Source organism: Triticum aestivum, chromosome 2D (genome assembly GCF_018294505.1).
Source record: "Triticum aestivum cultivar Chinese Spring chromosome 2D, IWGSC CS RefSeq v2.1, whole genome shotgun sequence".
NCBI classification, from domain to species: domain Eukaryota; kingdom Viridiplantae; phylum Streptophyta; class Magnoliopsida; order Poales; family Poaceae; genus Triticum; species Triticum aestivum.
The window spans coordinates 384,578,485-384,650,292 of NC_057799.1; the positions used below are offsets into that span (position 1 = coordinate 384,578,485).

At 49.9% G+C, this 71,808-nt stretch overlaps 2 protein-coding genes across 2 annotated transcripts; both read left to right on the top strand.

The window, feature by feature from the left end:
- The first annotated feature begins 36,503 nt into the window (after nucleotides 1-36,503).
- Nucleotides 36,504-52,478, top strand: LOC123055798 (probable helicase MAGATAMA 3). The gene is made up of 14 exons (XM_044479650.1): nucleotides 36,504-36,614; nucleotides 37,319-37,360; nucleotides 37,444-37,588; nucleotides 37,692-37,831; nucleotides 38,851-39,048; nucleotides 39,162-39,359; nucleotides 39,449-39,484; nucleotides 39,675-39,760; nucleotides 40,005-40,055; nucleotides 40,526-40,634; nucleotides 40,727-40,832; nucleotides 40,950-41,047; nucleotides 41,288-41,493; nucleotides 52,376-52,478. Exons 1-14 carry the CDS (start codon nucleotides 36,504-36,506, stop codon nucleotides 52,476-52,478), a joined length of 1,629 nt encoding a protein of 542 aa, XP_044335585.1.
- Nucleotides 52,479-54,159: 1,681 nt separating this feature from the next.
- On the top strand, nucleotides 54,160-55,506 carry LOC123053303 (probable helicase MAGATAMA 3). Its single transcript, XM_044476765.1, has 4 exons — nucleotides 54,160-54,477; nucleotides 54,572-54,625; nucleotides 55,004-55,062; nucleotides 55,145-55,506. Exons 1-4 carry the CDS (start codon nucleotides 54,430-54,432, stop codon nucleotides 55,254-55,256), a joined length of 273 nt encoding a protein of 90 aa, XP_044332700.1. The 5' UTR covers nucleotides 54,160-54,429; the 3' UTR covers nucleotides 55,257-55,506.
- Nucleotides 55,507-71,808: the final 16,302 nt, after the last annotated feature.

Genomic DNA, 71,808 nt, shown 5'->3' on the forward strand with positions numbered 1-71,808 from the left:
GCAGGGCCGATGGAGTTGAATATGGCGTCCGTGGAGCGGGTCCGGTGCAGTGGACGAAGGCTTCGGCGGGCGCGGTGTACAGTGCTTTCGGTGAGGCGGATCTATTGCGGCGGACGAAGGCTTGTATGAAGGGCCAGCGATGGGCGGACGAGGGAGTCAGTGAAGGGCCTACAGTGTGGTGGACGACGGCGCCGGTTAAGCAGATCCGGTGCGGTGGACCATGATGGCGGTCAAGGAGATCTGGAGTGGTGGATAAGCCACTCGGTGAAGCGGCTCCGGTGAAGTGGTGAGTTGGCAGTTGGGGGTTCCAAGGTGCGGAAGGTAGATCCGGTGGGGTGTAAGGTCCACCGCTGCGGCGGAGGACTAGATTCGGCGGCTTGCCGTGGTTGGGGGGTCGGGGAGGGGCTCTGGGGAAGAATGTTGGGGGCAAAGAGGGAAAACCAATGGAGTTACCAAAGCGGCCCTTTTCCGTTCATGTGGCAGGGGTAAAACTGGAATATCGCAGGGCTAAACTTTCGGGCGCGAGATATTTCGATGTGAGCGGGAAGTTTGAAAGCTTTTGGCGCCTGAAATTATAAGTGTTCTGCTCTTGTACGGCCGACTATGATATCATGGTCAATAATTTATTTGTTTCGCACGCAAAAAAAGTGCAAGTTTTGAAAATCAATATCTCCAACTCGAAACTTAGATTGTCCATTCAATTCAAATATGGATCATTGAGCTAGTACAAGCAAATACCATCATACGGTCCAATTCAAATGAAATTCCAAATGTGTTTATCCTAAATTTGATGACAAAAGCAAAAATGTGTATGTGTATGAATAAAGTGGATGATTATAAAGTTTGAACATGCCCGTATGTGTATATATCTAGGTTTGATATATGAATTTGAAATTAGGAAATCCCGGCTTAAAAAATGTACCTCTGTTTAAATGAACTACAAAAGCTAATGATGGAGTCGAATTCCAAAATTCCAATCTTAGGTTTGTAATTCTGGTACATCAAGGTATATCACGCATGTTCAAAAGTATCGTTATCTCATAGTCCAAACTGTGAAACAAATTGATCAACCATGAGTTCACACACTATTGACCATATATATCTCCATTACGCTAAAGTCCCTCAAATATAGACACCTAACTCATTATCTGAAGCCAACACCCCCCCCCCACACACACACACGCCGTTCTCTCCTGCAGACACGAACACATGAGCACATTAACACCCCCCCTCTCTTCTAAAGTCCGGACCCCAATATAGGTCTCTTATCACTTTGTCTCTTGGGCATGCACACATCTCTTCCCCCACTCTCTAGGTCTCCCGGCATCTCTCTTTCCCTAGCAAACGCACTATGTAGAGTGTATCTTTCCCATATACACAAAACGTCGCCCCCAAACGTCTATCTCCCTAGTTATGTGGTTCTCACACACTCACCTCACACACCACCCCCACTGCAAACAAGCACACTTTGTCTCCTTATGCACCCCTCTCCTCTTTCTATCTCTCTCACATGCGGACCCGCCCCAGCTCCTTCCCTCTATACATATATGCCGTGACTCTTTCCATAGCTCCCTAATGTATCATCGTTCTCAATCTCGCATGTTGTTCTCTACACCATCTATTCTAGATCTCTCATGAAGTCCCTATCACACACACGATGACTCGCTTCCCTTGCGTCTCCGTACATAGGCCAATTTCGAACAACATCAACATTGTCTCCCTATCTATACGCCACTTATGGACACAAACGACCCCTCTCCCCCCCCCCTCTTTTCCTCTCTCTATCTCTCTCTGTCGCTAGCTCTCTCTCTCTCACTCTCGCTCTCACACCCCTCTCCCACACACACTCGATGTCTCTTCCAAATAGTCTGCTCCCCGCCCGCACCCATGCTATCCCGCTACTACACATGCCTTTGTCTCTCTTTGACACACATGTCACATCATTCCCCTTCCCTTATACTAGGTTTACATCATTAGTGGTCTCTCTACTCCACATACACACTCCTTCTCACACACAAACGCGCGAACAAACACACAGACACGCACAAACACCCATCTAGCTATCTGGATCCTTCTTTTAAGGCACACACCCTTGCATATTCTCTACAGATATGTATATATCCCCCCTCTCTAGCGCAGATGCACACCAAAATTCTCCATCTCTCTAACTCACACATCTCTCCCCATGCCCGCATGTGTATCTCACACACTCACTCTCTGATTATGTCTATGTGTCTCCATGTTACACAACACAAAGCCCCATGTACATGTCTCTCTCTATCCTCCACACACATAGACACAAAGAATCTCTTATCATTGCCTCAGTCTCTAGACATATCACACACACACACTGTCTCTCTCTCTCTCTCGCAAACACGCTCAACAAGGGTTTCCTCGTGAATAACTTACCGTCTATTCGTCAACAGTCATGGCAGTACGGCGAACACGAGATGTGAAAAAGAATAAATCTACATGTGCATAGACCACCTAGTATGACTACTAGGACTAGAGCAAGCCGAAAGCACGCCGCCGTCACCCCCTCCTTATCGGCGACGGGAAAACCTTTGTTTTACACAGTCGAGAAGTCATTGTGCTAAGGCCCCACATGATGAGCCGTTGAATCGAATGTAGTCCTAGTTTATGGAAACAAGTATCGATAATACATTTGTATCTCCATACTAGCTTATATTTCATATCTTATAAAAAACCGAGTTGGTGATGATGGTATGCGTGCCATCTTGCAATAGACCGTCCGATCTATATCTGACAGATGGAAATTAAACTAAAAGATACCCGCACCTCTCTCCACATTTGCAGACAAGGCCTTCCCTCGTTCATCCTTATCTCCAACAACCTCATTGTTGAGCAATTAAAAAAGGAAGCCTCTGGAACAAACTGGCCTGGTGGCCACTGCCGGTGTCATCCATCCCCTTGCCTCTGCTCAGTACGACCACCAATCACCACCACGCCCCACTCCTCTTCACCTTATCTCCTCTTTCTCGAGATATCATTAGTTTTTACACATGGGATTACTCCTGCATGGGTCAATCACGACAAGTTTTTTATACAAAATGCATCTTGATGTTCCATCTTGCTAGTACTCCTACAGAAGACTAAGTTGGTGATGATGGTGTGTTTGTCATCCGTCATTTCTGACCATTAGATCTACATCTAACGACTGTGAGGTAAGTTGTAGCCTTTTCTCACCAACATCCCACTTCTCTACCAATTTGCAGAAAAACCCATAATTAGTATCTTAAAACCAACCACACCCCTCCCTCACCTCACCAAAACAGCCCAAGGAATATTTTTTGATTTAAACATATATATCTCTAGTGATATATGTATATCAAAATTAGAGTGTTTTGTATCAAGTTTGTGAATAAGTATTATTCTAATTATGATCCGTTGAAACACACGTGAACATTGCTAGTATTTCCAACCATTCAAAAAAATGCTAGTATTTCCATAGTTTCGAGTTTTCCATCAAGATATTAGTCACTCATGGTTCATATTTACTTTCAAGCACGTACACATAGGCACTATGTAACTAGCCTTGCTTATTGGCTTCCAAAGCTTAACTTTCACTCCTACTTACAATATGTAGAGTATTTAACAAAAAACTACCACTTTCAACCTGCCCTAGGAAGAAACTATTGTACAAAAAATAGGAAAAACATAACCAAAATTTCATAATCCGTGCCAAAAACTACTACCTAGTGTCGATTAGGCCCGTTTAAACCCGTTTATGACAGGGTTGGCCCACACGTACGTGCTGAGAGGCAGCTTAAACCAACACATTTTGTTTGACCGTTGACACGAGGGACCCACATCTGATCTTCTATCCTGTTATATTCCCCCTCAAATCATTATTTTTCCTGAACATTACTTCAAACAGTACTGATGCGTGTTCGTCGGTGGTGCCGGTGATGAGGGAGTTGGCCGCCGCTCCGCCGAACAGGCCGGACGCCGCGCTGGCCTCCACACGGGTTGGCAGGCTGGCCCGAGCGTGACTCACGCGCCAGCAAGCCACCGCGCTGGCCTTCGCTCGAGCCAGATGGCTGGCCTTAGCGCGGCACGCGCGAGCAAGCCGCCGCGCCGCCGTGCCAATATAGCTAGCAAACCTTGCAGACAAGCAGCTGGACGAAGCTATCTTGGCTAGCTAGCGGCCGCGAGCGCCGAACGGAGCTGGCATCCGGGCTGCCGCAAGATGGGCTCCGCATTGCCGGCGGTTTTGACCTCGCCTTCTACCTGCGGCGGTAACTGCGTCCCATGGTCGAGGATGACTAGGTGGACGGGCCGGAGGTAGGAGGTCACTCGGGGATTTTTGTGCAGACTGACAAGTAGGTCCCACAAGTCATAACGCATAACTTGCCGGTCGAATAGAAGGCGTTGACTTGACTTAAGGGGCGACATGGGTTGAAACGTGCCTATAACGGCACTTTGTAGAGTAGTCGTTTCTTGGTAGGGCTGGTTGGTAAGGGCATGTACAATGGTTGATAAGGTAGTCTTATCTTAAATCTGCCACGTATGCAAGTGGTGGTAGTTTCTTGGCATTATTAGTGTTTCTTGTAAGGAACAATGTACTACTAGCGACAAAAGGCGATTCTAGGTTGCGTTGTACTCCAACGAGTACTACTAGTGGTTGCGGGAGTGTATGCCTCGTTCTGTGGGTTCGATCCCGGCCAAACGCACGGCGGCCTTTTTTTAAAGTAGTAACTTCACTGCGAGCCAATATTGTACACGGCTAGTTTGAGTTTTGAAGTCTAACGGACGTGTGGCACCACAATCTGGGTGCACTAGATAGCCCAGCCACGTGAACGGGTTTTCCTTCCCATCATCTTGTGGCTCGCGTGCTTGCCCTAGCCGCACCTTGCTTGCAGCTTCCTCATCAGCTAGTAGCATATTTAAACTAGCGCCTCCCAATTAAGCCCGAGGAGCCGGAAAAGCCTGGCGCGGCATTGGGAACTGTGCAATATGGCTCTGTACGTAGTAAAGTGCTAGTACTCTACTAATCTATAGCTTCTGGCGTTGCACGCATGGACTTCACTCCATTATCGGCTCTATAAAAGAAATTCCTCTTGACGTGATTTTTTTTTTGTTTTGAAACGGAGGCAAAAGTATTGCCTCATCTCATTCATAAAGAAGGAACTACTAACAAAGTTCGATGAGATCCATTACACCTCCACAAATGGAAGCGAAAAGCCTAGTCTTGCTGTATCAAATAACTCCAATGTTCTTCCCCTCAGTAACCATCGCTGATAAACATGCTGCTAGTGTGTGTGCGTGAGAGGAGCGGCTGAGTAGGCAAGCTACGCGCTTGAATAGAGCACCGAGAGTACCCACTACGCAGGTGTACTTTCCCTGCATTGATAGTACAGCGATGGTTCTAGAGAACAATACTACCCTCCACTTCCAACTGTAGCTCATTGGCCCTGAGATTCAAGAGTTCAAAACTGGTGCACTATACTAGAAGTACAGGACTACATCGACTACTAATTGATAAAGTAGTACTAGTACTGCTACAGTACGTGTCGGCGTCCTGGGAACAGGGGTCCCCAGACTTGCCTGCCTGCGGCCCTCGGCGTGGCTAAGCCAGCAGGCCGTACGACCCATCTTCATCAGCAAGGCATCCAAGACCCTCGCGAGCGGCCAAGCCTCGCGAGGGGGACGACGCAAGACCTCCTCAGGAATGGCCAAGTCAGGCAGGCTCACGAGGAGCGGAGATATCAAGGCGGGGCAAACCTCACGAGGCTCTCGTGACGTGAGCCATGACGATCGACACCAGGCGGGCGCCAGCGCGCAAAGCGTCTTTGTTTCCTCTTTGGTGCTAAGGAGGCCAGCGCAGGTGAAGAGTACCGAGGCATCAGGCAAAGGTTGCTATATCGGTGTAACGAGACCAAGACCAGGAGGACGGCAAGACGGAGGTCATCATGGAGCCCAAGACAGCGTCACCACCAGAGCCTTTTGCAGGCGAAGACCACTTTTGTCAGGATAGCTTGTACTAGCTGTCCCCTTCAAATTTGCCCGCCGTTGTTGGCTCCCTTCCCGCTCAATATTTGGGAAGAGGACCAGGGCCTATATAAGTAGAGCTAGCCACCACAGTAGGGGCATCTCATCTCGGCTGGATCCCATCTGATCCCATCGAGCAGTTCACCCAGCTCTCAGCCGCTAAGACACCAAGCACAAGAACACCTCAACCTCAGGAGGCTGTTCTTCCCTCTGTACTATTCATCACCAGCCCAAGAGGCAATCCACCAGCACCACACTGGAGTAGGGTATTACACCACAATGGTGGCCCGAACCAGTATAAATCTCGTGTCTTTCTGTGTTGCGAGTTCATCGAGTTCGTCCACGAGATCTTAGCGAGCTAGGGCATAGATCGGTAGGAGGGAAAGACTTCGCGCGCACCCCAGTGTTCGAACCTTAAGGGTTTGCCAGAACCCCACATCCGACATTTGGCGCGCCAGGTAGGGGTGCACCGTACCCTCCCTCTCATCGATTAGTCGCTCCATCGTCTCCATGGCGGACACTCGCCGTGCTCGAGCTGAGCGTCGGGCTGCCCTCACCGCCCGTGTTGCTCAGACGGCTCCCGTCGGCGGGCCACCTTGTCGTTCTCCGTCTCCCGCCGCCAACGCTGCAACCGGCCCGGCAGGGAACGAGCAGCACGCGTCCTCGCTGCATCCATCGGTACGGCAGGACGGCCACACCGCCACTCCATCGCTGACCCCGGCCGGTTCTTCGTCGCACGCGCGCCGCGCTCCCATGGAGGCGCGGGCCGCGCTCCTCGTAGCGAACGAACTCCTACGCTACCGCCCAGTCGACGACCTCTACGAGGAGTGGCTCGATCGCGTCGCCGAGCTCGTCCGCACCGCAGGGGGCTCCCCGACGCCGTCCCTTTCTCTGCCTCACCCTCAGCCATCCATGGGCAACGAGACCCATGGCGCGCCTCCACCACCGCCTCAAGACGGTTCCTTGGCACCAAGGCGCGCGGTTCCGCGGCGCGATCCACCACGCCCGGTGCCCGCGCGCGAAGAGAGATGCTGCCAAGAAATCCCGCGGCCGCGAGAAGCTGCACCTGCGCTCCCCGCGCCACCTCGTCAAGACCGCGCGCCACCCGCAGCGGCACCGCGTGGACCTCGCCAAGACCAAGCTCCACCTCCAAAGCGGGCCCCAGCAACCACGGCTGGCTATCGCGCCTTCACCCCCAAGCTGCGTAGCGTCGCCTGGCCAGGCAAGTTCAAGCCGGATCTACCTCCTCGCTACGACGGCACCGCCGACCCCGCGGAGTTCCTGCAGCTCTACGCGTTGAGCATCGAAGCAGCCAATGGCGATGAGAAAGTCATGGCGAACTGGTTTCCCATGGCTCTCAAGGATGGAGCCCGCTCCTGGCTCCTGAACCTGCAGCACGGCTCGATCTCCTCCTGGGACGAGATGCGCGACCGCTTCGTCGCCAACTTCCAGGGCACTCGCGACCGCCCTCCGGCCGCGGGTGACGTGCGCCGCATCAAGCAACAACCAGGAGAGACCCTCCAGAAGTACATCCAGCGCTTCAACAACACCCGCCTCAAGATCCCCAATGTCACGGACGAGGCCGTCATCTCCGCGTTCTCTGACGGCGTCCGCGACGTCAAGATGAAGGAAGAGCTCGCTATCCATGAGGAGCTGTGCAGATCCCAGGAGCTGTTCAACCTAGTGACCAAGTGTGCAAGAGCTGAGGAGGGGCACCTCTCCCTCCTCGAGCTGCCAGCTGCGGGCACAGAGGAGAAGAAAGCCAAGGCCAAGGACGTGAAGCGCAAGGAAGCAGCAGTGCTAGCAGCGGAGCCCGACACCAAGCGGGGCAGAGATCAGCCCGAGTCATCCAAGAACAGCCGACCGTTCTGCGCCTTCCACAACCTGAACACCCACAACACCAGCGACTATCAAGTGCTCAGAGCCATACGAGAAGGACACTTCGGTCGATGCCCCGAGCGCAGCGATCGGGGCTACGGCCGTGGAGGAGGACGTGGAGGCGGACGCTGGGATGACCGTGGCCCGCGTCAGGAATGGCGTGACAGGCCTCGTGAGGACCGCTGGCAGGACCATCCTCGCGAGGGCGCCTGGAGGGACCAGCCTCGTGAGGATCGCCCCCAAGGCAACGCCGGTCTTCCCTCACTGCCGCCACCAAGAAGGAACGACGACCACCATCAGGACGAGGGGGCTGGGGGCTTCCAGGAGCCGCGTGCAATCGCATGCCCCAAGCTCGAAGCCACGCGCCCGCTCAAGTGGTCCCAATGCGCATCACTTTCAACTCGGCAAATCAGCTCAAGTGCGCGGCCACCACCGGCGCCCTCCCGATGTTGTGTTCCCCAGTCATCAGCAATATGCAGGTTACCAAGACCCTCATCGACGGTGGCGCAGGGCTCAACGTCCTGTCCATCAACATGTTTGACAACCTCCAAGTGTCATATGAGCAGCTCCAGCCAACCAAACCTTTCTCAGGAGTGACCGACGGTCCCACCACACTGATAGGGCAGGTCCGCCTGCCTGTCACCTTTGGGGAGCGCAAGAACTACCGCACCGAGCTCATCGACTTCGACGTCGCGCACATCCGCCTACCGTCCAACGCCATCCTCGGGTATCCGGCCTTGGCCAAGTTCATGGCAGTCACCCACCATGGCTACAACGTCCTCAAGATGTCGGGAAGCGGCGGAATCATCACGGTACCATGTGAAGAGAGAGATGCGGTGTGCTCCCTCGAGCGCGCCTTCCAAGCTGCAGCAATCAACGATCCCGACAACAGAAGTGAGGGCCCTCCGGAGACCATCCCCAAGAAGAAGCAGTTGCGCCGCGCAGGACCTCAGGAGCATGGCGTCACGGCAGGAGCCTCATCAAGATCAGCGTCAGTCCCAGGGGCGCCTCCCTCCATCGCATAGGAAGGCGCACCCAGCGCCCTCCTCGGGCAGGGCTCGGGGGCTCTCTTCTAGAGGGCCTCAGACCTCGCCAACCTCATGAGGGAGGTGCTTGGGCACCACTTGGAGGTGTCTTTCACGGCACGTTTCCTTCAGGAGAGCACAGGGCAAGGAGTGCGCACCACTCAGGAGTTCATCGCCAAGACCACTCAAGAACTGCAAGACGCAAGAGCCATGCGTGGCGACAGCCGCTCACGAGGCGCAGCTCCCCAACCTGGCAAGGATGCTGGGCTGCGTGTCTGCATCGACGTCCCAGGGCTCAACAGGGCCGCATCTTAGGAGCGCTTCTGGCCTTCGCGTGTGGGCCGCTGCGAGGGCCCGCCACACAGCTACGTTCGCATGCCCTTCGGCTTGCCGAGCATGGCGTCAGCCTATCACCGCAACATGCGGCGTGTCCTGGCGGCTCAGGAGGCCAGGTACCACGCCGTCCTAGAGGAAATGGAGACGGTCTTCAGGGAACCTCCCGAGCCCCTAGAGCCTCCCGAGGCTCAGGGCTCCGGTGGCTCATGAAGAGTCACTCCTTCGACGCACGTCTTCAGCTGCACCAACTCTACTTCGTCTACAGAACCAGGTGACATCTTCCAAGCTCGTTTAGCTGGGAGCGCCCCTCGGGCTGCATCATTCCCAGGCCACATGGGTCCGTCCCTGTGGCATGTATCCCTTTGCTTATGTCTTTAGCTTACCTTGCTGGGGGTGCCCCTCGGGCTGCATCATCCCCAAGCCGCTCGGGCCGGACCCAGTGGCATGTATCTTCCTGCATTTACCTAAGCTGATCTGCTTTCCATACTTAACCTGCCCAGGGCCGTCGCCGCTCGATCACCGCCCACCACGGGTCTGTTCATCCTATGCAATTCTCTTGCATGTTAAAAGGGGGGCTCCTGAGCATCGCGACTCAGGAGCTCTTACTGGCTCTCCAGCCCTCACCCCCTGGCCTTGACCACGGCATCGCGACCTGGCATACCAGCGGCGGATGAGCTCGCTCGAGGGCCGGGACCTGAGGACGTAGAGCACTAAGGAGAGCATGGGGGAGGGAAACTCATATGGGCCGGCCTAGCTATGCCACACAAGTAGGCGCGCAGCCCTAGCGCAACGTTAGGAGTCACCACGAAGTCAACAAGATAAGTCCCGCCCTCGGATCGGCTAAATGTTTGGGCCTAATGGTCACTCACGCCTTGCCGCAACCCCGTTGCGGCCACGTCAACTCCCTTTCTCGCCTTACCATGGCTGCTTGAGCGCTAAGGGGGACCTCCTGAGCATCACGCCTCAGGGACTCTTACTGGACCTCGGGCCGCACACCTCCTGGCCTTGACCACGGCACACGACCTGGCATACCAGCGACGGCTGTAGCCTGCCTGGGGACCGGGACCTGTCAGCGTAGAGCAATAAGCTATCGCGAGGAAAGAAAGGGGGACCGAGCCTTAACAGGACATGCGTTCACCAAATTCTCATAACAGGGAAGATAGGCACAAAAGACATTATAGACCCTTACATGCCCCCACGGGGCACTTCATGATTCTTCGCAGGGAACAAAAGCTAAAACTAAGGGGGATCCTATCTACACCCTCCCGTGGCAGACGCCATCATCAACAGTGGGCCATGGGAGGCCGGCGCCAACCCCATCCAGATCAGCGGCGGCGACGGCCGGACGCTGCGGCTCTGCTCCGAGCATGGCGAGAGCTCGGGGGCATGTAGCTGTCATCGCTCGTCTCTGGAGTCTCATAGAGCTCAGGAGGGCTCCTGGACTCCCAAGGGCTGCTGCTGCTGGAGTAGCCGCGAGCGGAACGCGCGTTAGCCTCATGCTCCTCTCCAGGGCAGCACTCCAGGCGGCGGCCCTCGGCATAGAAGACCTTGAAGAAGAGCGTGGAGATGTCGTCAAACTCAAAGTGGATCGCGAGGGCACCCCTCGCGCGGCAAACCTGTGCGATCTCGCCCCAGCCGCGAGTCATGAAGATCTTGCCGGCGGGGACCGCTTCGATCTCTGCTCCGGTCGCCGGGGCGCTGCAGTCGGCGTGCTGCAACCAGAGCTCGAGTGGCCCCCTCGGCGGCATCACGTCGGAGAAGAACCGCGGGAAGCGGATCCAGGAGCTTGGAGGCATCGGCGCCCACAGCACCAACTCGCGCGAGGAGTCCGCGGCGTGGATTCCAGGGGCGACGGCACGCGTCGCCATGGCGCGGCGACCCCGGACGCGGCATGGGTGGCGCTGCTTGTCGCTCCGTCCTCCCGAGCCCTCGGCTCGGCCGTACAAGGGTAGCGGGTACCCCGGAGGAGGCCGCTCGCACCAGGGCCTCGTCACCACCTGCATCGCCGCTTCATCGCGACGGTGGACCGACCTCTTCTTCGGCGGAAGTGGCCCCGAGTCATCCCGGCGAGCCTTTCCCTTCTCTTCGGCAGAAAACCTTCTGATATGCGCCATTGCTGCAAGAAATGGAGCGAGGAAGAAGAATCAAGCAAGCAATGAAGAGATGGGCGACGGGGGCTCCGCCCCCTCCCCATTTATAGCAAGAGAAGGCCAACCGGCGCCTCCCACGATCGCAGGTAATGATGGTTTTCCTTGCATGTCGCAGGGACTTGTCAAGTCGAGCAGTTGCCGAGGCAGCGTGGGGAAGCGGAGATGCCCAAGTCCAATCAACCGCCACGCGTCAATCGAGGCCGCAGGCTTTTGGGGCCCGCGGTGCTCCATACTTGACCCTTGGCTTCGCTGCGAAGCCAAACCCGAGCGCACCATGGGCCCGGGGGCTACTGTCGGCGTCCTGGGAACGGGGGTCCCCAGACTTGCCTGCCTGCGGCCCACGGCGTGGCTAAGCCAGCAGGCCGTATGGCCCATCTTCATCAGCAAGGCATCCAAGACCCGCGCGAGGGGGACCATGCAAAACCTCCTCAGGAATGGCCTAGTCAGGCAGGCTCATGAGGAGCAGAGATATCAAGGCAGGGCAAACCTCACGAGGCTCTCGTGACGTGAGCCATGACGATCGACACCAGGCGGGCGCCAGCGCGCACAACGTCCTTGTTTCCTCTTTGGTGCTAAGGAGGCCAGCGCAGGTGAAGAGTACCGAGGCATCAGGCAAAGGTTGCTATATCGGTGCAACGAGACCAAGACCAGGAGGACGGCAAGACGGAGGTCATCGTGGAGCCCAAGACGGCATCACCACCAGAGCCTTTTGCAGGCGAAGACCACTTTTGTCAGGATAGCTTGTACTAGCTGTCCCCCTTCAAATTTGCCCGCCGTTGTTGGCTCCCTTCCCGCTCAATATTTCGGAAGAGGACCAGGGCCTATATAAGTAGAGCTAGCCACCACAGTAGGGGCATCTCATCTCGGCTCTCACCCACTAAGATACCAAGCACAAGAACACCTCAACCTCAGGAGGCTGTTCTTCCCTCTGTACTATTCATCACCAGCCCAAGAGGCAATCCACCACCACCACACTGGAGTAGGGTATTACACCACAACGGTGACCCGAACCAGTATAAATCTCGTGTCTTTCTGTGTTGCGATTTCGTCGAGTTCGTCCACGAGATCTTAGCGAGCTAGGGCATAGATCGGTAGGAGGGAAAGACTTCGCGCGCACCCCAGTGTTCGAACCTTAAGGGTTTGCCAGAACCCCACATCTGACAGTACGAGTACGTAGTAAATAATAGCCTCACCCCTTCGCTAAGGAACGATCGAGGAGGTACAGTTGGAAGGGACGAGTCCCTACGGTTACTACGCTCTTATCTCCTCCTCGCCAGTTCCCCTCCCCCCGAAGAGAAGGCAGTTCGTCGCTGCTCCCATGGATTCTCCAGGCGGTTCTCCTCCTCGTCGGGGCTGGGAGACCTTGGACGGCGATCCTCTAGGAGAAATCACACGCCGCTCTGACGTCCTCACCGCCGCAAGACTCGGTGCTTCCTACACCAACTTTTTCAAGACGGTGCTTAAACAGGCTTGGGAAAAGGCCATGCTTGTTGGTCTTCCATGCATCCTCGAGGAGAAGGTTCTTCTATGGGACAATCCTTCGAACAGTCCACTGCTCCCTGGCCATGGTTGCACGTTGACTCCGCTAGATTTGTCGTCGTTGAGAGGTAGTCGGATTTCGTCAAATGAGCAGGTCAGTCATGGAGTTTGATCATGTAGTACTTAGTTATTCCATTTCCATCCCGTAATTTCTCTGCCGCCCACCGTCTTATATATAGGTCTGGGTCGGTGCCAACGAAGATTGGCTTGCATACCTCCGGCCGGATACCACCATCATTTTGCACAACATCCACAGCAGTGCGGCCGTTCCCGTAGAACCCTTCTCCACCATTGGGATTGGCCTTCCGGACTGGCTGGGCTTGAATATGTATGATGATGCCAACATGAGATTGAAGAAGATAGCAATTGCGGACCCGCCGACAAAGCGACACGGCTACGACGATTATTATCTCATTGCGGTGTTCGACATAAGCATTGCCATCAATACAAGAGGCAGTAACGGCAGACAGGGCAGAGGCTGGCGCACGTTGGCCGCGGCAGATTTATACCCCTACACGTTCGAAGACGCTGTGTTCCATCTAGGCCGCATCTTCGCGGTGACAAGCCAGGGGACTTGTTTCATCTGGTTGCCATCCTATGGTACGGGAGATTACAAACGGAATGCACAAGCCATCATTTGCATCCCTAACGGTACTCCATTATTTTGCAGGGACCAGTCATCCCCCAATCAAAATAAGATCGCCGATCCTGGATGTGCATTTGCATCCGCGATTCGGTCTAACCTGGAACCTTGTAGCTGACTTTGGCATATTGGGATCAACTATCTTAGCAGTCGTTACCCATGGTACCACTGATGTGCAACATGGTCACACAATCTACCACAATCGGACCGTCACCATCTACCCAGGTATTCCATTTAGTATTATATTTTGTAACCCTCTCACCTTCTCTTTCATTGTTGTACTACTTACTAGTACTAGTAGGAGTACTTTTTACCTTGGAGGACGCGTATAGCTAGCTAGGCCCTTAAAGACTTGAACCCACTAGCTGCCACCATTTTTGTTTTTCCATGTCTTACTATCTCATCCATGTAGCCGAGAGTCGCTATATATAATAAGCCGGTTATTTTACTTCCTCTATACCGGAGTAGTACTATTTGCTGCACAGTATTACTGACCGCCATATTTGAGCACAACATTATTATGCATGGACCTTGACTGTGTACGTCACCATGTGTCCAGATCTGAGATGCCGCATGTATCAGATGAATGGTGCCGAGTTCGACCCCCGTGATGCTACGTGGGTGCCGAGGAACACTCTTGGAGAGTACTCGCTTTTCATTGGGGACAGCTACCCCATTGTGAAGCGGATGCCACCTTCCGTGCACGACACCGAAGGCCTACCGTTCATGAAGCATGGTTGTGTCTTTAGTGCGCACCACTGGATGAACGACATGCTGGGACACGCTATCCCTGATTTATGCCGCTTCAGCTTGGATGAGTCTCCATCGTGTGGAACCGAACTAGAAAGCTGTGACAATGATTCCCGTTGCCCACCGCCTATGGATCGTGCCATCCATGAAGAACACCTGGGACTGGAACCTGGAGGAGGACATGTAGCCCATTCATAACGTGTAAGTGGGGTATGGTAAATTGTGAACGGTAGCGCTGTGAATATATGTAGACTAGTCGTGCACAAATTTATCACATGAATTGGAGATGAACTTGTGTGGCATGCTGACATTTGTCCTTTAGAATTTATTACTAGTAAATGTGTTATGTGTACGTGCAACTTGTGTGGTTGTTGCACGGGCTCCAACACGCTCTTTGAGAAAACAAAGGTGGCACAGTTTGGATATAGGTGACGTGGCAGCATCATACAGTAGCATCGTTCGCTATAGTTGTAGTATACTCCTACTAGGACAACAACTCCTATAAAACCTTGCGCTTGGCTCTTTGCCTCCTCGGGAGGTTCAACAGTTCGTACTCGTGTGAACCTTGCACTTGGCTCTTCGCCTCTTCGGAAGGTCCAACAATGATGATACTATAGTACAACATGCTTTTGGCAATCTGACACCGATTGAACAGCTACATGTCCATCGCGAGGGCGAGGGCGAGCGAGAGGGAGAGGGAGAGGGCTCTGTAGTCAAAACCCTCTCCTCGTCCTGCGAGCCACCGCGCGTGTGGGCGTGGGAGAGGCGTACTAAGCAAGCTTCTCCTTGTTCAGCGAGTTGACGGGACACATCAAAGCAGTACAAGTACTAGTCCTTTCCGGTTAATATGGCTTAATTTGAAACGAGAAAAATACACTCGCGGTCAACGTATGTAACAATACGCTCTTTACGATCACTATATATAGTTTTGCGGTGATTATACGATCACTAGCTCATCTTAGAGCACCATATTGCACCCTATTGGCCGGCCACATAGTCGACGTGGCACTTTGTTGACTGGTTAAATTGTCACCTGGTTTCTGGGTCCCACCTGTTAGTTGGCAGAGCAAAGAAATCAGTTGAACAAAATTTACGCAGGCGCGACAGGAGTCCAACCCTTGCGCGCGAACCACCCTGGCTATGTATGTGAGTGCATGCACGTGTACTCCCTCGGTCTTCCAACAAAGAGTGTACATCGGCTAAAAACAAAGAGTATACATCTACACTTCCAATGCATTTAGCCTTTAATCTAAAATCGATATTGATTGACTAATCCACCAACTTGTGCTCTAGCTTTAGACTACATGTCTATCCTTAATTACAGCATGCAACAACCTTCATTTAATCTTCTTCTCTCAATGGTCGCATGCACACATAAATCTGCTACTTTTGGGCGTTAATTATGCCCTGGTCAATGTGTAAATCTCTAAATGTACAGTCTTTCACGGACGTAGGGAGTAGGTTGAGCACTTGAGCGTGAGCGTGTGTGTTGCGTCGCGTGCTGTGTGCCGCATGGGTGCGTGAGTGTTGCATGCTTCCATGTGTATGTGTGAGTGTTGCATGTTGCATGCATGCATGAGGCTTTTACTCCCTCCCATTGACATGTTCATATTTCAAGCTTCCTTTGTTCCCTCCATATTGTGGTACTCCCTCTGTTCCCAAATACGGAGTAAAAGCCTCCCTCTGTTCCCACGGAGTATTTGTCTTTCTAGAGATTTCAATAAGTGACTATGTACGGAGCAAAATGAGTGAATCTACACTCTAAAATATGTCTACATACATCTGTATGTTGTATTCCATTTGAATGTCTAAAAAGACAATATTTAGGAACGGAGGGAGTAGCAAATAAACATTAAGTTCTCTTGTTTTTCCCTCCTTGGTCACCGTGCACAACCAAAGATGACTTATTCATCTGGATGGGGGGAGTAGATGGTCAAAGTTTGACACAAAACTAATGCATTGGTAAACATAATTTTTTGAGGAAAATGAGTGCATTAATTGAGTGTTTTTGCAAACTACAAAAATTATTCCACCACTCATCATCTACCTTGGTTGATGAGATTTTTGAATTGAGCCCTATAAACCGGAAAGGAGGTAGTACTAGTACTCCTACATTATTGGCGCCGGGTGCCTTGGCCAATGTTTCATCTTGTTGGACAGGATGAGGCTACTTCCAATGCATCGGTGCTTACATGGGGTGCTAAGCAGATTAAAAACTTTAGCAACTAAAGCTCCCAATGCTTACATGTACAGGTGCTAAGCATCCTTTATTTAATGATTTTGTAACTAAAGTTCATCATGCATTGGTGGGATTCTTCCATTTAAGTCTTTTGTCTAGATTCTCGCGCTTAGTACTGGGGTCACCACACTTATCTCTACTCTTAATTACCTTCCCACATCAGACTTTTTGCCTACATGGCAGCCTTAGCACATGTACAAGGCGGAGCATTGGGAGGGACCCGAGCGTACAGGCATAGGGATACTGTAGATAGGAAGTCTTCGTGATCCATTATTCCCCATCTCGGTCAGAGAGAACTATTCAACTAGTCTTCACAGTGAAGTGCAATACACGCAGCAGCAGATGGGACACTTGATTAATAAGCTGAACCAGCGTGTTGGTGTTACTAAATCATCCTTACCCAGTACTGCCATCATGTTTGCCAGTGGAGCACGCTTCCGCAAATACGACTACGCACCTCTCTCCTCCATTAATTGACATATGGGCCCTCTTGAGGTAGACCCACATGTCATCGGCGTAACTATTTACACTCCGAAGGACGGTATATCCTGGTAGTAGTACTAGTAGAATTGAGATTTAATGCACTTTCTTCCCCGTCTTTCACTCTTCTTCCTCCTCTCTTCTTCTTCCTCCTCTCTTCCTCATCGTCGGCCGCACACCATTTCCCTCGCTCACTGCTCGCCCGCCCGCGCCATCTTCCTTGCTAGCTCGCTACCATATCCCCCCGCTCACTGCTCGGCCACACACACCATCTTCTTTGCTCGCCCGCCCGAATCCACTTCCCTGCTGGCTCGCAGGCACCGAAAACCCCAGTCACTCAGCGCCCTAAAAAACCCTATGAAAGAACCGACTAACACGTAGAGCCGCGATTGGAATTCCCTCCCCGATGTTCTCTTGGAGCAGATCTATAATCGTATGGACCTGCTCAGCACCGTCCGTCTGGCCGCATGCTCGGTGTCTTTGTACCGTCTACTCGTCTGCAACCGGCCGGCTCTTTTCAAGACACCCTGCTTGCTGATGCCCGATCCTCGCAGGTGGCCCAGACACTGACTTGACGATCCTACGGAGGTTGCCGTGGTGCCCCTCGACATGCTACCACTACCCGTCCATTGTCCTTCATGTGCGGCCACTACTGGGCGAGCATGAAGGCCAACTGGATCGTCCTCATCCACCAATCCGGTAGTCCGTGGCGTCTCGTGGATATCTACACCCAGTGAGAGATCACCCTTCCATCGTTGGATACCGCCGCCATCGAGCCTCGCGGCCCGCCGGACACTCCTGCCTACTACGCACGAGACGGGTCGAGCTTTTGGCTCGACCTCTGTTTGGTGAAGGTTGTAATCTGCAAAGTGCCCACACCATCAGAAGACTACATGGATTACAAGCTCATTGACGTGTTCAACATGGGATTAGTCTATCTGGAATCTCGTCGCCATACATGGTTATGGCTCATCGTCGATCCCTTGCACCCAACATTTCTATCTTATGCTATAGTGCACGATGGCATCGTTTATGCGGTCGACGCACAGATTGGCTGCCTATACTGGTGGAATCTATCGTCGTGTAATTTTCTATCTCATCTAATCTTTACCTTAAGAATACGACTACCTGTTCATTGTTACAAATTTAGAATATATAGTATGTCTATAACCACATCATTGCTATATATTCCTCTCATTTCCTAGATTTTTATGACCACACATGTTATTGTTAGAGTTGATATGAGAACAATTGGCATCCAATGATTGTTAGAATAGATATTATGAGTATAACCTCATGATTGCTATATGTTACTTGCATTTCCAGGATTTTTATAACAACGCATGTTATTGCTTAGAGTTGATATGATAACTGTAGTAAGTGCTATGGTAGAATATGAGTAGGCCCTGTCATATCTGTTTTCCTCTCATTGTTACATGATGTTTGAACCATGATATATTGCTAGAATATGAAAGCCATTGGCTTATTTTTTTAACTTGGCGTATGATTATGACCATGGCATTGCAATTCTTTGTCTATGATATGTGTCACTGTTATAATAATCTTAATTCCACACATACTCTGAACATGATTGTTTATTTTTGTCCTTTTGCTCTCCAATTTGAATTGTTGAAGCAGACGCAAATGCGCCGGCCTTCATGATTCCAGGACCTGGAATCATACCAGCCGATGGGTGGTGGTTTATCGCTCGTTCAGCTGACGGCGGTCATTTGGTGCTCATTTGCACGTACCAAAATTGACCAAACCATTTAATCAAACCACATGCAGTACAATGCCTGGGGCGTTCATGACATTGATGGCTATGGCTGCTTCATGTTCGAGAAAGATCCCAGCTTCGTTGGGCCAGACGTATTCAACTGGAGGCGGGTTTACAGCCTCGGCCACCACTCCATGTTCCTCGGGCTCAATTATCCGATCATCCAACCAATCATCGATCATATCACCGGTGATGATTACCGTGCTATGCAACTTCCATTCGCCAGGGGGAACTGTGTTTACACATCATACCATGGGTTTTATTAATCACCATATCCAGAGATTCGTCGACACAGCTTGTTGCCAGATAATCTTCAGTGTGTGAAAGACATCAAGCTTCCATGCGATGGATGGATTTTGCAAACCCGACATGCGGCGATGTGGTTCAAGCCAACATCAAATATACACAACTTGATTCGTACTGATATCTAGATTGAGCCATGTATCCTGCTGCTGTAGCATGACACTCTTTTGTTGGATATTATGTATTGTTGTTAGTTTGAAGCACTCCTCTGGTTTGAAGGATAGATACCTTTCTGGGATCAAGTGCATCCTAATTCACCTACGTAGGATGTACTAATAATGATGACGGACGTGCAGAAGCCATATATATATACATATATATATACATATATATATATATATATATAGCTTCAAGTGTGTAGTTGTTGGTGAAAGTGTTGTCCAATGGGAATTATATTTTGTATTACTCATGTAGCCTACAAAGTCTGTCGCACAGCCTTGTAACTTCTTACCCCATTTCTAAATTTGTACTAGTCCTCTGTATCGTATATTGCGCTACTCGTACTACTACCTCCCTCCTGGTTTACTGGTCCCTTTGGTAATTTGTGTCAAATTTTGATCATAAATTTCACTAACTAAATGTTAATGCATGTCACAAAAAATTATATCGTTTTATTCGTATTTGAACATAGTTTCCAATGGAATATTTTTGGTGACATGCATTGACATTTTGTTAGTTAACCTATGGTTAAAATGTGACACTAAATACGACTAGTAAGTAGTACAGTAGCAGTACTAGTATACGTCGGTCAAATTCATCATGTCCTCACATTGAATTGACGTGATAACACGCTACGCGTGAGGTGACACAAGAATCCCGGCGGCATGTTCGGGTATTGTGGACTTCATATGTGGAGTACTACCACTTATCTGTCGAAATCTTTCATCATTCACTTAAAAGAGTCGATTGATCATACATTGAGTACCATATAACTGGAATTAACCGATGCAACTCCAAGAAGGATTGGCCGGTGCTGCCGGCTGGCGTCAAGTTTGATCCCATGGATCAGGAGCTGATCGAGCACCTTGAGGTCAAAGTGAGTGCTGCACAGGGGGAGATCTCACCCTCTCATCGATTTGTTCATATCAACCATCGACAACGAGCACGACATATGCTACACCCATCTTGAGAAACTTCCAGGTAAGACACCGATCGGCCGTCTACTTGCACAAACATATTCCTTTGTTTATAGCTCTATTTTTCTTTCTAGACGCAGACCTAGTGAAGCAATTACAATTTGACAGTTAATAAAAAGTGAAACAAGTGACTGCAACATGCCAAAGATGTTATGAAAATGCCAACTACGTACACTAAAACCTGTATTCGATAATACTGCAGGTATCACACTGAGTGGCCTAAGCAAGCATTTCTTCCAGCACAATTCTAGGGCGATAAAAAGGGGCACGTGGACGCGTAGCAAGATACAGTCAGAGTGCGGCATGCACGCGATGTGGCACAAGACCGGCAATACCTTGCCGATGATGGTCAATGGCCGGCAGACGGACATCAAAAAGGTTCTGGTGCTGCACACCAACAAGAACTTAGACCATTCCCGCAAAAAAAGAACTTCGACCAGCAGAGGACCAACTGGGTGATGCACCAGTACCACCTCGGGGACCTGGAGCAAGAGAAGGAGCGGGAGCTGGTCCTCTGCAAGATTTTCTACCAGACGAACACTAGGGCCAGGACTAAAAAGATTATAAGTTAGTTTGGTATTGGTACTTGTACTACCTTGTCGTTCGCAAGTTGGTATTGCTATTAACGATCTTTTGGTATGAACTTGGCATTTGCTTCCAACCATCATGCTGAGGGTCGACGTGGATATAAAGCTGAATCATTTGTTTCGAAACGAATTTTCAGGCACCTGATTTTTATTTGATGGGTAGCATAAGCACCTGCCGTTCGAATCCCCAGTTCTCCAAATTTTTTGAAACAAATGCATGCACTTATTATCACGATAAAAAAACAATATACCTGTTGCATCCCGGTTATCAGTCTGTATTTGCAGAATTCTCTCGTTTATTGAGCAGCTATATTGTTTTTTCAGGTCGAGCAAGTTTCAACTGGGTTGTAGACTGCCCAGGCTTGGTTTTGTTTTTAAAAGGCCTAGCCCATGACGACAATGGGGCACAAAGATCCAGTAGGTATCTACAGGCCTCTGGCCTGCCAGCGTTACTTATATTTTGTCTTACAACAGTTTTTTTACTAAATCAAACACATAGCCCAGTTCTATTTTCCTCTTGAAACGCCATGTCCTACTTCCGTTTTCTAATCTCTACCTATAGTTTTACTAGTTCATATACACGTATCATTATATTGAAAATACATAAAGTTTCCTTTTCATATTTACATCCTTATTTTTGTTGTTTTTTCCCTACCAGCGCTGATTTTTTTACCACTGGTTTTCCCTTAAACCAACTCAATTGTCCCACGTCTTATTTGCTTACAAAAACAAAATGATTTTTTTGGCAAATCAATAAGTTCTTAAAAATGTTTATCATTTCCGGATTACAACAGTTTGGACTCCACCGAAATATACAAAATAAGGTTGAACTTTTTGATCATGATCCTGGGCAGAAAATGGGCTGTAATAAATTACTTAAGAATTAGCAAATGGACTGCAAATTATTAAAAAAATAGCAAATGGGCTCTATGTTGTCTGCCACAGATATGGAGGCTGATTTGTGGGCCAACTAAGCTCATGCGTACACAAGGTTTCTCAAAAAAAGAAATTTAGTCAACAATTGACTCTACCAGCATCAGACCGTTAGATGTCAATCTAACGACAATCGTGCTTCTTCAGTCTCTGATCTTCCTGCTCCAGCCGCCCAAACCAGCGCCGGCAGAACTGCCTGCTCCTGCCTCCCATGGCCGGCTGTGCTGCCGGGCAGGCCTCACGGCCCCACCATACTCGCATCCTTGGCCTAGCTATCCCTCTACTCACCCACACCTCCTGTTATTTTCCGGCGACGGCAGCCGAACCAGTCAACCCTCGTACTCCCCACCGCATGGGCAGCCACTGTCGTGTCTTCCCCGGCTCCGAGTCGTCCCCTTCGTAGGCCTCGCCGTCGTCCACCGCCCTGCTGCTCTCGGCACGGCGTGGTCAACGAACGACATCCATCGGAAGTGGACTGTACGTGGAGAGGCTGGCAGCTGGGTCCACGGCCGCACACAAGGAAATGCCTCCTTATTACGCGTAAAATAATAATTCCTCCACCTAATGAAGGAAATATGCCCTAGAGGCAATAATAAAGTATTATTTATTTCCTTATATCATGATAAATGTTTATTATTCATGCTAGAATTGTATTAACCGGAAACATAATACATGTGTGAATACATAGACAAACAGAGTGTCACTAGTATGCCTCTACTTGACTAGCTCGTTGGTCAAAGATGGTTATGTTTCCTAGCCATAGACATGAGTTGTCATTTGATTAACAGGATCACATCATTAGGAGAATGATGTGATTGACTTGACCCATTCCGTTAGCTTAGCACTCGATCGTTTAGTATGTTGCTATTGCTTTCTTCATGACTTATACATGTTCCTATGACTATGAGATTATGCAACTCCCGTTTACCGGGGGAACACTTTGTGTGCTACCAAACGTCACAACGTAACTGGGTGATTATAAAGGTGCTCTACAGGTGTCTCCAAAGGTACTTGTTGGGTTGGCGTATTTCGAGATTAGGATTTGTCACTCTGATTGTCGGAGAGGTATCTCTGGGCCCAGTCGGTAATGCACATCACTATAAGCCTTGCAAGCATTGTAACTAATGAGTTAGTTGCGGGATGATGTATTACGGAACGAGTAAAGAGACTTGCCGGTAACGAGATTGAACTAGGTATCGAGATACCGACGATCGAATCTCGGGCAAGTAACATACCGATGACAAAGGGAACAACGTATGTTGTTATGCGGTCTGACCGATAAAGATCTTCGTAGAATATGTGGGAACCAATATGAGCATCCAGGTCCCGCTATTGGTTATTGACCAGAGAGGTGTCTCGGTCATGTCTACATAGTTCTCGAACCCGTAGGGTCCGCACGCTTAACGTTACGATGACAGTTATATTATGAGTTTATATGTTTTGATGTACTGAAGGTTGTTCGGAGTCCCGGATGTGATCACGGACATGACGAGGAGTCTCAAAATGGTCGAGACATAAAGATTGATATATTGGAAGCCTATGTTTGGACATCGGAAGTGTTCCGGGTGAAATCGGGATTTTTCCGGAGTACCGCGAGGTTACCGGAACCCCCCGGTAACTTAATGGGCCTTAGTGGGCCTAGGTGGAAGGGAGGAGAGGAGGCCAGGGCAGGGCCGCGCCCCCCTTCCCCCCCAGTCCGAATAGGACAAGGAGAGGGGGGCGCCCCCCCCCCCTTCCTTCCTCCCCTCCACCTCTTCCACCTTCCACTCCTAGTCCAACATGGAAAGGGGGGGAGTCCTACTCCCGGTAGGAGTAGGACTCCTCCTGGCGCGCCTCTACCTCCTAGGCCGGCGGCCTCCCCCTTGCTCCTTTATATACGGGGGTAGGGGGGCACCTCTAGACACACAATTGATCAACGATCTTTTAGCCATGTGCGGTGCCCCCCTCCACCATATTACACCTTGATAATATCGTAGCGGAGCTTAGGCGAAGCCCTGCGTCGGTAGAACATCATCATCGTCACCGCACCGTCGTGCTGACGAAACTCTCCCTCAACACTCGGCTGGATCGGAGTTCGAGGGACGTCATCGAGCTGAACGTGTGCTGAACTCGGAGGTACCGTGCGTTCGGTACTTGATCGGTCGGATCGTGAAGACGTACGACTACATCAACCGCGTTGTGTTAACGCTTCCGCTTTTGGTCTACGAGGGTACATGGACAACACTCTCCCCTCTCGTTGTTATGCATCACCATGATCTTGCGTGTGCGTAGGAATTTTTTTGAAATTACTACGTTCCCCAACAGTGGCATCAGAGCCTGGTTTTATGCGTTGATGTTATGCACGAGTAGAACACAAGTGAGTTGTGGGCGATATAAGTCATACTGCTTACCAGCATGTCATACTTTGGTTCAGCGGTATTGTGAGATGAAGCGGCCCGGACCGACATTACGCGTACGCTTACGCGAGACTGGTTCCACCGTTGCGAGCACTCGTTGCTTAAAGGTGACTGGCGGGTGTCTGTCTCTCTCACTTTAGTTGAACCGAGTGTGGCTACGCCCGGTCCTTGCGAAGGTTAAAACAACACTAACTTGACAAACTATCATTGTGGTTTTGATGCGTAGGTAAGAACGGTTCTTGCTAAGCCCGTAGTAGCCACGTAAAACTTGCAACAACAAAGTAGAGGACGTCTAACTTGTTTTTGCAGAGCATGTTGTGATGTGATATGGTCAAGACATGATGCTATATTTTATTGTATGAGATGATCATGTTTTGTAACCGAGTTATCGGCAACTGGCAGGAGCCATATGGTTGTCGCTTTATTGTATGCAATGCAATCGCCATGTAATTGTTTTACTTTATCACTAAGCGGTAGCGATAGTCGTAAAAGCAATAGTTGGCGAGACGACAACGATGCTACGATGGAGATCAAGGTGTCGAGCCGGTGACGATGGTGATCATGACGGTGCTTCGGAGATGGAGATCACAAGCACAAGATGATGATGGCCATATCATATCACTGATATTGATTGCATGTGATGTTTATCTTTTATGCATCTTATCTTGCTTTGATTGACGGTAGCATTATAAGATGATCTCTCACTAAAATTTCAAGATAAAAGTGTTCTCCCTGAGTATGCACCGTTGCGAAAGTTCTTCGTGCTGAGACACCACGTGATGATCAGGTGTGATAGGCTCTACGTTCAAATACAACGGGTGCAAAACAGTTGCACACGCGGAATACTCAGGTTAAAATTAACGAGCCTAGCATATGCAGATATGGCCTCGGAACACGGAGACCGAAAGGTCGAGCGTGAATCATATAGTAGATATGATCAACATAGTGATGTTCACCATTGAAACTACTCCATCTCACGTGATGATTGGACATGGTTTAGTTGATTTGGATCACGTAATCACTTAGATGATTAGAGGGATGTCTATCTAAGTGGGAGTTCTTAAGTAATATGATTAATAGAACTTAAATTTATCATGAACTTAGTACCTGATAGCATCTTCCGTGTCTATTTTAATTGTAGATAAATGGCCCGTGCTGTTGTTCCATTGAATTTTAATGTGTTCCTTGAGAAAGCAAAGTTGAAAGATGATGGTAGCAATTACACGGACTGGGTCCGTAACTTGAGGATTATCCTCATTGCTGCACAGAAGAATTACGTCCTGGAAGCACCGCTAGGTGCCAGGCCTCCTGCAAGAGCAACACCAGAAGTTATGAACGTCTGGCAGAGCAAAGCTGATGACTACTCGATAGTTCAGTGTGCCATGCTTTACGGCTTAGAACCGGGTCTTCAACGACGTTTTGAACGTCATGGAGCATATGAGATGTTCCAGGAGTTGAAGTTAATATTTCAAGCAAATGCCCGGATTGAGAGATATGAAGTCTCCAATAAGTTCTACAGCTGCAAGATGGAAGAGAATGGTTCTGTCAGTGAGCATATACTCAAAATGTCTGGGTATAATAATCACTTGATTCAACTGGGAGTTAATCTTCCGGATGATAGCGTCATTGACAGAATTCTTCAATCACTGCCACCAAGCTACAAGAGCTTTGTGATGAACTATAACATGCAAGGGATGAATAAGACAATTCCCGTGCTCTTCGCAATGCTAAAGGCAGCGGAGGTAGAAATCAAAAAGGAGCATCAAGTGTTGATGGTCAGTAAGACCTCTAGTTTCAAGAAAAAGGGCAAAGGGAAGAAGAAGGGGAACTTCAAGAAGAACAGCAAGCAAGTTGCTGTTCAGGAGAAGAAACCCAAGTCTGGACCTAAGCCTGAAATTGAGTGCTTCTACTGCAAGCAGACTGGTCACTGGAAGCGGAACTGCCCCAAATATTTGGCGGATAAGAAGGATGGCAAGGTTAACAAAGGTATATGTGATAGACATGTTATTGATGTGTACCTTACTAATGCTCGCAGTAGCACCTGGGTATTTGATATTGGTTCTGTCGCTAATATTTGCAACTCGAAACAGGGGCTACGGATTAAGCGAAGATTGGCTAAGGACGAGGTGACGATGCGCGTGGGAAATGGTTCCAAAGTCGATGTGATCGCGGTCGGCACGCTACCTCTACATCTACCTTCAGGATTAGTTTTAGACCTAAATAATTGTTATTTGGTGCCAGCGTTGAGCATGAACATTATATCTAGATCTTGTTTAATGCGAGACGGTTATTCATTTAAATCAGAGAATAATGGTTGTTCTATTTATATGAATAATATCTTTTATGGTCATGCACCCTTGAAGAGTGGTCTATTTTTAATGAATCTCGATAGTAGTGACACACATATTCATAATGTCGAAGCCAAAAGATGCAGAGTTGATAATGACAGTGCAACTTATTTGTGGCACTGCCGTTTAGGTCATATCGGTGTAAAGCGCATGAAGAAACTCCATACTGATGGACTTTTGGAATCACGTGATTATGAATCACTTGGTACTTGCGAACCGTGCCTCATGGGCAAGATGACTAAAACACCGTTCTCTGGAACTATGGAGAGAGCAACAGATTTATTGGAAATCATACATACAGATGTATGTGGTCAAATGAATATTGAGGCTCGTGGCGGATATCGTTATTTTCTCACCTTCACAGATGATTTGAGCAGATATGGGTATATCTACTTAATGAAACATAAGTCTGAAACATTTGAAAAGTTCAAAGAATTTCAGAGTGAAGTTGAAAATCATCGTAACAAGAAAATAAAATTTCTACGATCTGATCGTGGAGGAGAATATTTGAGTTATGAGTTTGGTCTTCATTTGAAACAATGCGGAATAGATTCGCAACTCACGCCACCCGGAACACCATAGCGTAATGGTGTGTCCGAACGTCGTAATCGTACTTTACTAGATATGGTGCGATATATGATGTCTCTTACTGATTTACCGCTGTCGTTTTGGGGTTATGCTTTAGAGACGGCTGCATTCACTCTAAATAGGGCACCATCAAAATCCGTTGAAACGACACCTTATGAACTATGGTTTGGCAAGAAACCAAAGTTGTCGTATCTTAAAGTTTGGGGTTGCGATGCTTATGTGAAGAAACTTTAACCTGATAAGCTCGAACCTAAATCGGAGAAATGTGTCTTCATAGGATACCCAAAGGAGACTGTTGGGTACACCTTCTATCACAGATCCGAAGGCAAGACATTCGTTGCTAAGAATGGATCCTTTCTAGAGAAGGAGTTTCTCTCGAAAGAAGTGAGTGGGAGGAAAGTAGAACTTGATGAGGTAACTGTACCTGCTCCCTTATTGGAAAGTAGATAATCACAGAAACCAGTTTCTGCGACACCTACGCCAATTAGTGGGGAAGTTAATGATAATGATCATGAAACTTCAGATCAAGTTATTACTGAACCTCGGAGGTCAACCAGATTAAGGTCCGCACCAGAGTGGTACGGTAATCCTGTTCTGGAGGTTATGTTACTAGACCATGACGAACCTACGAACTATGAAGAAGCGATGATGAGCCCAGATTCCGCAAAATGGCTTGAGGCCATGAAATCCGAGATGGGATCCATGTATGAGAACAAAGTATGGACTTTGGTTGACTTGCCCGATGATCAGCAAGCCATTGAAAATAAATGGATCTTCAAGAAGAAGACTGACGCTGACGGTAATGTTACTGTCTATAATGCTCGACTTGTTGCGAAAGGTTTTCGACAAGTTCAAGGGATTGACTACGATGAGACCTTCTCACCCGTAGCGATGCTTAAGTCTGTCCGAATCATGTTAGCAATTGCCGCATTTTATGATTATGAAATTTGGCAAATGGATGTCAAAACTGCATTCCTGAATGGATTTCTGGAAGAAGAGTTGTATATGATGCAACCGGAAGGTTTTGTCGATCCAAAGGGAGCTAACAAAGTGTGCAAGCTCCAGCGATCTATTTATGGACTGGTGCAAGCCTCTCGGAGTTGGAATAAACGCTTTGATAGTGTGATCAAAGCATTTGGTTTTATACAGACTTTTGGAGAAGCCTGTATTTACAAGAAAGTGAGTGGGAGCTCAGTAGCATTTCTGATATTATATGTGGATGACATATTGCTGATTGGAAATGATATAGAATTTCTGGATAGCATAAAGGGATACTTGAATAAGAGTTTTTCAATGAAATACCTCGGTGAAGCTGCATATATATTAGGCATCAAGATCTATAGAGATAGATCAAGGCGCTTAATTGGACTTTCACAAAGCACATACCTTGACAAAGTTTTGAAGAAGTTCAAAATGGATCAAGCAAAGAAAGGGTTCTTGCCTGTACTACAAGGTGTGAGATTGAGTAAGACTCAATGCCCGACCACTGCATAAGATAGAGAGAAGATGAAAGATGTTCCCTATGCTTCAGCCATAGGCTCTATCATGTATGCAATGCTGTGTACCAGACCTGATGTGTGCCTTGCTATAAGTTTAGCAGGGAGGTACCAAAGTAATCCAGGAGTGGATCACTGGACAACGGTCAAGAACATCCTGAAATACCTGAAAAGGACTAAGGATATGTTTCTCGTTTATGGAGGTGACAAAGAGCTCATCATAAATGGTTACGTTGATGCAAGCTTTGACACTGATCCGGACGATTCTAAATCGCAAACCGGATACATGTTTACATTGAACGGTGGAGCAGTCAGTTGGTGCAGTTCTAAGCAAAGTGTCGTGGCGGGATCTACGTGTGAAGCAGAGTACATAGCTGCTTTGGAAGCAGCAAATGAAGGAGTTCATATCCGATCTAGGTGTCATACCTAGTGCATCGGGACCAATGAAAATCTTTTGTGACAATACTGGTGCAATTGCCTTAGCAAAGGAATCCAGATTTCACAAGAGAACCAAGCACATCAAAAGACGCTTCAATTCCATCCGGGATTTAGTCCAGGTGGGAGACATAGAAATTTGCAAGATACATACGGATACGAATGTTGCAGATCCGTTGACTAAGCCTCTTCCACGAGCAAAACATGATCAGCACCAAGACTCCATGGGTGTAAGAATCATTACTGTGTAATCTAGATTATTGACTCTAGTGCAAGTGGGAGACTGAAGGAAATATGCCCTAGAGGCAATAATAAAGTATTATTTATTTCCTTATATCATGATAAATGTTTATTATTCATGCTAGAATTGTATTAACCAAAAACATAATACATGTGTGAATACATAGACAAACAGAGTGTCACTAGTATGCCTCTACTTGACTAGCTCGTTGGTCAAAGATGGTTATGTTTCCTAGCCATAGACATGAGTTGTCATTTGATTAACGGGATCACATCATTAGGAGAATGATGTGATTGACTTGACCCATTCCGTTAGCTCAGCACTCGATCGTTTAGTATGTTGCTATTGCTTTCTTCATGACTTATACATGTTCCCATGACTATGAGATTATGCAACTCCCATTTACCGGAGGAACACTTTGTGTGCTACCAAACGTCACAACGTAACTAGGTGATTATAAAGGTGCTCTACAGGTGTCTCCAAAGGTACTTGTTGGGTTGGCGTATTTCGAGATTAGGATTTGTCACTCCGATTGTCGGAGAGGTATCTCTGGGCCCACTCGGTAATGCACATCACTATAAGCCTTGCAAGCATTGTAACTAATGAGTTAGTTGCGGGATGATGTATTACGGAACGAGTAAAGAGACTTGCCGGTAACGAGATTGAACTAGGTATCGAGATACCGACGATCGAATCTCGGGCAAGTAACATACCGATGACAAAGGGAACAACGTATGTTGTTATGCGGTCTGACCGATAAAGATCTTCGTAGAATATGTGGGAACCAATATGAGCATCCAGGTTCCGCTATTGGTTATTGACCAGAGAGGTGTCTCGGTCATGTCTACATAGTTCTCGAACCCGTAGGGTCCGCACGCTTAACGTTACGATGACAGTTATATTATGAGTTTATATGTTTTGATGTACTGAAGGTTGTTCGGAGTCCCGGATGTGATCACGGACATGACGAGGAGTCTCAAAATGGTCGAGACATAAAGATTGATATATTGGAAGCCTATGTTTGGACATCGGAAGTGTTCCGGGTGAAATCGGGATTTTTCCGGAGTACCGCGAGGTTACCGGAACCCCCCGGTAACTTAATGGGCCTTAGTGGGCCTAGGTGGAAGAGAGGAGAGGAGGCCAGGGCAGGGCCGCGCCCCCTTCCCTCCCAGTCCGAATAGGACAAGGAGAGGGGGGCGGCGCCCCCCCCCCTTCCTTCCTCCCCTCCACCTCTTCCACCTTCCACTCCTAGTCCAACATGGAAAGGGGGGGAGTCCTACTCCCGGTAGGAGTAGGACTCCTCCTGGCGCGCCTCTACCTCCTAGGCCGGCGGCCTCCCCCTTGCTCCTTTATATACGGGGGCAGGGGGCACCTCTAGACACACAATTGATCAACGATCTTTTAGCCATGTGCGGTGCCCCCCTCCACCATATTACACCTTGATAATATCGTAGCGGAGCTTAGGCGAAGCCCTGCGTCGGTAGAACATCATCATCGTCACCACGCCGTCGTGCTGACGAAACTCTCCCTCAACACTCGGCTAGATCGGAGTTCGAGGGACGTAATCGAGCTGAACGTGTGCTGAACTCGGAGGTACCGTGCGTTCGGTACTTGATCGGTCGGATCGTGAAGACGTACGACTACATCAACCGTATTGTGTTAACGCTTCCGCTTTCGGTCTACGAGGGTACGTGGACAACACTCTCCCCTCTCGTTGCTATGCATCACCATGATCTTGCGTGTGCATAGGAATTTTTTTGAAATTACTACGTTCCCCAACACCTAACATCTGGGACCAACCGAAAGGGCCTCTGTATTTCAGAAAAAAAAACATTCCCGCCGCTGACAGCTCGGATCCACCAGCTATATCTTCGCACGCAAGGAAGTGCTTCCTTATTACGCACACAAAAATGAATACTCCCCCTGCTAGCTGGGATCCACCATATGGGAGGCTGACTTGTGGGCCTACTAAGTTGACGCGGACGGAGGGCTTTGTCAACTTAGTCAATATGAACGATTCTAGCTCAAGTGACCGTACGATGTCCATCCAACGGCCGTAGTGCTTCTTCGACCTCTGGTCTTCTTGCTTCATCCGCCCAAACCAGCGTCGGTCATGCCGCGTGCTCCTGCCTCCCGTGGCCGGCTGTGATGCCGCGGAGGCCTCACCGCCCCCTACTACTCCCACCGCTGGCCAGGCCATCCCTCTACTCACCGGCACCCCATATTATTCTGCGGCGATGGCAGCCTCACAACGCAGCCGAACCAGTGAACCCTCGTACTCCTCTCCACGTGCGCATCCACTGCCGCGTCTTCCCCGGCTCCGCGCCGTCCCCTTCCTAGGCCTCGCCGTCGTCCACCGCCCTGGTGCTCTCGGCGTGGCGTGGTGAACGTGGTCAAGGAACGACTTCCATCGGAAGAGTACTGTACGTGGATAGGCTGACAGCTGGGTCTACGGCCGCAGCAAGGAAGTGCCTCCTTATTACGCGGAAAATAATGATTTCTCCACCTGACAGCAGGGACCCACCGGACGGGCCACCGTATTTGATGAAAAAAATGTTTCCCCTTGAATGCTGGGACCCACCAGCTACATCTTCGCACGCAAGAAAGTGCATCCATATTACGGGCAAAAAAATGATTCGCCCCCCTGACTGTTGGGACCCACCAACTACATCTTCGCACGCAAGGAAGTGCCTGACAGTCGGGACCCACCCGGTCGAAGCGTACGTAGCATTGTCATTCTAGTTTTGCAATCATATAAGTTTCCGATCTACAATTCTAGTTTCCTATTTATTTTATTTTGCAATCTTTACTTTCCAATCTATACAACAAAAATACCAAAAATATTTATCTTACTATCTTTATCAGATCTCACTTTTGCGAGTGGCCGTGAAGGGATTGACAACCCCTTTATCGCGTTGGTTGCAAGGTTCTTGATTGTTTGTGCAGGTACTAGGTGACTTGCGTGTTATCTCCTACTGGATCGATACCTTGGTTCTCAAAAACTGAGGGAAATACTTACGCTACTTTGCTGCATCACCCTTTCCTCTTCAAGGGAAAACCAACACATGCTCAAGAGGTAGCAAATATGAATTTGCTTTGGTGTTATTTTAGTACGAACTCTAGGGTAGATCGAACGGAAAGAATAGCTTTGTGTTATTTTAGTACGAACTCTTGAATAGATCGAACGAAAAGAATAGCTTTGAGGTGGTTTCATACCCTACAAACAATTTATTCTTATGTTCTCCGCTAGATAGGAACTTTGGAGTAATTCTTCATCGCACTTTGAGGGATGGTTATATGATCCAATCATATTAGCACTGTTGAGAGATTGCACTAGCGAAAGTACGAACCCTAGGCCTCATTTTCAAGCATTGCAATACCGTTTTTGTGCCCATTTACTATTTGCTACCTTATTGTTTTTATTTATTCAGATTATAAAAATATATTTCTACCATCCATATTACACTTTTATCACCATCTCTTCGCCGAACTAGTGCACCTATACAATTTGCCATTGTATTGGGTGTGTTGGGGACACAAGAGATTTCTTGTATTTGGTTGCAGGGTCATTTGAGAGAGACTATTTTCATCCTACGCCTCGCACAGATTGATAAACCTTAGGTCACCCACTTGAGGGAAAATTGCTACTGTCCTACAAAACTCTGGGCTTGGAGGCCCAACACGTGTCTACAAGAATAAAGTTGCGTAGTAGACATCAACTGTCCGACAATGTCGTCGTACAATAACGCATCCTATTGGATCAACTTGGTGGTGGAGCGAAATCTCTAGTCCCAGACGCTACACAGTGGGGCAAACTTTCTCTATGCGGTGCACTAGCCGCGATAGCCGCCGGACCCTCCTCCCATGACGGTAGCGTATGTGGCACCGCGGGGATATCGAGTCCCTCGTCTGCGTGAAGGAGGAGGATGTCATCCCTGCCGTGGTCCTTTTCCCGGTGAACAAAGTCATCCCAGTCCGATGCCGGATCCCGAGAACCCTCCCGATGTTGTGTTGCGTCTCTCCGCCCTTGAAGCTCACAATGCCGTGTTGAGGTTCTTCTCCTCAATGTTTTGAAGTCCAATAAGCTAACATGGATAGGGAAAGTGTGGAATGACTTCTAATTCAGGATCTTAACCATGTTCTTTAGAGTTCCAAATGCCCTCTCAACAATAACTCTAAGGCTGGAGTGTCTGAGATTAAATAGTTCATGTGGAGTCTTAAAATAGTTCCTACAGGTGAACTCGTTCAGATGGTACCTGATTTTCCCGAAGGGTGGAAGAACACCTGGACGACATGCATAACCAGCATCTCCCAGGTAGAAATTGCCATCGGGGATATTGATGCCATCAAGATGAATCATGCTATCACTAAGAATGTTAGCACCATGTGCTGATCCTTCCCAGCGAGCCAACACATATGTAAACTTCAGATTGAAGTCAACAACAACAAGCGCATTTTTACTTGTGTAGTGCTTTCTACCCCTGTATGTTGCAGATTGTGACCTCGGCACTCTGGCACTGACATGAGTACCATATATTGCCCCAATGCAATCCTGAAATGACATTACAAGATGGTGTTATGGCTATAGAAGAACAATACAAGCATATCAAGGAATAAACTACATACTGTGAGTGCTCACCTTGAAGTATGAATACCATCTTGGGCTAGTGCGAATCTTGGTAGTAGCCCGGTCGGTTGGTGAACTGATCATTTCTCCTCTGAGTTCCCCAATAGCATAGAACATTTGCCTGGAGTACCTTGAAATGGTCACCATCGATCTCATGAATGTGTTATTGTACGGCGGCATTGTGTCTACTTGCTCTTCCGCACTGGTGTGGATGTTATCTTGTAGCAACCCCCTGCCCGTGAAGGTCTGCACAAGTCTGGCCAAAGGTGCTCTTTTCATTTGGAACATCCACAGAGCCTCTGTGTTGTTGCAGTTGTAGATGTAGTTCATATTCACCATCCTCTCCTGGTCCCGGATTAACACTAGACCATAACGGATGACATGCTTATCACCACGATGAACAACTCTCTTGTGTATCAACATGAGCCACACCTGAATCACAGCTATCAGTGCTGCTACCTAAAGTACCAGCTTCATCCGTGGGTTCATAACCTAGTCGACATCGAGGATGCATTGAGCAATGAGGAAATCGATCCTACACCTTGCCTAACGGCCTAACAACCGACCTAACATAGGGGGAGGGGGTTCCATGTTGCTTACTTCTTCTAAGACGACAATGATGAGGGGGGGGCATGGCTGAGTTGAGGAGGACCAGACGGTGGCCAAGAGGAAGGGGAGAAGCAGCTCCTCCTGCCGGAGGGGGTGCTGATGCCGCGTCCGCTTGCACAAATTTGAGTCACTGTCGCCGCCGCTGCTAAAGACAGAGGAAGTGCTTGTCCTAGAGATAATGATGACCGAGTAAATGGGTCGGTGACGCTAAATTTGGGGCCGTTTCGCCTCGGCCGATTTCCATCTCCCGCCATCTCCACTCGATTCCGCCTTGCACACGCATGTGCGAGCTGCATCCCTTTTGCACCGTACTCAGCCTGACTCATTAGAAACTGTCGATTTGAGGGTTTTTAGTCTCTAAGCAGCTTTAAGGTTCGTGATAATGCGAGCCAGCCCGCTCCGTTCGAAACCAAACGCGTTTTTCTTGGCTTAAATCGACTTGATTGGAGGTGACGATTCTGCTAAGTTACTCGTGTCTTCTTCGATGATTCACCCCGTAAGGCTGGTCATAGTGGGGAGTAACTTATGCTAGTGTCATGCATATGACACTATTCTAAATTACCACCTTCATAGTGCAAAGTAACATAGTACTAGTGTCATAGATGGGTTCATTTATTAGAGCATCTCCAGTCATTCGGCCCCCTAGCGCATAGGCCGGCGCTATTTCGAGCGCCCGTCCGGTGCTTTTTAGGCCCTGGGGGCGATCTAGCTCCCAACCACGCCCCCAAGCGCCGTCCCCCAAGTCGCGACAAATTCAAACTTGGTCATTCCCGATCACAAAAAAATGCCACAAGTCCGGCGATCAGCGGCCCAGTTCGGCGATCACCTTGCCACATTTTCGGCAGTCAGATGAAAAGTTCGGCATACAAAAAAAGAAAGGACGCATGGGCAACGCATCAAACGGCGGGGTCGGCCTCTGGCGTCGGCGTGCACGGGCTTGGCGGTGTCGGAGCTGCTTCTGTGCTGGGCGGCGTCGGCGTGGCTTCTGTGCTGCTGGGCTCGTGGAGGCATCATCGCTCAGGCTTGGCGGCGTCGTCGGCGTGGGCGTGGGAGTTGGTGGCGCCGTCGACGGCAACTGGTTCAGGATGAGGCCGCGCTCCGCCAGGTACCACGCCTTGAGCTGCTCGTCGTTGCTCTGGAGCATGTCCGCCCCGCCCATCAGGAAAGCCAGGTCGGTGTTCCTCTTCTTCGCGGCGAGGTACTCCTGCTCCTTGGACACCCACTTGATGCGCGGCTCGCCGGTCCTGGCCGCCCCTTCTTCTTCTTCTTCTTCTTCTTCTTCTTCCGTTTCCTCGCCGGAGCAGGCGCCGGCTCCTACTCCCCCTCCTCCTCCAGCTCCTCCTCGCCGTAGTCGAGCTCGCCGTCCATGTCACCGTTGAGGTCCATTGTGTCGTCCTGGGTAGTGAACCCGGGGGACGCGGCGGCGGCAGCCGAGCCGACCGTGATGATGTTGTCCATGTCGGCTTCGGTCGCGATTGTGTCGCCGAGATGCGACGTGGAGGCTTGTGAGAAGGGCAGCGCGCCACGGCGGAGAGGGGGCGTCGGGGTGGATGCGTTGGCCAGCGGTGAGTAGGTGTACGGAGGGTACTGCACGCCGCCGAAGGCGGGCGAGGGCGTGCGCTGGGCCGGGTGACCATGGGGGAAGGTGATGTTGGGGTTGAACCCGCCGTGCGCGTCACCGTCGGCGTAGCCCGGCGACTGCGTGCAGCCCCAGGGTTACGGCGATGATGAGAAGCCGGCCGGAGAACCGACGCTTTGCTGGCTTCAGGGCGCGTACGGGGCGTGGCCGCCGGGTGGATTCATCATCCCCACGCGAGCCGCCTCGGCTTGTTCAGCCGAGCGCTCCGGTTGCTCCGCCGCCGCCACAGCCGTGAGCGCCGCGCTGTCCCGGGCCTTCTTGGCGTTGGCCCTGTTCCGCCGGTCGGCGGTGACAGCCTCCCGGCGCTAAACTTCCGCCCTCCAGTCGGTGTTGGACATGCCCGGGGACTTGGACGACGGCGCCCTCGGCTTCCTCTACTTCGGCTGGGCGACGGCGGTGGTCGCACCCGTCGCGGCGCGGGGGACCACGTACTTCTTCGGCGGCATGGCGGCCGGCTAGGAGAGGAGGAGGAGGAGATTGGCGGGAGGAATGGAGAGAATGAGAGGGAAGCCAAGGGGGAGCGGGAAGAAACGGCAGGAAAAGGCCCCTCTCGCCGACGGAGCGGCCCCATGCCCCTTTTCGCTTGTGCCGGCGCCCCAGGCGGCCCAGCGCACCGGGTTCGGCTCGGGTGCGCCGACTGTTATTCCGGCCCAATCTGGCGAAAAACTGACTCCTGGGGGCGCGACTGGGCCGATTTTTGCCCGCCGGCGCTAAAAAATCACCTGGGGGCCTGTTGGGGGCGCGGCTGGAGATGCTCTTAGCTTGTAGACTCATATTGTGTTGGGAAACGCTATGTTACAGTAATGTTACTACTTCTTATTAACTACTTGTCATATAAGCAAAGTTTTCTCGTAGTGTGCTATATTACTAGCTAAGTTACTCCCATTATGATTATAACCTAATAATTGGGTCAATGGAGGGTGGACCGGGCTGGCAGTCATTCTCAATAGGGGCAAATTATCAAAGTGGGAGGTAAAGCGCGGCAAACGATTCAATTTCCCCTCCAAGCTCCGTCTGTGTCTACCGTCAGCTCACATTCCCCCCAGAAACCCCAAACCTCTGCCCGCAGCCGAGAAATCCATGGCGGGGGAGAAATCCGGCGGCAACGGGCCCTCCTCCTCCTCGGCCGCTTCCACCATGATCGTCCTTAGCTGGGAGCCTGGGACTACCTCCGCCTCGTCGCCGACGCCAAGGTACACACGAACCCACCCACCCGCCGCACCCCTCGCGCCACCGCGACGCTCGAAATCCTGAACCTTGCGCGGCTCGGGCGCAGGGCGCGGATCAAACTAAGGGGCTGCGGCGCGTGAAGAACAGCTACGCCTCGGTGGCCGAGTACGTGGGCGTCTTCGAACCTCTGCTCTTCGAGGAGGTCAAGGCGCAGATTGTCCAGGGCCGCAGCAGCGAGGAGGACGGGGACGGTGGGCTTCTAGCTTCGCTCCACTTGCCGCTTGTGTCCGTTGCTCTGTTTCTGTTGGCTTCTGAAGCAATTTTTTGTTTTGTATGCTTGTGCGGTGTGAGTAGAGATTGGGCTGGACTGGCAGAGAGGAGTGGTGGGATCATGTGCAGAGTCCGAGGGATTCCACAAGGTGTCCATGGCCGTGCTCGATGCCTTTTGGGAGATTGTGTCAGAGAATGACATTCTCCTGCTCTCCAAAGACAAAGTAAGTTTACCGAAAAAGGCTTTCGCCCTGCTTTATAAATAAAGCAACCACCAAGCACAGAGTAACAAGGTAACAACGGAACATGGCACACATCCACACAATGCCACCGCAGGCAGGGTCCAACACACATACGCACAAACACACAGACCCAAGTTCAGATGTGGGCACAGCACAACAAGCCCAGCACAGACGCACTACGAAACGCCCCAAGACAGCGGCGGTGGAGGCGTGAAGACGACGATCTAATCTGGTTCCGGAGGTGGTGGGGGAAGCGGTGGAGCCAACCGGAGAGCCATCGCGCGAAGCTGTGTGATGATGGAGGTGATGGCGTCTCTCTCCCTGGGACGGCTAAGTGGCTGCCAAAGCTGCAAGTAACCAGACCATTTGAACAAAGCGTCAGTAGCACGGCAAAGAGGAATATGCTGAATCACAAGTTTATTCCTAACAGTCCACAACGTCCAGGCAAGGACCCCAATGGTCAGTCACCTAATGTGGCGCAACGCGGGTGGGATCGCCTGGAGTTCAGCAAAGAGAGCGGGGAAGTTGTTGTGGTCCCAGCTTCCACCCACAATCTCGCGGAAACAGCTTCATAGGAACTGCGCGGACATGCAGGTGAAGAAGATATGGTTCGAGTCTTCTTCAGGCCCGCAGAACGGGCAAAGCCCATCACCAGGGCCATTACGCTTCAGAACCTCAACGCCTGATGGGAGGCGGCCACGAATCCATTGCCATAAGAAGATCCTAATTTTGAGGGGGAGGCGAATCTCCCAAATGGAGGAGAGCGCCTCATGGCCAGGAGAGGGGGCGATGGCCAGGTACAGAGATTTGGTAAGTTTTGTTCTGGTAATCTAGCAGGAAGCTGTTAACATAAGTTTGGTGAAATCTATGTAGTGTGTCAAACACTCGATCCGTTTGTTGTTAAATCTGAAATAGTTCAGATTGCATGTTCTCACATTTACACCAGACATGGTTAGCCTTGATGATGTATCATGAGTCGGGATATGCCTGGATTTTTGCAGTTTGTGGAGGGAGTCACCCCCACTGCATATGCCTTTGCCATAGTGGAACAGCGGGGTGGTAAAGGCACAATCTCTCTTAGAACATCTGTGGCAGGGGAAATTAAAAATCTGAATGTTGCAAAGCCTGTCAAGTCTTCAAGACTAGAGCGCATTACTTCCATTCTCTCAACATCAGGAAGCTTTCTGTCGATTTTAAAGGTTAGTTCGATTGTTATTCAATATTGCCTGAGTTTCATGTTTGTCTCATTTATTGCGAGCATGTGCTTCTTGATATAAACTTGACGGTTTCCTTTTTCGGTCAAAATTGTCAGATATGCAGCTTGTCTACTATACTGCGAGAGTACTCTGCAATGCACTCTGTAGCTTCACTTCCTTTCAAGGATTTGATCCTTTCAGCATCTGAGAAGAATAAAGACGGAGATGATCAAAATCGTGCCTGGAATGTCCCTGAGCCACTTAGGGAATACCTGAAAACAAACCTTAATGATTCACAGCTAGATGCAGTTAATGTGAGCATACTTTGTAATATTTGATAATGTTGTCATATCTTGTTCGAGGGATATTATGTGCCTAAACAGACTAGCATATTCTCTTGTAGGCAGGCCTTTCGCGCAGATCCTTTGTCCTTATTCAGGTTAGTTTGCTACTTCTTGCTGCTGTAGATAACTTGCAGTGTAATATCGTCTACCTTGTCAAGAAAAAATGGCCAAGTGTTAGAGAAATTTTGGATGCATGCATTTTTGTGAGAATTTATAAGATCTGTGCACATTGCACTCCTTATAATCACATACCGTTGACAGTAGAGTTGTAATGTTTATTTGTAGGGCCCTCCAGGAACCGGAAAAACACAAACTATCCTTGGACTTCTCAGTGCTGTTCTCCATTCCACTCCAGCAAGAATGCAGACCAAGTAACGATCTTCAGTTTTCTTTTTGTAATATAGAGTGAAACGCATGTTAGTATTTATATTTTGAATACGAGAAAAATACCCTTGTCTTCTTTTTATCAGAATTAGATAGTAGAAATTGCGACATAAACATATTACATATATGTTCACTGCAGTTTGCAATAGCTTATTCCTCTTTTGTCATAACGTTTCTTCTATAGATAAAAATGTGTGCATATATCTCACTTGCTTCACGATCCTTTTGCAGAGGAGGGTTCAATGTTCAAAAGCATGGGCCTGAGCTGGACACTGAGGGCAAGTATGTTAAAAGTGCCTTTTCCTAGTTAGTTTCTGACATTTCTTTGATTTTGGAGCACTTAAGGAAGCATAAAATGCTGAATGATGAGCATGTAGCAGTTACCCTATTAAGGATATTGCCAGAAAATGTTCGTAATTGCTTCATCTGTTGCTGATTTTTCTTGTACTTCTTCTGCACGGTGTTTGGCACTAACTAAATTCACCTCAGTTCTTGGCACTGGCGTTTTCCTTTGATTTCTCAAACCCATAGGGTGTAACCAGGCTTTAGCGGAAGGAGAAGATTGCTGTGCTTTACATTTGCACTATCATTTGTAGCGGTCCTTCTGCATCTAGCTTCATGTGTTGTGTTGGATAGTTGTATGGGCTTTTTGGTTGCGTTTACTGCTAAGAAATTCTGCAAGTCTAGTATGGCTGAATGATTCTACTGCAAGTACTTGTTAGCTCTTTCTTACTACAGAGTTTACATGACAGGCTTGCAAACTGGATGAAAGCATCTTCTTGGCTGCTTGGTGCAAATCCTCGCGATTTGATTATGCCTGTTGATGGTGATGATGGTTTTTATCCTACTGGGAATGAGCTGGTACTCTTGCCTACTCAGTACTTTGCTATATTTAGTCATGCTGCCTGTTGTGGATGTTTTATTCCTTGCATGGTTAAAACATTTATGGGCAGAAACCTGAAGTCATAAGTTCCAGTGGCAAGTATCGGGCCCATGTGTTGGTTTGCGCTCCATCCAACTCAGCACTTGATGAGATTGTATTGCGTGTTCTTCAAACAGGTTAATGATATTGGCTCTATGTCATCTAATGCTGAAAAATGTTCTCACAATAAATGTATTCTTTCATTGACAGCTCATCAAATAATATTAAGTAGTGAAGTTATTGTATGTTTTCAGGAATACGTGATGAAAATAACAACACTTACAATCCCAAGATTGTGCGTATTAGACTAAAGGCGCATCATTCTGTCAAAGCAGTTTCCATGGATCATCTTGTATGTGATTTGAGTTGTTAAGCACTCTGTCTAACTTTAAAAAATGTCAATCTTGGGATAAAGAGTTTACACTGCTTATGCTTCCACTTTTTTCTTGTACGTAGGAAATGAGATTTTTTTTCTTCTTTTTACTACAAATTTATAAGCTGTTTTGTTTCACTCATATAGCTATCTAGTTTAACTTACCAACCCAAATACTAAATAAGTAATGTCAATTACAGTGTGTTCAACTATTTTCAGATACAACAAAAACTTTTTGGTGTGGATCACTCATCAGATGGCAGGAGAAGTGGAGCTGGTGAATATGATCGAATTAGAGCTTCTTGTCGGGTGGTAGGTGCGACATATGCCAACGGGTGGCTTATCATTGTGGGAGCCAGTAAGACATCGCCGGTGCCTGGAAACGGGATAAGGCGAAGACATGCACGCCGGCGAATCTTACCCAGGTTCGGGGCTCTCCGTGGAGATAACACCCCTAGTCCTGCTCTGCGGGGTCTCCGCATGATCACTAGATCAACACAAGTAGCTACAAGTGCTCCTTGAGCTGTTTGGCTAGAGGAGGAAGAAAGGCAAGGCTAGCTCTCCTCTTCCCTCTACGTGGTGGCTAAAACTATCTTAGAGATCCACCCTTTGCATGGGTGCCCCGGGGGGTTTATATAGGGAGCCGGCTACGCCCCAGGCCGACTAGGGGAGGCCGGGCCGCCTTCGAGTGTCTCTCTGGCTGAAGGGGCCCGCCGCCCGCGGGCTGTACTGGCGCCTGTCGTGGGTGACATCGTGGTCAACATGGCTACAGTGCCGCGCCAGACGGGGGATGGCTGACCCGTACGGCGCACTGTGGCCATGCATGCTCCGGGATTCGGGGGTGGCAGGCTGTACTGCGGCCACGCCCCGTCTTATCACCGTTATGTGGGTGCAGCCCTGGCGGGTGCAGTATTGGCCGGCTTCTGGGAGTCGGCCTTCTTCATGGCCGGCTTCTGGGAGTCGGTCCTCTTGGGGCCGGCTTCCTGGAGTCGGCCATCTCGTAGCTCTCTTCGGGAAGGTTTTTGAGGCCGGGTCGCCTTCTGGTAGCCGGCCTTGGTGATAGTCGGCCAGAGGAAGGCGGCCCCGTGCTCTGGATGCTTGAAGGCTCGATCGGCCTGGTAATTTTTCAAAGAGCCAGGAGGAGTCGGTTAGGCTACCCGTGGCCATTTACTCCGACAGTAGTCCCCGAAGCTGGTTGGGCTTCGAGGCTGAGAGGAGGTCGAGAAGCTCGGTCAGCTTCTTATCTTGACGAGCCAATAGCTAGGAGCCGGCTTCGGTTGGGTGCGCCGTCTTGGCGAAATTTTTGAAGTCTGAAGGCGGGAGTCCGTTGGTGCGCACGCCGGGTTGCAGGCCGGCCGCTCGCCGCCCGCGTACCACGTGGCACCCTTCGGCTGAAAAAGCCTGCCAACCCACGCGCGCGACGGGACGTCGCCGCAGGCCGGGGGCCCATCACTCCCACGCCTAGGCCCAGGCGCGGATTCTCTGTGGCCCAAAGCGGGCCGCTCGCCTTACGACGGCAGTTTCTGCACGTCGTTAGGGCACTATAATCGCGGGACGTCGGGGAGTGGGCGCAGTTAATCCCACGTTCCCCCCCACGCCTCGCCTCCTCGGCTTCGCCGCACGAGGCTATAAGTAGGGGGAGGAGGGGGAGCGGCAGACGCTCGCACGCTCATCCTCTCTCCGCCATCTTCTTCCTCCTTCTTCCCATCGCAGCAGCCTCTTGCCGCCGCGCCGTCCCACCAATCTTCGCACTGCCCCGCAACCTCGCCGTCGCGGGGCCGTGGTTTCTCCGCCGCCGCACCCTTTCTCGTCAGCTTCTTGCCATCATGCAGTACGGCGAAGACTGGGACGGCTCCAACGTCCATACGGACCACATCGAATTCCTCCGCAAGACGCGGCGGTTGCCCGGTAAGGACCAGGTGCAGGTCTGTCTCGCGCCGGAGAAGGAGATCACGCCGGCGCCGGAGGAAGGCGAGCGGGTAATCTTTCGCTCGCACTTCCTGCACGGCCTCGGTCTGCCCGTGAGCGCCTTCTTCCGCTCCTTCCTCAACTTTTATCAGCTCCAGCCGCACCACCTCACTCCAAACACGGTGGTGCTGCTATCCGCCTTCGTCACTCTGTGCGAGGGCTTTCTTGGCGTTCTTCCCATCCTCGAGCTCTGGGGGGAATTCTTCCAATCCAAGCTCGGCACCCGCATGCAGGGCGTGCCGGCTCAGAGCGGCGCCTTCATCGCGATGCGGAGGCCGGCAGCTGACAAACTCTTCCCTGTCATCACGCTGATCCAGTCGGTGAAGCGCTGGCAGAAATCGTACTTCTACGTGAAGAACGTCGCCCCGCAAGGCGACTACGTCAACTTGCCGGCTTACGTAGCCGGCCCGCCGGCTGGGAGGCGGCCCCAGTGGTAATGATCCAGTCGGAGGTCCTGACTGGGTCCGACCTGCTGACCGCCTTCGTGGTGCGCCGGGTGCTCCCGCTTCAAAGCCGCCCTCATTTGATCAGTCAAATGAGCGGCCAACTCGATCCGAGTCGGATGTGCACCAAGGAGATGCCTCATGACGAGGTGGCTCATATGGTGAACTATCTCGCGAACTGCAAGCTCTCTGCAGAGTGGCTGTTTGGCAAGGAGCCGTACTCCCGTGCCAAACCCCCGCCTACGGTATGCTTTCTTTATCTTCTCTTCTTTTAGTTTTGTCACCAAGTTTTTCTTGGCCGACTCTGACCAGTCGGCACGTCTTTGCAGAGCCCTCTCCTTCGACCCGCGGCCGAGACAGCGGGGGCGGATCGCCGATTTCTCCCCGACCGGGCGGAGCATGACTTGGAGGACCCCGACTTGGGGGCGACCGCCATGGACGACAACACCGAGGCGGGAGGCGGCGAAGCAGGCGGCTCCGGGCTTGGAGCCAGCTTCGAAGACTGGCCGAATGACGACGAGGCGGAAATCGTCCCGCGCCGCCAGCCGGCGTCCGACCATGGCGCGGGTTCCTCCGCCGCGCCGCCTGCTCGAGGCGGCGCGCAGAAGCACCGGGCCACGTCGGGCTTGTTCGGCAGTCGGCCGAAGAAGCCCAAGGGCGGGGCGGCGGCGACCAGGCGGGATGAGGCGGCCGCGAAGGCGGCCCGCTTCCGCAAGGTGGTGAAGCAGCCGCAAACGGTTTCGGCGTAAGTGTAGATTCTCTTGCATATTCCTTCTTCTTTTCTTGTCGATTTCTGAATCCTTGTCTTGTCTCAAAAAACAGGGCTCCGCTTTCTCTTGAGCGGGTTGCTGCCGCGTCCGTGGTTGGATCGCCGGGAGGATCCGGGAGCACCCGCCGCGTGGACCCCCGCGCCGAGCTTCAAGCGGCGACGGAGCGAAATGCGCGGGAGGCGGAAGAGCTGAGGGCGGCTGCCGCCAAGGCGGCGCAGGAGTCGGCGAAGGCACAAGCCGACGCGGCGGCCAAGGCCCAGGCGGAGGCTGCAGCCACAGCGGCAGTGGAGGGGGCCTTGCTTGTCACCCCCTGCGTGTCGCGGCGCCCGAGATCCCGGAGCCCCCGCCGGAGGAAGCCGGCGGCGACCTGCCGGGGATGGAGAGGGACGAGGACAACGTCATCGTCCAGGAGAGGGAGGCGGCACCGCCATCGCCGACTGGGCGGCCTAATGCGCCGCCTCCGTAATCGGCTGGAGGCGAGCCGGCTGTGAAGACGGACCTGGTGGTCCGGTCGCCATTGCGCCAACGCGCGAGGAAGGCAACTTCGGCTCCGGACCCGCAGAAGGCCGCGGGCTCCAGCTCGTCGGCCCGGGACGTGGAGACGGCCAGCGCCAGCTCGGGGTGGACGCCGGGTGATGGGACAGCCGTGGTGAATGTGGCGGCGCAAGAAGTCCGGAACCGGCTTCAGTCCCAGGCCGCCGTGCTGAGGCAGTACAATGATGAGTTCCTCGCGACACGGGCGGCCATTCGGGTGAGCCTTCCCGCTTTTCTGTTTCTTGATCTTGCTTTCTTCCGTGGGGGCGCGTCAGCGCACCCACTGGGTGTAGTCCCCGAGTTCCGAGTCGGCTGCTGAGCAGGCGGCTTGGAACTTCTTAGTAGACTTTGATTGCTTATCTTGCTCTTGTTCGCTTCTCTGTCCAACTTGCAGGACTATCACAACCTCCGTGCGGCTGGCTTCAACTCCCAGGCTCGGGAGCTGACCCAGAAGACTGTTGATCTAACTGAGAGCCGGAGTAAGTGCTTCATCTTTTATCTCACGTGGGGGCGCGTCAGTGCACCCACTGGGTGTAGTCTCCGAGATTCGGGCCGACTGCTGAGCAGTCGGGTCGGATCTTTCCTGACGACTTCTTTCTTATTGCTCTTTTCTTCTCTGCCATATCTGCAGCGGCTAACGCCAAACTGAGGGAGCAGCTGGGTGGGACCCAGGCCGCCCTTCGTGCTAAGGAAGCCGAGTTTGACGCCTTGGCTCAGGAGCGTGACCGCCTGGTCAAGAAGCTGGCCAAACCAGGAGGAGAGCCACAAGGCGGCCCTGAAGGCGGTGCAGGATAGCGAGGCCGCCCTCCAAGCCGAGTACGAGACCGAGGCGGCGAGCTGGGCTGAGGCGAGGCAGTCGTTAATCAACGGCTACGGCCAGATCGAAGACTTGGTTGACGGTAGGCCGCCTTCTTCGTTCCTTGCTTGCCGCTTGCCGTTTGGTTCATTCTCTGACTTTGTATTTTTCTCTTCTTTCTCTTTCTTTCTTTCTTGTCCAGAGTACTTCCCTGGTTACTCTATTGCCGCCAACCAGGTCGTCGAGGCCCACCGCGAGGCGCAAAGGCAGGCTGGCGCCGAGATCGCGCTGAATGCTCGTCGGTCGCTTGAGGAACAGCTCCTAGCAATTCAAGCCCGCCTCCAGCCGGCTCTCCGCATGCTCCGCCGGCTTCAACGTGTTGGGGCGCAAGTGCTGGCCGCTCTCTAGCCCGGCGAGGTGATTCCCCGCGCCCCCAGTCGGACTGCCGACTGGCTGGAGGTAGCGGCCGGCCGCTTCGAGGCCTGGAAGGCTTCTGCAGCTCGGTCAGGCGCCAGGCGGGCGCTGGAGTTTGTCAAAGCCTGGTATCCTGAGCTGAGCTTGGACCAGCTGGCCACCTGGCGGCAGGAGGCCGACACGGAGCTGGAGCCGGCATGGCTGGCTATCATCCAGCGTGCCTCGGCGATCGCCGACTACACCGACACCAGCGCCTTTGCTCCTGAGGTGGATGATAACGGCGTTGCCCAGCCGGAGGAGTGGTTCAGGCCGAACCCAGTAGATGGCGAGGACTCGGCGGAGGAGATCGACTCCAGCGACGAGGGCGAGGAGGAGGAGGAGGGTGAAGACGCCGTGCCAGATGGTGGAGCAGCCGGCCAGCCTTAGCTTGACCGTGCCTCCAGCAACAAGGCGCGTGCGAGCGCACCGCCTACAGCCGGCGATGATCAAGCTGAGACTCGCCAGCCGGCCACTCCTCCAGCCGGCGCTGCCGTCTCCACCGACCAGCCCGGCTCGCCTGCTGCGCCCTTAGCCTAAACTGCCGCCTTTACTTTCCTGTTTTATCACTCTTTGAACAATATTTTGTTAAGTTTGCGCAGTTCCACCCACTGGGGGTGTATTCAAACTATATTGACTGCTGGCCTGTAGGCCTTTGTGTAAATATAATCATGCATGTGGTTGGCTTCCCATTGTACTTGCTTTTCATCCTTTGGCTATTTCCTTTGCCGCCCTCCCTTGGTTGCCGCCTTCCCAGCCGGACAGCTGCTCTGAAGTTTGTGGCTGGAGAAGTGCTTGGCCGGTTGGGAGGGCAAGTACTCTAGCTTTCTTGGATTGTAGCGAAATGACTGGGAAGCCGGCCAGCCGGCTGTTCTGACAGCCGGTAGGTGTGGTGGGAGGCCGGCTTGTGTTATATAGGTTCGTTAGTCCTTAGCCGTTTTTCGTGTGGGCATCCTTTCCTACCTTTGGCTCTTGCCAGTCGCACAATCGGTTCTTCGAGCTGCGACTTTCAATAAGAGAGGGCTCGGGTGCCGGCACACTACTTGTCTGACTTCAGGTAGAACTTTTAATATAACTCAAGGCGGCCAGTCCCCGGGCCGACTAGTCGAACCCGATCGCCTTCTTGGAAGGATCTTGGCTTGACCTTCCGGTTGTGGTGACCCAAGGCGAGTCGAACTCGATGTTACAAGGAAGAAAGGAGTGAAGCCGGTTGACTTGTTCGGGGCAGTACGCAGACTCCAGAGGACAGCCGGCAGCTCATCGAGCCAGCAGCCGGTCGAATGCTCCAGTGGTACGACCAGTCGGGGCTTGATGCCGGAGAGGATGAGGCCGTTTGCTCGCTCGACCTGGCCGTTTGACTGCGGAATGGCAACGGACGCTAAGTCCAGTCGGATGCCCTGTGTCGCGCAGAAACGTGCCAGTGCTCCCTTGACAAAGTTCGTGCCGTTGTCGGTGATGATGTTGTGTGGTATACCATACTGAGTGGTGATATCTGCGATGAATGTCACGGCAGTCGGCCCGTTCAGCTTCTTGATTGGCTTCGCTTCAATCCACTTGGTGAATTTGTCCACGGCGACAAGCAGATGTGTCATGCCGCCGTGGGCTGTCTTGAATGGGCCCACCATGTCCAGCCCCCAAACGGCAAAGGGCCAGGTGAGGGGGATGGTCTTGAGTGCAGAAGCCGGCAGGTGTTGCTTGGAGCTGAAGACTTGGCATCCTTTGCAGCATTTGACTAATTCCTTGGCGTCTTCCAAAGCAGTCGGCCAGAAGAAAACATGGCGGAAAGCTTTGGCGACAAGTGATCTTGAGGCCGCGTGGTGGCCGCATTCGCCTTGGTGGATATCCTTGAGGATTGCTATGCCCTTCTCTGACTCGACGCAGCGCTGGAAGACTCCAGTGACGCTACGCCTAACAAGTTCTCTGTTTATTATTGTGTATGCTCCGGCTCGGCGTTGAACTAGTCTTGCCGAGATCTCATCAGTCGGCAGCTCTCTGTTTACTAGGAAGTTGAGGATGGGCTGGGCCCATGATGGAGCTGTGACTTCTTCTGTTGTCAGTACGGCTACTTTGACCCGGGTGGGTGGGTTGGGTGGTGAAGAGTTGGAGTCGGCCACCGTCTGTTGTGTCATTGCAGTCCTCGGGCCGACTGCTGCAGTCCCTGGGCCGAATGCTGCAGTCCCTGGGCCGGGTTCTGAAGTCCCCGAGCCGGGTGCGACTATGGCAGTCCCCGGGCCGCTTGTCGAAGTCCCCGAGCCGCCTGCTGGGTTCCCCAAGTCGGATCTGACTGCATCAGGGGCAGGCGGTACGAAGATGGAGTCCGATTCTGGAGACGGCTTGACAGACGGTTTGAGGAGGCGCTGGAGAGAGACGCCGGTTGGTATAGCTTGTCGGGTGGAGCCGATCCGTGCCAGGGCATCTGCTTGCTCGTTGTCGGCCCGTGGCACGTGGAGGAACTCGCACCCTTCAAAGTATCCGCTGATTTGCTGGACGAGGAATCGATAGCTCGCCATGTTTGTGTCCTTGGCGTCCCAGTCGCCAGATGACTGCTGGACCACAAAATCCGAGTCGCCATAACACAGGATCCAGCGTATGCCGAGTTCTTTGGCTAGCCGGAGCCCGTGTATGAGCGCCTCGTACTCGGCCACATTGTTGGAGGCGGCAAAATGAATTTGCAATGTCTATCTGAGCTTGTCGCCCTTGGGAGAGGTGAGGACGATGCCGGCTCCCAAGCCGGTGCGCATCTTGGATCCGTCGAAGTGCATCCGCCAATGAGTGGAGTCGGGAGCCGGCGGTAGGTACTGGGTCTCGGCCCAGTCGACAAGGAAGTCGGCCAATGCTTGGGACTTGATGGCGGTGCGGGGCTGGTAGAAGATCGTGTAAGGAGCCAGCACGATGGCCCACTTAGCCACCCGGCCGGATGCATCCCGGCTGCCTATGATCTCGGCAAGCGGGGCAGTGCATACAACCGTGATGGGATGCTCTTGAAAGTAGGGCTTCAGCTTCTTGGCGGCGAAGTACACACCATAGCACATCTTTTGGTAATGCGGGTAGTTTTGCTTCGAGGTGGACAGTACTTCGCTCAAATAATATACCGGCCTCTGGACTAACTGAGCTCGGCCTTCTTCTGGGCGTTGGACCACGATGACTGTACTGACCACTCGGCTAGTCGCAACAATGTAAAGGAGCATGGGCTCTTTCTCAGTCGGCGCTGCCAGGACAGGCGGTGTGGTCAGCATCTTCTTCAACTCGTGGAAAGCTTGGTCTGCTTGGTCGTTCCACTCGAAGTGGGTGGACTTCTTCATGAGTCGGTACAGGGGGAGAGCCTTCTCTCCTAGTCGGCTGATAAAGCGGTTTAGGGAGGCCAGGCACCCGGTAAACTTCTGAACGTCTCGCAGCTTGGTAGGAATCTCCATTCTCTCTATGGCCTTGATCTTCACTGGGTTGCACTCAATGCCGCGTTCGGAGACCAAAAAGCCTAGAAGCTGGCCGGCTGGTACTCCGAACACGCATTTCTCAGGGTTGAGCTTGATCTGAAATCGGCGCAAGTTGGCAAATGTTTCTCTAAGGTCTTCCAGCAGGGTGCCGCGCTTCTCCGTTTTCACCACAATATCGTCTACATAGACGTGGGCATTTCTGCCGAGTTGCTTGAGGAGGCATTTCTGTATGCAACGCTGAAAAGTGGCACCGACATTTCTCAAGCCGAATGTCATAGTCAGGTAGCAGAAAGCTCCGAATGGTGTGATGAAGGCGGTCTTCAGGCGGTCGGCTGGGTCCAACTTGATCTGGTGGTAGCCTGAGTAAGCATCCAAGAAACTCAACAGCTCGCATCCGGCTGTGGAGTCTATCACTTGATCTATCCGTGGTAGGGCAAACGGATCTTTGGGGCAGGCTTTGTTGAGGCTGGTGTAATCTATACACATACGCCATTTATTGTTCTTCTTCAACACCAAGACAGGGTTGGCAAGCCACTCTGGAAAAAACACCTCCATAATAAAGCCGGCTGCCAGGAGCCGGGCTATCTCTTCTCCTACGATCCTTCTCTTCTCCTCTGACAGTCGGCGGAGAGGCTGCTTGACTGGTTTCGCGTCCGCTCGGACGTGTAGCTTGTGCTCGGCGAAATCCTTCGGAACACCCAGCATGTCCTTTGGGGACCATGCAAAGATGTCCCGATTCTCACGGAGGAAGTCGACGAGCTCGCCTTCCTATTTGCTGTCCAGGTTTGCACCAATGACAGCAAACCTCCCCGGGTTCTCCGGGTCCAGAGGTATCTTCTTTGTTTCCTTGGCAGGCTGGAAGGAGCCCTGAGCATCATATTCTCTTCAGCAATCACGAGGGACTCGGCCAGCCGGCTGCTGGCTGCAGCACACTCGGTGGACTTCTTGTAGGCTCCGGCTATGGTGATGATCCCCTTTGAACTCGGCATCTTCATCTTGAGGTAGGCGTAGTGGGGCACAACCATGAACTTGGCCAGGGCAGGTCGGCCAAGTAAGGCGTGGTAAGGGCTCTCTAGATCCACTACTTCAAACCAGATCGCTTCTCGGCGAAAGTGATCCTTGTCTCCGAAGAGAACATCCATCTTGATCTTGCCGATTGGTGAACAGGACAAGCCGGGTACGATGCCATGGAACACAGTCCGGCTTGGCATGAGTTGCTTCGCCTTGAGGTTCAACTTCTCCATGGTGTCGCGGTATAGTATGTTGATGCTGCTTCCACCATCGATCAGCACACGGGAGAAATGGGCAGCTCGCCTTTCTGTCGCGAGGGTGGCGTCCAACACCAATGCATAAGAGCCGGGAGACGACATCACCTCTGGGTGATAAGCCCGGCTCCAGCTGATAGGCTTCTCAGACCAATGCATGAACTCGGGGTTGCTGGAGGTGACCGCGTTTACTTCTTGGTGCTGTCGGCGCCGACTGCGCTTGTCTTCAATTTGGCTCGTGAAGACGATGTAGGCAGCGTGCTCATCTGGGAACTCATCTTGAATGGCTCCGACTGCTGGTCGAACAGCCGGCTGCTGAGGGGCTGGAGGCGGCGGGCCAGGAGGTGGAGGCGGCGCCAGCCCCTCGCCCTTGGAGATCCGCGTGAGCCAATGGCACTTCCGGGTTGTGTGGTTGGACGGCTTCGCGCCACTTTGGAACTTGCAGGGGGCATCAAGAGTTTGCTCGTAGGAGAAGGCCGGCTGCCAAGCCGGCCTGCCGCCCTTCTTCTTGGGCGCGGGCCGCTCTTCGGGCTGTTCGTCTTCGACGGTGGATACCTGCCGACTGGTGGAAGGCGGCATAGGGGCCTTGCGCTTGTGGTCGTTCTGGTAGGGGCGTCGGTTGGAGTCACCGGCCGGCGTCTTGGGAGCCGGAGCGAGCACCTTTCCAGAGGCGTCCACTCGAAGCTCGGTCTTCATTGAGGAGTCGGCCGTGGCGTACTTGTCTGCTATGATCAGCAGCTCGTCGAGGGTAGTCGGCTCGTTGCAGAGGAGTCGGTGCTTGAGGAGGGTGCCCTCTCGGCACCCGGCGGTGAAATACTCTATGGCTTGAACCTCGTGCACCCCCTCGCAAGAGTTGCGGAGCTCAGCCCAAGGCGTGAGGTAGTCGCGAGTCGATTCGCCGGGCCCTTGGACGCATAAGGAGAGCTGGCGGGGCTTGGGAGGCCGCTTGTATGTGCTGGTGAAGTTGCGGACGAAGACTTCCGTGAAGTCTAGCAAGCTGTTGACGCTGTAGGGCTTGAGGCTGTTCAGCCAGGTGCGTGCCGTGCCTTGAAGCATGAGAGGGACGTACTTCACGGCAACGCGCTTGTCTCTTGGGAGTGAGAACCCTTTGGGGAAGGGCTCGTCGCGGATGCGGGGGCCAAAGCAAGGCGGGCCGGCATCATCTTCTTCTAGCGCCAGGGATCGCGCTAGGCGGTCGATCCGGTGGCGGGCATCATTCTCGCCGACTCCTTCGCGGTGGCCTAGTCGGCCGCCGAGAGTCGGATGCGTGACAGGCGGCGGGGTGGGATATCTCTCCCCACGAGGCGGGGGGGAGGCGGATTGCCTTGTCGTTCCACCGTTCGGGGGCGGCCTTCTGCGTCGCGCTCAATGGTGACCCGAGTCCGGCTGCGGCTAGCAGCCGGCTCCTTGTCTTTTCTTGCGCGGGCGCCGCTTACAGTCGGCGTCCGGGATGTCGCGGCGTGGGGGAGGACTCTCAGCGCGGGCACCGGCTTCATGCCGTTCTGCGGCCGCGTCGATCAGTTGCTGGATGCGTCTAGTCATGTAGGGGAGCTCATTAGCCCCCAGCCCGTTCAGCTCGTCTACGGCCGTCTGAGCGGCATGCAGATTCTTGAGTGGCGTGGCGTAGACTGGGCGGTCTGCTCCCAGCATGCTGGCGATGGCCGTGCCGCGCTTCTTGACCAGGCCGGCTCAGCTCGGCCCGGCAGGAGGCGGCATACCAAAGGCGGCGCAGTCGACTTCACACTGGTGAGCCTCGGTGAGGCGTCTCATGGATGCTATCTTCTGGCCCTCCGCGATGAGGGCGAGGCGGCGTGCCTCCAGAGTCTCGGCGTCGGCGTTGTCCGAGATGGGGACGGATAAGTCGTGCAGCGCCGCTTGTAGGGCGTCGTGGGCGTTCTCGTCCGAGGCGGCGCCGTGGCTGATGACCAGCACCTCAGTGACAGCGATGCTGCCACTGTCGGCTCGAGGGAGAGGGTCGTCGATGATCACCACGTTGGTGGGGAAGGCGTCAAGCGATGCCGTGTCGGAGTCGACAAGCATCGGGTCGGTGGAGCCGACCGACTCCAAGTCTACAGCAAGCTCGCTGGAGACGTGAAGCTGGTCGAGGAGGCTGACAAGGCGGCTCTCGGGGTAGTCTGTGCCCGCGTCAGACGCTGGCTCGTCTGAGATGCGAGTCTCGCCAAGAAGATCGGCGAGGCAGCTCGCCGCGCAGGCGTCGTCGACGCCTTGCAGCGCGTCAGGGCAAGCGCCATCGGGCGTAGCAGGCTGGCTACGCTCGCGGGGGAGGAAAAGGGTTCCCGTCCAGAACAGGTCTCCGGACGACGGTGCACCTGGCCCCACGGTGGGCGCCAAATGTCGGGTGGTAGGTGCGACATATGCCAACGGGTGGCTTATCATTGTGGGAGCCAGTAAGACATTGCCAGTGCCTGGAAACGGGATAAGGCGAAGACATGCACGCCGGCGAATCTTACCCAGGTTTGGGGCTCTCCGTGGAGATAACACCCCTAGTCCTGCTCTGCGGGGTCTCCGCATGATCACTAGATCAACACAAGTAGCTACAAGTGCTCCTTGAGCTGTTTGGCTCGAGGAGGAAGAAAGGCAAGGCTAGCTCTCCTCTTCCCTCTATGTGGTGGCTAAAACTATCTTAGAGATCCACCCTTTGCATGGGTGCCCCGGGGGTTTATATAGGCCTACCCCCCAGGGGTACAATGGTAATCCGGCTGGGTGCGGGTCCCAGCCGTCAGTGTCTGTGCTCGCCGGCTTCTCCGCCGGCCGTTGGGGCCCGCCAACTGGTGGATCCCGCCGGCTGCCGGCCTCTTGGCCGACAGGCTAGCCCCACCGCCTGGGGGCCTTGTCGGCGGCTGGTTACTGTTGCCTCACCCCTGATGACGAGGGCTTTGTCGAGGTAAGCGTGGCTACAATGCCTCCGCCTGGTGGGCTCTCACTGTAGCATCACCTCGTCTTGTCTCCTTAATGATGCACATACTTCGAGGGAGGGAGGTAGCCGGATATTGGGAGCCGGCTACGCCCTAGGCCGACTAGGGGAGGCCGGGCCGCCTTCGAGCGTCTCTCTGGCTGAAGGGGCCCGCCGCCCGCGGGCCGTACTGGCGCCTGTCGTGGGTGACATCGTGGTCAACATGGCTACAGTGCCGCGCCGGACGGGGGATGGCTGACCCGTACGGCGCACTGTGGCCATGCATGCTCCGGGATTCGGGGGTGGCAGGCTGTACTGCGGCCATGCCCCGTCTTATCACCGTTATGTGGGTGTAGCCCTGGCGGGTGCAGTATTGGCCGGCTTCTGGGAGTCGGCCTTCTTCATGGCCGGCTTCTGGGAGTCGGTCCTCTTGGGGCCGGCTTCCTGGAGTCGGCCATCTCGTAGCTCTCTTCGGGAAGGTTTTTGAGGCCGGGTTGCCTTCTGGTAGTCGGCCTTGGTGATAGCCGGCCAGAAGAAGGCGGCCCCGTGCTCTGGATGCTTGAAGGCTCGATCGGCCTGCTAATTTTTCAAAGAGCCAGGAGGAGTCGGTTAGGCTATCCGTGGCCATTTACTCCGACACTTCTATTCTTGACGAAGCAGCTATTGTACGCACATCTTTTGTCATCAATATTCACTAATAATATTTCAAAATGTTATTCTCACTTTGAAGGAAAATTCGTAGGTATTTTCTACCCTCAGTTTCAGTGGATCAGCCATTCTCACCAGGATGACTCGTGGTTTTGATGTTGTTATAATTGATGAAGCCATGCAAGCTGTGAGTATATTTTTGTGCATATTGTCTGTCTAATGGTGTTAATACAATCATGTTTTGCGAAATACTTCTGAATTTGTGTTCCTCTTTTTTTCAGGTAGAACCAACGACTCTTGTACCCCTGGTTCATGGATGCAGACAAGTTTTTCTTGTATGCCATCTACTTTTCTCAGATGATTTACGCAGATCTTTTACTCAGTTATTTACCTTTTCCTTGTCAACGTGTTAAGCGTTTCTCACTATACTACTATGTAATTACTTAATTTACTAAACAGCAGGATCATACACAGGTCATTATTCTAATTGTCCTTGTGGATTAAATTTAAAATCATTTCACTGGCTTAGGTTCTGTAGAAATTTTGCTTGATATCTTCTGAACTCTGAACTCTTTGTATGCTCGTGTGTTTACGTGCGCATTTTGCTTGATATCTTCTGAACTCTGTTGATATCTTGATACATGAATACCTTGAGTATTCTGCTAACCATGGTGACCTTGTAACCTCACTATCTCTTTTGATATTTGTGTCAGGTTGGCGACCCAGTTCAGTTGCCAGCAACTGTAATTTCATCGACTGCTCAGGAGTTAGGGTAAGATGTCTCCTTATTTTATTTAATTAATTCACGCTGTTAGTGCGTTACAATGCTAACACAATACTAATATATCCATTAGGTATGGAACAAGTTTGTTCAAGAGATTTCAAGCTGCTGGTTTTCCTGTGCAAATGCTCAAAATTCAGTATCGTATGCACCTAGAGATAGCATCCCGCTGTCAATTCATCTGAGCTGAAAACTGGAACGGTTTTCTGATTTTGTTAACCCATTACCGAAAAAGGCTTTCGCCCCGCTTTATATTATAAAGCAAACCGCCCAGGCCAAGCATCCAACAAGGTTTAACAAAGCGCGCACACACACGCAGACGGAGGTCCACAAGAACACAAAGAAGCATTTTGGGTATCCTATGAAGAAGCACTTCTCCGATTTGGGTTCAAGCTTATCAAGTTGAAACTTTTTCACATAAGCATCGTAGCCCCAAACTTTAAGAAACAACAACTTTGGTTTCTTGCCAAACCATAGTTCATAAGGCGTCGTCTCAACGGATTTCGATGGTGCCCTATTTAACGTGAATGCAGCCGTCTCTAAAGCATAACCTCAAAATGATAGCGGTAAATCAGTAAGAGACATCATAGATCGCACCATATCTAGTAAAGTACGATTACGACGTTCGGACACACCATTACGCTGTGGTGTTCCGGGTGGCATGAGTTGCGAAACTATTCCGCATTGTTTCAAATGTAGACCAAACTCGTAACTCAAATATTCTTCTCCATGATCAGATCATAGAAACTTTACTTTCTTGTTACGATGATTTTCCACTTCACTCTGAAATTCTCTGAACTTTTCAAATGTTTCAGACTTATGTTTCATTAAGTAGATATACCCATATCTGCTCAAATCATCTGTGAAGGTGAGAAAATAACGATACCCGCCACGAGCCTCAACATTCATCGGACCACATACATCAGTATGTATGATTTCCAACAAATCTGTTGCTCGCTCCATTGTTCCGGAGAATGGAGTCTTAGTCATCTTGCCCATGAGGCATGGTTCGCAAGCATCAAGTGATTCATAATCAAGTGATTCCAAAAGTCCATTAGCATGGAGTTTCTTCATGTGCTTTACACCAATATGACCTAAACGGCAGTGCCACAAATAAGTTGCACTATCATTATTAACTTTGCATCTTTTGGCTTCAATATTATGAAAATGTGTATAACCATGATCGAGATCCAACAAACCATTTTCATTGGGTGTATGACCATAGAAGGTTTTATTCATGCAAACAGAACAACAATTATTCTCTAGCTTACCTGAATAACCGCATTGCAATAAACATGATCCAATCATATTCATGCTCAACGCAAACACTAAATAACATTTATTTTAGGTTCAACACTAATCCCAAAAGTATAGGGAGTGTGCGATGATGATCATATCAATCTTGGAACCACTTCCAATACACATCGTCACTTCACCCTTAACTAGTCTCTGTTCATTCTGCAACTCCCGTTTCGAGTTACTACTCTTAGCAACTGAACCAGTATCAAATACCAAGGGGTTGCTATAAACACTAGTAAAGTACACATCAATAACATGTATATCAAATATAGCTTTGTTCACTTTGCCATCCTTTTTATCCACCAAATACTTGGGGCAGTTCCGCTTCTAGTGACCAGTCTTTTGCAGTAGAAGCACTCAGTCTCAGGCTTAGGTCCAGACTTGGGTTTCTTCTCCTGAGCAGCAACTTGTTTGTTGTTCTTCTTGAAGTTCCCCTTCTTCTTCCCTTTGCCCTTTTTCTTGAAACTGGTGGTCTTGTTGACCATCAACACTTGATGCTCCTTCTTGATTTCTACCTCCGCAGCCTTTAGCATTGCGAAGAGCTCGGGAATCGTCTTATCCATCCCTTGCATGTTATAGTTCATCACGAAGCTCTTGTAGCTTCGTGGCAGTGATTGAAGAATTCTGTCAATGATGCTATCATCCGGAAGATTAACTCCTAGTTGAATTAAGTGATTTTTATACCCAGACATTCTGAGTATATGCTCACTGACAGAACTATTCTCCTCCATCTTACAGCTGTAGAACTTATTGGAGACTTCATATCTCTCAATCCGGCCATTTGCTTGAAATATTAACTTCAACTCCTGGAACATCTCATATGCTCCATGACGTTCAAAACATCGTTGAAGTCCCGGTTCTAAGCCGTAAAGCATGGCACACTGAACTATCGAGTAGTCATCAGCTTTGCTCTGCCAGACGTTCATAACATCTGGTGTTGCTCCTGCAGCAGGTCTGGCACCCAGCGGTGCTTCCAGGACGTAATTCTTCTGTGCAGCAATGAGGATAATCCTCAAGTTACGGACCCAGTCCGTGTAATTGCTACCATCATCTTTCAACTTTGCTTTCTCAAGGAACGCATTAAAATTCAACGGAACAACAGCACGGGCCATCTATCTACAATCAACATAGACAAGCAAAATACTATCAGGTACTAAGTTCATGATAAATTTAAGTTCAATTAATCATATTACTTAAGAACTCCCACTTAGATAGACATCCCTCTAATCCTCTAAGCGATCACGTGATCCAAATCAACTAAACCATGTCCGATCATCACGTGAGATGGAGTAGTTTCAATGGTGAACATCACTATGTTGATCATATCTACTATATGATTCATGCTCGACCTTTCGGTCTCCGTGTTCCGAGGCCATATCTGCATATGCTAGGCTCGTCAAGTTTAACCTGAGTATTCCGCGTGTGCAACTGTTTTGCACCCGTTGTATTTGAACGTAGAGCCTATCACACCTGATCATCACGTGGTGTCTCAGCACGAAAAACTTTCGCAACGGTGCATACTCAGGGAGAACACTTGTACCTTGATAATTTAGTGAGAGATCATCTTATAATGCTACCGTCAATCAAAGCAAGATAAGATGCATAAAAGATAAACATCACATGCAATCAATATAAATGATATGATATGGCCATCATCATCTTGTGCTTGTGATCTCCATCTCCGAAGCACCGTCATGATCACCATCGTCACCGGAGCGACACCTTGATCTCCATCGTAGCATCATTGTCATCTCGCCAACTTATGCTTCTACGACTATCGCTACCACTTAGTGATAAAGTAAAGCATTACAGGGCGATTGCATTGCATACAATAAAGCGACAACCATATGGCTCCTGCCAGTTGTCGATAACTCTGTTACAAAACATGATCATCTCATACAATAAAATATAGCATCATGTCTTGACCATATCACATCACAACATGCCCTGGAAAAACAAGTTAGACGCCCTCTACTTTGTTGTTGCAAGTTTTACGTGGCTGCTACGGGCTGAGCAAGAACCGTTCTTACCTACGCATCAAAACCACAGCGATAGTTCGTCAAGTTAGTGTTGTTTTAACCTTCTCAAGGACCGGGCGTAGCCACACTCGGTTCAACTAAAGTTGGAGAAACTGACACCCGCCAGGCACCTGTGTGCAAAGCACGTCGGTAGAACCAGTCTCGCGTAAGCGTACGCGTAATGTCGGTCCGGGCCGCTTCATCCAACAATACCGCCGAACCAAAGTATGACATGCTGGTAAGCAGTATGACTTGTATCGCCCACAACTCACTTGTGTTCTACTCGTGCATATAACATCTACGCATAAAACCTGGCTCGGATGCCACTGTTGGGGAACGTAGTAATTTCAAAATTTTCCTACGCACACACAGGATTATGGTGATGCATAGCAACGAGAGGGGAGAGTGTTGTCCACGTACCCTCGTAGACCGAAAGCGGAAGCGTTAGCACAACGCGGTTGATGTAGTCGTACGTCTTCACGATCTGACCGATCAAGTACCGAACGCACGACACCTACGAGTTCTGCACACGTTCAACTCGATGACGTCCCTCGAACTCCGATCCAGCCGAGCTTTGAGGGAGAGTTCCCTCATGAAAGTGCAACTATCCCTGGGTGGTTTTGGTAATTCCTAACAACATATAGCTCATTGAGCTAATGTTATTCCAAGATAAATATTTCAGGAAAGCTCAATGATTGGCATGGCATGGATTAGAAAGTGGACCCTTCAAAATGCTAAGGACAAAAGATTGGCTCAAGCTCAAAGCACAAGACTCTACATTTTCTATTTTAGTGATCCAAGATCACATTGAGTCTATAGGAAAAGCCAATACTAATAAGAAGGGATGAGGTGTTGCTTAATGAGATTCTTGCTCAAAATGCTTAGTGATATGCTCCAAAACCCTCCACTATTTTCTCATATCCACATATGTCCTAAACCAAAAAGTCCAACTCGGCCCCACCGAAGTTTCACATCCGGAGCCACCGAGTTCAGTTGACATAGCCACTGCCAGAAACCCTAATCAATTTGGTCTCACCGATAGGGATCTCGGTCTCACCGAGATGGGGTTGCAAACTCTCTGTTTCCCTTCGTAACGTTTCGGTCAAACCGAGATGAGCGATCGGTCCCACCGAGATTGCAATGCAAACTCTCTTTTTCCTTTTCGTAACGTTTCAGTCCAACCGAGATGAGCGAACCGGTCCCACCGAGTTTGCCTGACCAACTCTCTGTTTGGCTATTACCAAAATCGGTCTCACCGAGTTTGTGTAATCGGTCTCACCGAGATTACGTTATGCCTTAACCCTAATGACATCGGTCCCACCAAGTTGACATGTCGGTCCCATCGAGAATCCTAACGTTCACATTTTGAACTAAATCGGTCCAACCGAGTTTAATGATTCGGTCCCACCGAGTTTGGTGATTTTGTGTGTAACGGTTAGATTTTGTGTGGAGGCTATATATACCCCTCCACCCACTCTTCATTCGTGGAGAGAGCCATCAGAACATGCCTACACTTCCAATACATATTTTTTGAGAGAGAACCACCTACACTTGTGTTGAGGTCAAGATATTCCATTCCAACCACATAAATCTAGATCTCTAGCCCTCTCCAAGTTGCTTTCCACTCAAATCTTCTTTCTACCAAATCCAATCCTATGAGAGAGAGTTGAGTGTTGGGGAGACTATCATTTGAAGCACAAGAGCAAGGAGTTCATCATCAACACACCATTTGTTACTTCTTGGAGAGTGGTGTCTCCTAGATTGGCTAGGTGTCACTTGGGAGCCTCCGACAAGATTGTGGAGTTGAACCAAGGAGTTTGTAAGGGCAAGGAGATCGCCTACTTTGTGAAGATCTACCCTAGTGAGGCAAGTCCTTCGTGAGCGACGACCATGGTGGGATAGACAAGGTTGCTTCTTCGTGGACCCTTTGTGGGTGGAGCCCTCCGTGGACTCGCGCAACCGTTACCCTTCGTGGGTTGAAGTCTCCATCAACATGGATGTACGATAGCACCACCTATCGGAACCACGGATAAAAATTCTCCGTGTCAACATTGTGTTTGCTCCCTCAAACTCATCCCTTTACCTTCATATGCAATTGTTTTACATTCCGCTGTTATACTCTTAGAATTGCATGTGTAGGTTGATTGCTTGATTTGTGCTATGTTGCTCAAATATGCCAAGAACTAAAATTGGGAAAAGGCTAGATTTTTATTTGATCAAGTAGTCTAATCACCCCCCCTCTAGACATACTTCCGATCCTACAAGTGGTATCAGAGCTTTGTTCTCCATTTGCTTTGATTTCCATAGCTTTTGGTGGTCATAGCCTTGGTTTCACAACCTAGGAGAGTATGGCGTCTAGCGAGGGAAATTACCATCGTAGAGGTCCTTACTTTGATGGCACTAATTTTGCTAGTTGGAAGCATAAGATGAAAATGCATATTCTTGGACATAACCCCGCCGTTTGGGCTATTGTGTGTATTGGCTTGCAAGGTGAATTCTTTGATGGGAGAGAACCGAACCGTGAAGCTACCACGGAAGAGTTGAAGAATCTACAATACAATGCTCAAGCTTGCGATATTCTCTTCAACGGATTGTGCCCCGAAGAATTTAACAAAATCAGCCGTCTTGAGAATGCAAAGGAAATTTGGGATACTTTGATTGATATGCACGAAGGTACCGACTCCGTCAAGGAATCCAAATTGGATGTGCTTCAAAGTCAACTTGACAAGTTCAAAATGAAGGATGGTGAAGGTGTCACTGAAATGTACTCTAGGCTTGCTCTCATCACAAATGAGATTGCCGGCTTAGGAAGTGAAGAGATGACCGACAAATTCATCATAAAAAAGATCCTAAGAGCCTTGGATGGAAAGTATGATACTGTGTGCACATTGATCCAAATGATGCCCAATTACAAAGATCTCAAGCCAACGGAAGTCATTGGAAGAATTGTTGCTCATGAGATGTCACTCAAGGATAAGGAAGAGCTTCACAACAAGTCAAGTGGTGCTTACAAAGCCTCATGTGATACTCCCACATCTTCAAGTGAGAAACAAAACTTCAATGAAGAATTGAGCCTAATGGTAAAGAACTTCAACAAGTTCTACAAGAGTAGAAGCAAAGAAAGAAGTTCCAAGTCAAGGTCCTACAATGACAAAAGATATTCTAGTCGTGAGCATAATTGCTACAATTGTGGAAGACCCAGACACTACTCCAATGAGTGTACGGCCCCCCTACAAAAGAAGAGAAGATTCTCCCAAAAGAAGAAGTAGAAGAGAAGAATCACCACCAAGAGAAAGGAGGAGTAGAGATGATCGTTATGAACGAAGACCCTCTCGGAGAAGCAAGGAATCGGAAAGAAAGGAAAAGTCATCAAGGAGCTACACAAAAAGAAGACATCAAGCTCATGTTGGTGAATGGGTATCCGAGTCCGACTCCGACAATCACTCCGAAAGAAGTTATCACTCCGACTCCGAATATACTCAAGATGAAGGTGTTCCGGTCTAGCACTTGTGTCAACCAACTCCTATGACATATTTGACTCACCAAATGAAGGAATTGGAAGATGCTTCATGGCCAAAGGTCCAAAGGTAACACATCCCGAGTATGTTGATTTCAATAGTGATGAAGATGATTTCCTAGGTGATGATGATTTACTTGTTGACAACTCTAGTGATGAAATCTATGATGAAACGTCAATTAATCATGCTAATCAAGATAAAACGAATGATGATGATAAGAAGGAGATTGAGCGTCTAACTCAAGAACTAAACACTCTTAAGTTAGCTCATGAAACTACCTTGGAAAATCATCGAGAACTTTTAAAGACTCATGATAAGCTACGCTTTGAAAGGCTCAACCTTGAGCAAGAGCATGAGTTTTTAAAGGCAATCAATGATGATCTTTGCAAGAAAAGTTCTTCTTACATTGCCAAGCGTTTACTCTTGTCTACTTACATGCCACAAGTTAAATCTAGCAACAAGAACACGAAAGATTCTTCATCTAGTAGTAACAACAATCATGCTAAACCCAATGTTGATGCTTCTAGTAGTTCTCTTGATTCCACTAATGATTCTCTTAGCCAAGTTACACTTGAGCAAGAAAATAGCTTATTGAAGGGAATCATAGAGAAAGGTGTTTACAAGAGTCTTGCCGGAAGTAAGCAATTTGAGGAAATTGTGTGCATGCAAGGAAGACACCGGAAGAATCAAGGTGTTGGTTTCGAACGAAAGTTTGATGCCAATGGAGTTGAGTGGGAAGAAGATCAATACCCCAAGACGAAGTTTGTTCCTCAACAAGAGAAGTATGATCCTACTTCTTTCAAAGGAACACAAGCTCAAGATGATCTTCCACCACAAGACCACAAGCAAAAAGGCAAGGATAAGCTTCAAGAGGAAATTGATGCATTTGAAGAAGCACCTAAGGCCTTGGTCAAGTGGTTCCCAAGACTACATCAAGTTCCACTTCATCAAGTACAACTACGACTCCAAGGGTTCCCATCAAGATGGTGTGGATCTAGAAGAAGAAGAACTAGAGAGTTCTTGAGGGTGACTCCGCCAACATACTTCACTCCTATCATTTTGGCAAGGACAAGTGCAAACAACTTCCATATCTTGCACTAGTTCAAGGAGTCACAAACCCTCTTGTTGGTAAGACAAGGGACAAGGTAACCTAATGACTTCATGGACATCATCTTGTGTATGCGTCACTCTATGTCTATGGATATCCGTGTTTGTTCCTTATGGGACTAACCCGTGTAGGTATTGAAAGTGCAACTCACTCCAAAGGATTGCTCCAAATGATCTACATCAACATTGAGCATCTACATCTTCAACACCTACATGAAGTCATCATTGACAAAACCCAAGGTTAGTTCATTCCCTTTAGGGGGGATATCACATCTAGGGGGAGCTTTACTCAAATCAATGAGCTAAAGCAACTCTAATGATGTGAACACAACAATGCTTTATGTAAAAGTGGTAACCCCACTTGTGCTTAAACGATGAGTATGACTTATGATCAAATGTTCTCATTTGACTCCTAAGTCAATATACTCATATATAGATGACCTAGTCATCGCCAAATTGCTTGATAGATGCTAGAGTGTTTGTGCATGCTTTGTCACATATTTCATTTTCCATTTTAATTGTGTGAGCATGTTGGATGCATATTATACTCATTCGAGGACATCCATTTGTTGCTATGATTGTTTGGCTCTTTCTCTTTTGCCAAATGGATGGACAAGAATGCCTAAGAACACCCTCTAGCTATCTATGCTTTTCTCGTCTCAAACTCTATTCATGCTACATCACAAAGTTTGATCAAGTCAGATTCGAACCACTCTGTGTGAGGAGCACTCGGAGATCCCGATTCGTCATAGACTTAAACCTCCAAAACCTCTTTGTGCATCTCGGTCTGACCGATTCATCCTTTTCGGTCCTACCGAGTTACCAAGTTGATCTAGGGTTTTCAATCTCGGTGCAACCGATTAGAACTTTTCGGTCACACCGAGTTGCAGTAACTGCTTGCAGTTTTGCATCTCGGTGCCACCGAGTCGTTCCACTCGGTCACACCGACAGGGTCAAGTTATATATACCGCTGGGTCAAAATTTGGAAATTTCTCCGAACCCCTTCGCCCGCGCGTAACCTACTCAGCCTCCTCTGGTCTCCGGATCATCCTCTCGTCACCGGCGACCTCCCGCCGCTGGTCTCCGCCGCCGTCAACGGAAATATTCTCCGCCGTTGCCGCCGTAGCAAGTTCGTCGCCGCACTAGGGTACGGACTTGATCATTGTGCTAATCTTTAACTCCGATTCTTAGCACATTGCTTTGCCATGTTTCTTGCCATAATTGAAATCATCCTGTCCAGCGAAAACGTCCCGTAGATTAGTTTTGATTTGAAAATTTAGGGTTAGGTCTCCGCCGAATTCATCTCGGACCGACCGAGTTGTAGAAATCGGTCTCACCGATTTTGGCTTACGCCAGAGGACACGCATTTTCGGTCCGACCGAAAATTGCAAATCGGTGTGACCGAGTTTGATTTTCTGTGAAACCCTAGCAGTCTCGGTACCACCAAACTGTGACTCGGTCTGACCGAGTTCACTAGTTCAGGTTCCAAAAGTTGCTTCGGTATCACCGAGTTTACAAATTGGTAGATCCGAAATGCTTTCTGTGAAGAACTAAAACTAAGTTTTTAAGTCATCTGTTTTGCAAAAACTCCTGCACTTTGTGATGCTCATCTACTCTACCTCATCTATAACCTATTCACAGGGTCTGCGGACACTGTACTTGCAAGATGTCTGACCAAAGTGACAGCCAGAACAAGTCAGAGGAACAGGTTCAGTTAAGTGAGGGCACTAGTCCCTCTAGCAGTTATGATGAAGGCAGCAGGAGCACTCCAAGCAATCTGCCAAAGGCTGCTACCAGAACAAGGAAGAAGAGGACTTCTGACTCTGAAGATGAAGATTATGTGGCTGTTGAAGATGAAGCCACTTCTAAGAAGAAAGTGCTGAAGAAAGAGTATGGTTCAGCTGCTGCAACTAAGCCAGGTCCAGCAAGAAGACAGCCCATGTCTAAGCCAAGGAAAGTTGCCACAGGAGAAACAATGGAGTTCACTTTTGAACCCAAGGAAACTGGAGATGGTAAGAAGAGGAAAGAAAGGGCCAAGAAGACCATTGCCAGAGTTATTGGTAAACCTTCAATGATGAGAGATTCTGAAGAAGAGGAAGAGGAAGAGGATGCAGCACCAGCACCCAAAGCTCAAAAGCTTATGGGAGATGCAATTAAGGCAGGGGCTGCTCCATCTAAGCCCAAAACTGCTCCTAAGACTGCTGCTCCAGCTCCAAAGCCAAAATCCAAGAGGAGCACCAGGAACATCCCTACTGAGGAGAAGAACAAGGCCCCAGTGCCTCAAGCTGCTGAAGAAGAAGAGGAAGATGATTCTGTTGTTTTGAGGAAGCTGAAGCCCAAGATCCCTTATCACAATGATGCACACCCAGTTGCAGAGAACATGAAAATCAGGAAGGATTCAGGATTGAGGCTATGGAGAGAGTCTGATCCATATGCCACCAGGAGAAGGACTGCTGTGGACTACAGATTCCACACTAAGGAACAGCAGGACTTCTATGAGACTGTTTTACTTGACAAGAAGCCCATAGTGTGTGACATGAGATGGGTTGATCGGAAATTCATTAAGGAAAATGAGGATCACTTCCCTGGTGTATATGACAGCGTCAAGGCATGTGGAGTTGATGAGTTTGTGGCTCAGAAGTTCACGAAGTGGAATGATGAGCTCATTATGCAATTTTACTCCACTTCACACTTCTATCCAGATGGAAGGATTGTGTGGATGTCTAAGGGTACTAGGTACCAGTCTACAGTTGAAGAATGGGCCAAACTCATAAATGCTCCTGAGGAACATGAGGATGACTTGGATGTCTATGCCAAGAAGAAGAAAGACCACAACTCTATGGCCAATATGTACAAAGAGATCCCTGATGCTGCTTTGGACACACATAAGTTTGGATCTGTACACTATTTGTTGTCTGGTCTGCCAACAATCAATTGGATTCTGAGGCACACACTTCTACCCAAGTCAGGTGATCACAAGATGATCAGAGGACATGCTATCAACTTGCTGCACATATTTGATGTCCCACAAAAGTTCAAGGTTATGAGCCTGATTGTGGAAACAATCAAGATGACTGCAGCTGATCAGAAGAGAAGTTGTGGATATGCCCCACACATCCAGGAGCTCATCAACTCAAAGATGGGCAAAGGCAAGTACATCTTGGACAAGGAGAATCTACCCATCTATCCTGAATTTGAGGACAACACAGTTGTCATGACTGAGAATGAACCATCATCTGTGCAAGCACAAGAGAAGAAAGCCAAAGCTAAAGCTGAGAAGGCTGCAAAGATGCCAACTGTGGAAGAGGCATCTCAGGTCTTCTTGAAGAGCAAGCAAGACCAGCTTGGATATCTGATCCAATCCACTCTGAGGATTGAGCAGGGCCTGGCCACCCTGACCAAGAACCAGGAGAGCTTGGAAAGGATTGTTGAGACAAAATTCTATGACCTTGATGTCAAGATCATAGAGATCCAAACTGCAGTTGAGAAACTTCAGGAGGAAGCAGAGGAGAAGAAGGGAAAGTCTACCACAGATGCATTTGCTAGAGTGCCCATAGGACAGAGATCTGCTGCAGTGCCAGTGCCAGACACTAGAGCTACAGCATCAGCACCAGCAGCTACAGCTCCAGTTCCAACTCCAGCAGCTACTCCACCAGCTCCAGCCACTTCATCAGAAGCTTTCGTCCTTGGCGTTCTCTCAACACCACCTCCCGAAGATCAAGCCTGAGAGTCGTTTAGCACTATGCATTTTCAAACTTTTTGATAACTTGTTGCCAAAGGGGGAGAAAAATGTATAGATCATAGGCTTCGAGAGAGAGAGAGTGTTGGTTTTTATCTCTCTTTGCACTCTTTTTGGTTGGTTTGAAACTGCTTCGAGAGAGAGAGTGTTAGTTTTTATCTCTCTTTGCACTCTTTTTGGTTGGTTTGAAACTTGTGAGATACTTATTCAAGTGTTTGATCATATGCTACCCTTAATGCTTGTTGGATAATGCTATCTTTCATATCCTATTATGATCATTCACTTTGCTTGGTGATGAGTACATGCTTTTAATCTCTATCATTTTGAGTGCTCCACCAAGATGTATGTGACATGGAAGAGTAACCCATGATCCTAATCGATTGTGCATTTGCATTCAAAAGCAAATCTTAAATAATGCACAAATTTAGGGGGAGCTCTTGCTTATCACATACTTCTCAAAGCGACGATGTTTTTCAATCTTATTTATCATTTGTCGAAGCTTTGATCTATATGTTGTCATCAATTACCAAAAAGGGGGAGATTGAAAGTGCAACTATCCCTGGGTGGTTTTCGTAATTCCTAACAACATATAGCTCATTGAGCTAATGTTATTCCAAGATAAATATTTCAGGAAAGATCAATGATTGGCATGGCATGGATTAGAAAGTGGACCCTTCAAAATGCTAAGGACAAAAGATTGGTTCAAGCTCAAAGCACAAGACTCTACATTTTCTATTTTAGTGATCCAAGATCACATTGAGTCTATAGGAAAAGCCAATACTAATAAGAAGGGATGAGGTGTTGCTTAATGAGATTCTTGCTCAAAATGCTTAGTGATATGCTCCAAAACCCTCCACTACTTTCTCATATCCACATATGTCCTAAACCAAAAAGTCCAACTCGGCCCCACCGAAGTTTCACATCCGGAGCCACCGAGTTCAGTTGACATAGCCACTGCCAGAAACCCTAAGCAATTCAGTCTCACCGATAGGGATCTCGGTCTCACCGAGATGGGGTTGCAAACTCTCTGTTTCCCTTCGTAAAGTTTCGGTCAAACCGAGATGAGCGATCGGTCCCACCGAGATTGCAATGCAAACTCTCTGTTTCCTTTTCGTAACGTTTCGGTCCAACCGAGATGAGCGAATCGGTCCCACCGAGTTTGCTTGACCAACTCTCTATTTGGCTATTACCAAAATCGGTCTCACCGAGTTTGTGTAGGTCTCACCGAGTTTGTGTAATCGGTCTCACCGAGATTACGTTATGCCCTAACCCTAATGACATTGGTCCCACCGAGTTGACATGTCGGTCCCACCGAGAATCCTAACATTCACATTTTGAACTGAATCGTTCCAACCGAGTTTAATGATTCGGTCCCACCGAGTTTGGTGATTTGTGTGTAACGGTTAGATTTTGTGTGGAGGCTATATATACCCCTCCACCCACTCTTCATTCGTGGAGAGAGCCATCAAAACATGCCTACACTTCCAATACATATTTTCTGAGAGAGAACCACCTACACTTGTGTTGAGGTCAAGATATTCCATTCCAACCACATAAATCTAGATCTCTAGCCTTCCCCAAGTTGCTTTCCACTCAAATCTTCTTTCTACCAAATCCAATCCTATGAGAGAGAGTTGAGTGTTGGGGAGACTATCATTTGAAGCACAAGAGCAAGGAGTTCATCATCAACACACCATTTGTTACTTCTTGGAGAGTGGTGTCTCCTAGATTGGCTAGGTGTCACTTGGGAGCCTCCGACAAGATTGTGGAGTTGAACCAAGGAGTTTGTAAGGGCAAGGAGATCGCCTACTTCGTGAAGATCTACCCTAGTGAGGCAAGTCCTTCATGGGCGACGACCATGGTGGGATAGACAAGGTTGCTTCTTCGTGGACCCTTTGTGGGTGGAGCCCTCCGTGGACTCGCGCAACCGTTACCCTTCGTGGGTTGAAGTCTCCATCAACGTGGATGTACGATAGCACCACCTATCGTAACCACGGATAAAAAATCTCCATGTCAACATTGCGTTTGCTCCCTCAAACTCATCCCTTTACCTTCATATGCAATTGTTTTACATTCCGCTGCTATACTCTTAGAATTGCATGTGTAGGTTGATTGCTTGATTTGTGCTATGTTGCTAAAATCTGCCAAGAACTAAAATTGGGAAAAGGCTAGATTTTTATTTGATCAAGTAGTCTAATCACCCCCCTATAGACATACTTCCGATCCTACACGTCAGCACGACGGCGTGGTGACGATGATGATGTTCTACCGACGCAGGGCTTCGCCTAAGCACCGCTACGATATTATCGAGGTGGATTATGGTGGAGGAGGGCACCACACACGGCTAAGAGATCCAAGGGATCAATTGTTGTGTCTCTAGGGGGTGCCTCCCTCCCCGTATATAAAGGAGTGGAGGAGGGAGAGGGGGCCGGCCACCCTTGGCGCGCCCCATGAGGAGTCCTACTCCCACCGGGAGTAGGACTCCCCTCTTCCATGTTGGAGTAGGAGAGGAGAGGGAAAGAGAGATAGGGGGAAAAGGAAAGGGGGGCGCCGCCCCCCCTCCTTGTCCAATTCGGACTTGGGAGGGGGGAGGGGCGCGCGGCTGCCCCTTGGCCGCCTCTCCTCTTCCACCACTTGGGCCCATGAGGCCCAATAACCTCCGGGGGGTTCCGGTAACCCCCGGTACTCCGGTATATATCCGATAACCCCCGGAACCATTCCGGTGTCCGAATATAGTCGTCCAATATATCAATCTTCATGTCTCGACCATTTCGAGACTCCTCGTCATGTCCGTGATCACATCCGGGACTCCGAACTACCTTCGGTACATCAAAACACATAAACTCATAATATAACCGTCATCGAACTTTAAGCGTGCGGACCCTACGGGTTCGAGAACTATGTAGACATGACCGAGACACGTCTCCGGTCAATAACCAATAGCGGAACCTGGATGCTCATATTGGCTCCCACATATTCTACGAAGATCTTTATCGGTCAAACCGCATAACAACATACGTTGTCCCTTTGTCATCGGTATGTTACTTGCCCGAGATTCGATCGTCGGTATCTCCATACCTAGTTCAATCTCGTTACCGGCAAGTCTCTTTACTCGTTCCGTAATACATCATCCCACAACTAACTCATTAGTTGCATTGCTTGCAAGGCTTATAGTGATGTGCATTACCGAGTGGGCCCAGAGATACCTCTCCGACAATCAGAGTGACAAATTCTAATCTCGAAATACGCCAACCCAACAAGTACCTTTGGAGACACCTTTAGAGCACCTTTATAATCACCCAGTTACGTTGTGACGTTTGGTAGCACACAAAGTGTTCCTCCGGTAAACGGGAGTTGCATAATCGCATAGTCATAGGAACATGTATAAGTCATGAAGAAAGCAATAGCAGAATACTAAACGATCAAGTGCTAAGCTAACGGAATGGGTCAAGTCAATCACATCATTCTCCTAATGATGTGATCCCGTTAATCAAATGACAACTTATGTCTATGGCTAGGAAACATAACCATCTTTGATCAACGAGCTAGTCAAGCAGAGGCATACTAGTGACACTCTGTTTGTCTATGTATTCACACATGTATCTTGTTTCCGGTTAATACAATTCTAGCATGAATAATAAACATTTATCATGAAATAAGGAAATAAATAATAACTTTATTATTGCCTCTAGGGCATATTTCCTTCAGCCAAGAGCCATCAACTTATTCTAGATTTACTAGTGAATCAAAAACTCCTTTAGAGCTTATTTTTCCGGGTGTTTGGGGTCCTCGACTCGTTTCTGTAGGAAGATAAAAGTATTATGTGAGTTTTATTGATGATTTTAGCAAGTCCAGTTGGATATATTTGCTTAAGAATAAATCTGGTGTGTTTGAAAAAAATCATCTCTTTGAACATGTTGAACGTCTCTTTGATCTCAAGATCCTTGCTATGCAAACCAATTGGGGTGTTGAATACCAAAAACTCCATTCTTTTTTTGAGCGCATTGGTATCACTCGGCATGTATCTTGTCCTCATGCTCATCAACAAAATGGATCCACTTATCAGAAACATAGACATATTTTGGAAGTTGGCCTTTCACTTCTTGCTCATGCTTATATTCCTTTGAAATTTTGGGACGAGGCATTCCTTAGGCCGTCTATCTTATCAATCGTGTTCCTAGTAGGGTCATCAAAAATCAAACTCCACTAGAACGCCTTTTTGGCACTAAACCAAACTACACCTTCCTTCAGATTTTTTGTTGTGCTGTTTGGCCCAATCTACGCCCTTTCAATAAACACAAGCTTGAGATTCGTTCGAAACACTGTATATTCTTGGGGTATAGTAGCCTTCACAAAGGTTACAAATGCTTGGACGTCGCTTCTGGTCGTATATATGTTTCTCGTGATGTGGTTTTTGATGAACAAGTTTTCCCATTCGCAAAACTCCACCCCAACGCTGGTGCCCAACTCAGCAAAGAGCTTGTTCTCCTACCCTCCTGTATGACACGAGAAAATATCTAACTCTCCGGGAGAAAGGAAGGGGAGTGTATTTCTCTCTTGTGCCAGGAAAGGGAAAAGTAAATATGCGGGCGTGCCAGTGTACCGTAGTACACAAAGAAAATGATGCGGGAAACGAGTATTTTATTAATCTCATTGGAGAAAACAAAATTACAAGATCCCGTAAACAAAAAGTACGCTCCGTGGCCTACTAGCGCGGCCAGCCTGACTGTGGCGATTGTGGTCTCCTGGTTCCCGGGGACTCGGACGGCTCCCGGTTAATTACTTCCGCGGGTTGCTCCACATGATACCTCCGATTAAGTCGTGTGGTCGTCTTCGCTTCGCGTTCTCCATGCATGAGGATGGTGGCGTGTGTGAGCGGCGGCAAAGCCCGTGTCCTTGTCGGTACACGCGCCGCATGTAGCGTGGCCTTAGCGGTGGCCACGCCCGCCCTCGCCGTCGTGCCTCGTCGGTCTTGGCGACGTTGGAGTAGTTGGGGTTGGGGCAGCATTGGTCGCACTCGGCTCAGACTTCTCGACGACCAATAGCTTCGTTGGGT

Bases quoted from the DNA above. Each gene is read 5' to 3' on its own strand.
- LOC123055798 (XM_044479650.1), top strand. From the start codon at position 36,504: ATGCCCGGGGACTTGGACGACGGCGCCCTCGGCTTCCTCTACTTCGGC. The intron at 37,589-37,691 runs GTGGGCTTCTAG...CGGTGTGAGTAG, and splicing joins CAGCGAGGAGGACGGGGACG to AGATTGGGCTGGACTGGCAG. The intron at 37,832-38,850 runs GTAAGTTTACCG...GGATTTTTGCAG, and splicing joins TCCTGCTCTCCAAAGACAAA to TTTGTGGAGGGAGTCACCCC.
- LOC123053303 (XM_044476765.1), top strand. From the start codon at position 54,430: ATGACTCGTGGTTTTGATGTTGTTATAATTGATGAAGCCATGCAAGCT. The intron at 54,626-55,003 runs GTATGCCATCTA...TATTTGTGTCAG, and splicing joins GATGCAGACAAGTTTTTCTT to GTTGGCGACCCAGTTCAGTT. The intron at 55,063-55,144 runs GTAAGATGTCTC...TATATCCATTAG, and splicing joins TCGACTGCTCAGGAGTTAGG to GTATGGAACAAGTTTGTTCA.